Source organism: Procambarus clarkii, chromosome 65, assembly GCF_040958095.1.
Source record: "Procambarus clarkii isolate CNS0578487 chromosome 65, FALCON_Pclarkii_2.0, whole genome shotgun sequence".
NCBI lineage: Eukaryota > Metazoa > Arthropoda > Malacostraca > Decapoda > Cambaridae > Procambarus > Procambarus clarkii.
Window position 1 is genome coordinate 6,089,928 of NC_091214.1, and position 72,089 is coordinate 6,162,016.

The 72,089-nt window shown below is 41.0% G+C and overlaps 1 protein-coding gene across 1 annotated transcript; it reads right to left on the reverse strand.

The window, feature by feature from the left end:
* Positions 1-21,864: 21,864 nt before the first annotated feature.
* Positions 21,865-51,755, reverse strand: LOC123751546 (zinc finger protein 708-like). The gene is made up of 7 exons (XM_069309381.1): positions 51,159-51,755; positions 40,001-40,081; positions 37,589-37,669; positions 35,188-35,257; positions 31,981-32,265; positions 30,592-30,732; positions 21,865-22,001 (listed from the first exon to the last, which is right to left on the reverse strand). The coding sequence occupies exons 1-7, from the start codon at positions 51,753-51,755 to the stop codon at positions 21,865-21,867; spliced, it is 1,392 nt and encodes a 463-aa protein (XP_069165482.1).
* Positions 51,756-72,089: the final 20,334 nt, after the last annotated feature.

The following is a 72,089-nucleotide window of genomic DNA, read 5'->3' on the forward strand; positions in this document are numbered from 1 at the left end:
TTTTGAGATCAGGATTGGCATTATAGTTTAGCGTTTTATATATGTATAATACACATGAGAGAATGTGCAGTGACTTAATGTCTAACATATTCAGAGATTTAAGTAGGGGTACCGAGTGATGTCTGGGGCCAGAATTGGATATTGTCCTAATAGCAGCTTTGTGTTGAGTAATTAGAGGACGTAAGTGATTTTGGGTAGTAGAGCCCCAAGCACAAATACCATAGTTGAGATATGGATAGATAAGGGAGTAATAGAGAGTCACCAGGGCAGGGCGTGGTACATAATATCTGATCTTAGAAAGAATGCCCACAGTTTTTGAAACTTTTTTTGATATGTTTAGAATGTGTCCCTGGAAATTAAGCTTGTGGTCAATGAGAATGCCAAGGAATTTGCCATCTAATTTGTTACAAATTTGGGTATTGTTTATTTTGAGATTTATTTGATTAGAGGATTTATTGCCAAACAGAATATAAAAGGTTTTGTCAATGTTAAGGGTGAGTTTGTTGGCAGTTAGCCACAGATGGACTTTATTTAGCTCAGTATTTACTGTGGCATTTAGAGCAAGGGGATCAGGACTGGAGTAAATGAAGGTTGTGTCGTCAGCAAATAGAATTGGTTTGAGGTGTTGGGAGGCATTTGGAAGGTCATTAATGTAGATGAGAAAGAGGAGAGGGCCAAGTATGCTGCCCTGGGGAACACCAATGTTGATGGGTAGGGTGGGAGAAATTGTGTTATTCACAGAAACATATTGGAGCCTGTCAGTAAGGTAGGATTTGAGGTATTGTAGGGAGTGTCCTCTGACTCCATAATGATGTAATTTAAGAAGAAGGTTTTGGTGGTTGACAGTGTCAAAAGCTTTACGCAGGTCCACAAACAACCCAACAGAGAACTCATTTTTATCAAGAGCTGTATGAATCGAGTTAAGCATACTAATAAGTGCATCGTTAGTGCTTTTTTTGGGTCTGAAGCCATATTGGCAAGGGCTAAGTATATTGAGTTTGGCTAGATAAGAGTAAAGCTGCTTATAGATTAGTTTTTCAAAAATTTTTGACAAGTTTGGCAGGATAGATATAGGTCTGTAGTTGTTAACATCTGTGAGATTACCACATTTGTGGACAGGCTTTTTTTAGAATATCTGGGAAGGTTTGGAGTTCAAGTGACTTGTTGAAGAGCAAAGCAATAGCAGGGGCTAAAGATCTGGAGGCTTTTTTGTAAATTAAAGTTGGTATCTCCTCAAGGGCACCAGACTTGGTTTTAAGGGAAAGGATTATCTCATTGACGTCAGTGGAATTAATAGGCTTTAGGTACAGAGACTCTGGATAGTTACCTGAAAGATAGTCATTAATGTCTGTACTGGAAGATGGAATATCATTTGCAAGGGATGAACCAATGGAAGAGAAGAACCTATTGAACTCAGTAGCAGAATCAGAGGCTGAAAGCTGACCATCGTTATTAGACAGGAGAGTCGGTTTGTTATTTAAAGACTTCTTTGATCCCAATATTTGAGAAATTGTTCTCCAAGTTTGTTTAATGTTGCTCTTTATTTGGGTAAATTTATCTTCGTAGTATTTAGTTTTGGCTCGTCTAATTATCTTAGACAGCAATAATGAGTAATTCTTTGAGAATTCTTTGGAGACAATTCCTAACCTATACTTCTTCTCAAGGTCATGTTTTTTATTAATAGATTTAAGTATTCCCTTTGTAAGCCAGGGATTGTTAAGCCTTTTGGTTGTGACTTGTTTTGTAAGCATAGGACAGTGGGTATTATAAAGGCTAAGAGTTTTTTGAAGAAAAGATTGTACTGCAAGGTTGATGTCCACTATGTTACCTAACTCGGACTCCCAGTTGACATTATCAGCAGCAGTTATAAAATTGTCTATAGCAGTTTCATTGTGTAGTCTAAAACGTATCACTCTTGACTCAAGAGGTGGTTTGCTAATGTTAGTTAAGAGAAATGTGGGGTAATGATCTGTAGTGCTATCGGTGATTATACCTGAAGTAAGCGGAGAGGTTATGTTTGTCCAGATGTGATCGAGCGTCGTGGCAGTGCTATCAGTGATTCTAGTAGGTCTAGTGATTAAGGGTATGAGGAAGCAGGAATTCATACAGTTGAGGAAGCTAACAGCAGTGGGGTGTTCAGGCTCGCAGAGGTCAATATTAAAGTCCCCTGCGATAATTAGGTGGTTTTTGTTCAGTCTGTTATCAAGTATTAGATTTCTAAGGTTTGAGTTGAATTCGGACACATCAGTGTTAGGAATTCTATAAACTGCGCCCACAGTCAGGACAGACTCGGCACCCTTGACTCTGAAGCTGGCGAAGATATACTCCCCATAGCAGTCTCTGGTTCTAATTTCTTTTAAGCATGTTAGTTCTTGGTGGTAGTAAAGAGCAGTGCCACCACCTCTCTGAATTTGACGACAGTTGTGAATTGCTGAGTAGTTAGGCATGTTAAAGAGCTGAGTAGTATCCTCTTTCAACCATGTTTCAGTAAGTATAATAAAAGAGAATTTGTTGTCAATAGCTTCAATCAAGGCACTAACATCATCGAAGTGTTTACCTAGGGATCTAACGTTCAAATTGATTACAGAGATATTGTGATTATGAGTTAATACATTGTTTACATCATGTGCTGCAAAATATCTGCAATTTAGATCATTAAAGTGATAATTGTCATAGATAGTGGATAAGAGGTTAAGTTCAGGGTCTATACTTGTCTGCATAAAAAAAGCTGATTGCAGGAAAAAAGGGAAGAAAGGCAAATAACAAGGTAGAAATAAGCTATAAAATAGGGAAAAAGATGTACACAATACAGAACAAAGCAAACTCAAAAGGGGCTTACAGGGGTATAATGGAGTAAGGGAGTATGGCTAGGCTAGGCAACCTAGGTAATAAATGAGATTAACGAGAAAACATATAAACATGGACTATACAAAACACAAGATATAGATATACAAAACAAAAATATAAACAAGACTAAGCAATACAAAAACAAATTGAGCAAAAATGAAAAATGAGGTAGATTGCTTACAAGTACTCTCAGGTACACTGTAAGTAACAATTTGCAATTTGAGATACAGGCAAAGCCAGGGGTACAATGGAGTAAGGGAGCATGGCAAGGCTAGGCAACCTAGGTAATAAATGGAATCAAAGAAAAGTTGAATAATAAGCATAGGCAAATTTAAGCTAATGATTATTAACTATAAATAGTTCAGTTATGACTGTATAATTAATAAGACCTGAAGAACTATTTATGCACTCAATTAAAAAATTTCAGTAAATGACTAGTTAAGAGTAAGTTAAAAATTAAGTCAGAAAATGAAACAATGAGACTTAGGAAACCTAGCCCCACTAGTTGACAGGGGGTTAATTAAGTTAATTCACTGGGAGTGATAATGAGCTGAGACAGACCACATTGGGAGAGGAAAGCGTTGAGGTTCTCTTCTTTAGTAATAGTGAACATTTTGCCCTCTGCGGTTTTTCTCACCTTAATCAGTCCATCTCTAACGAAGCACTGATGAATCGCATCTGGGTTTTTTTGACGGATTTGACGCAGGCGGTAGAGGAGGTGCTGTCTGTTCCTAGTCAAGCACTCGTTGATGTATAATCCCGTCCGTTGGGCTACAGCTGTCCGGACTAGATTGGATTTCGTGAAATGGGAAGACAGCTTCAGGCGAATTTTCCGTTGGTTTTGACTTGATGGATTCTTTTTGCCTACTCTGTAGGCAGCAATAACGTCAGATTTGTTTAGAATGAGCTGCAATTTGTCTTTTATGAGATCCAGAGCTATTTCGACACAGTTTTCACCATCATGTTCCACAGGTAAATCTTGGGACGACACTATAACAGAGTCTAGCAGCTTTTGCTGGTCTTGTTCATCCTGGGAGACAGAACGCTGGGCTGAAAATGTACTGATACATGCAGTCATTTTGTGACTCATAATAAAACGTCTCTCATAATAAAAGTATTTGAAAGAGTGATCAGGAGTCAAGTCACTAGATTCATGGAAACCAATGACCTCCACAATATAAGCCAACATTGATTTAGAGCTGGGAGATCATGCCTCTCACAGCTACTTGGCCACTATATCAAAATCACTGAGGAAAAACATGACGCGGATGTCGTATACACCAATTTTGCAAAGGCATTCGACAAATGTGACCATGGAGTGATTGCACACAAAATGGGGTCAATGGGTATAATTGGTAAAGTCGGACGCTGAATACTCAATTTCCTGTCGAACAGAACACAAAGAGTAACAGTCAATCAAGTAAAATCGAGTCCGAGCGCAGTTAAAAGCTCTGTACCTCAAGGTACAGTCCTTGCACCACTGTTGTTCCTTATTCTCATATCAGATATAGACAAAACACAAGTCACAGCTTCGTGTCATCCTTTGCAGATGATACAAAAATCAGCATGAAAATTACCTCTGCCGAAGACATTGATAAACTACAAACAGATATTAACAAAGTTTTCGATTGGGCAGCAGAAAATAATATGATGTTAACGGTGATAAATTCCAGGTACTCAGATACGGCAAAAATGAGGATCCTAAACATAATACAGGGTGCAAAACACAATCGAATCTGCTCATAGTAGGAAAACAGCATGTCAAGGATTTGGGAATAATGATGTCCGACGACCTAACGTTTAGGGAGCATAACCAAGCAAGTATTGCGTCAGCCAGAAAAATGATAGGATGGATTACGAGAACCTTCAAGACCAGAGATCCCATCACAATGGTTGTACTCAAATTTGAAGTACAAATGGTTGTACTTCAAATCACTTGTGTTGTCCCGTCTTGAGCACTGCTCAGTACTCACTTCCCCCTTCAGAGCAGGAGAGATTGCTGAAATTGAGGGAATACAGAGAACATATACGGCACGCATAGACGAGATTAAGCACCTAAATTATCGTCTCAACGCTCTCCAAATTTACTCACTAGAAAGGAGACGAGAGAGATACCAAATAATATACACATGGAAAATAGTGGAAGGACAGGTCCCAAATCTGCACAGTAAAATAGCAACGTACTGGAATGAACGACATGGAAGAAAATGCAGAAGAGAACCAGTGAAGAGCAGAGGTGCCATGGGCACAATCAGAGAACACTGTATGAATCAGAGGTCAGAGAATCAGCACAATCAGAGGTCCACGGTTGTTCAACGTCCTACCTCTTCAAGAGGAAACTAGATTGTTTCCTTCAAGGAGTGCTGGACCAACCGGACTGTGGGCCGCTCACAAGTCAAGTCTGGCCCCGGCTGGGCTTGAGGAGTAGAACTCCCAGAACCCCATCAACCAGGTATCAAGTTAAGCTGCTAGATTTAAGACCTGCCCGAAACTCAATGCGTACAAGGCTTTACAAGAATCATCAATGCTATGTACTTTCTTGTGTATATATATAAATAAATAAATATGTTAGATTTCAAAAATTCGAACACAGAAATCACAATAGCGTGATGCATCAAATGAACAAAGGCCGTGACGGGGATTCGAACCTACGTCCGAGAGAATCCCAGACGCTGCCTTAATCGACTAAGCTACATGGTTAAAAGAATTGCCATTCCCCCATACACCCTGTCACTAAGCTACCTCATCGCCTTTACTTCATTCGTTATATTACCTGCTTATTACCTGTAGCAGTTCTTTATATTACTGGAGTCTATTACTATTACTGGTTGGGCCCCGTTTAGATTATGTAGTTCGGTTTTGGTCGCCGTGCTCTGGAGTGGATATAGATTCACTTGAACGTGGCCAGCGTACGCTGACAGAGTTAGTTCCCCAAATTAGAGGTCTTTCATGTGAAGATAGATTGGCAGGGCTTGGATGCATTCACTGGAGGGGCGAAGAGTTGGGGGTGACATGATGGAGGTTTGCAGGTGGATGAATGGACATAACAAGGGGGATGTTAATAGGATATTAAATAGGAGCTGTCTCGTATGGGCCAATAGGCCTTCTGCAGTTACCTTTGTTCTTATGTTCTTATGTTCTTATGAGTCTTTTTATCCAGTATTTTTTTTTATATAATTTTAAAATAAGCTTTTTAGACTTACTGGAGTCTTACTTACTACAGTAAGTCTTGAAGACTTACTGGATATAGTATATAAATGAAGGTACACCCAATTCAAAGTTGTAGTGAAAAGAAACAGTAATAAAAAATAAAAATGCAGAAATAAAAATACTTTTTGATCTGAAACTTTTATTTTAGGTAATATTTTTTTTACACATAAGATGATCCCAAATCATTCACTGAGCATCCACTATTTTACACTTTCCGCTTCTTATTGTTTCGAGGAAACACTTCATCATCAAACTTCACTAACATGTCGTGGAATTGATGCCTTTTTCACTTTCTGCTTCTTGTTGCTCGCTTTGGCTTTGACTTTGGCCTTGATTAGCTTTATCATTAAAGTGCACCAACATCTCTTCATATTTGAAAATTGACTAAATCTTTTCTCACACTCTTCACACCTGTGAGATCACCTGTATGCACTCTTACACGTTTCTTATTTTCACGAAGACTGTAACTTTTGCCACAATCTTTACACTTATGAAGTTCATCCTTCAAATGTAGTAGGTAAGTGTTTCCTCGAAACAATAAGCGGAAAGTGTAAAATAGTGGATGCTCAGTGAATGATTTGGGATCATCTTATGTGTTTTTTCATATTGTGACGGTGTTTGAACTTTTTCGCACACTCAGGACACTCGTGAGGTTTATCATCTGAATGTACTAACAAGTGTTGTTTCAAACTTGCAGGGGACTTGAACTTTTTTGCACACTCAGAACACTCGTAAGGCCTATATCATCAGTATGTACTAAAAGGTGTTTTCTCAAAGTTCCAGGGCCCTTAAATTTTTTTGCACACTCAGAACACTCGTAAGGCCTATCATCAGAATGTACTAACAAGTGTTGTTTCAAATTGCTACGGTACCTGAATTTTCTTGAGCACTCGAGACACTCGTGAGGCTTATCAACAGTACGAATCATTACATTGGTTTCCATATCTCCAAGTTAATATGAAAGCGATTATGTTCCCGTAAGCTCAGGAATTGTTCAATATCTCGTGCAGATGATGATTCACAATAACGTGGCTGAAGAAATCTTGACCAAACTACACACCATAAGATGAGACGACGAAGTTTCTGCCCGTCCTGGACCGTTATGAAGTCGCTAGTGAAGAGGACATGATGATGAAGATTAAGCCACCCAAAAGGTGGCACGGGCATGAATAGCCCGTAAGTGGTGGCCATTTTAAGCCATTACCAGTATCAAGAGCTGATACTGGAGATCTGTGGAGGTGCGAATGCACCCTGCATGATGGGAGATGTCTCCCTTGTGAATGTGTTAAGATGAAGATGAAGCCACCCAATAGGTGGCACGGGCATGAATTGGTAAGTGGTGGCCCTTTTGGGCCATCACCAGTATCAATAGATGATACTGGAGATCTGTGGAGGTGCGACTGCACCCAGCGTGACGGGAGATGTCTCCCGTGTTTTAAACAGATGAAGAAGATGAAGATGAAGCCACCCAAAAGATGGCACGGGCATGAATAGCTCGTAAGTGGTGGCTCTTTATTTATTTATTTATTTATTTATGCATATACAAGAATGTACATAAGGAATGTGAGGATACAATTATGGTAATTACAGTCTTGTAAAGCCACTAGCACGCGCAGCGTTTCGGGCAGGTCCTTAATCTAAGAAAATTTTAAGGAGGTAAATACTTGCAAAATTTATAGACAAAAAAATGATAACAGATTACATGGAATGAAAAAAAAAAAAAAAAAGATGAGAGAAAATTATAGGTACAGTATATTAAAGCACATAGGTAGCTATGATTGATTGCAATGACAGCTTAAAATGGTAGTTGACAACAAATTGGTAGGCACAATACAGCAGAAACAATATAAGATTGATTGCAATGACAGCTTGAATGGTAGTTGACAAAAATTGGTAGTCACAATACAGCATATGGCTAGCACATAAAAGAAGACAGCAATGAACACAATGATAAGGTTTGATATTACATAAAAATTAGGAGATTGGGTACCACTAGGTACAGAGCAAATTTAAAGCTCAGTGTAGGAAACTAAATAGATGAAGTTAGGTACTTTTTGGTTTTGCTTTTAAATAAGGCAAAAGTTTTACAGTTTTTCAATTCACTAGGGAGTGAGTTCCATAGACTAGGTCCCTTAATTTGCATAGAGTGTTTACACAGATTAAGTTTGACCCTGGGGATATCAAAGAGATATTTATTTCTGGTGTGGTGATAATGGGTCCTATTACATCTGTCCAGGGAGAGTTTCAGAGCATGGTTTGCATTTAAGAACAGGGTTTTGTAAATGTAGTTGACACAAGAGAATGTGTGGAGGGAGTTAATATTTAGCAAGTTTAGAGATTTAAATAAGGGAGCTGAGTGTTGTCTGAAAGCAGAGTTAGTTATTATTCTGATAGCAGATTTTTGCTGTGTGATGATGGGCTTAAGGTGGTTTGCAGTGGTAGACCCCCATGCACAGATACCATAATTAAGATAGGGGTAGATTAGTGCATAATATAGTGAGAGGAGAGCAGAGTTAGGAACATAATATCTGATTTTGGAGAGTATACCAACTGTCTTAGAGACTTTCTTAGTTATGTGTTGAATGTGGGTGCTGAAGTTGAGTCTCTTGTCTAGGAATAGGCCAAGAAACTTGCCATCATTTTTATTACTGATGTTAATGTTGTCTATCTGTAGCTGAATTGCATTTGATGATTTGCTTCCAAATAAGATGTAGTAAGTCTTTTCGATGTTTAATGTTAGTTTGTTCGTTGACATCCATAAGTGGACTTTTTTTAATTCATTATTCACAACATTATTTAGTGTATGTGGGTTGAGGTTTGAGTAGATAAGGGTAGTATCGTCAGCAAACAATATAGGTTTGAGAATATTAGAGACATTAGGCAGATCGTTTATATATATAAGAAATAGAAGAGGTCCTAAGATGCTGCCCTGTGGCACTCCAACGGTAATTGGTAGAGTGGAAGAAGTTGTATCATTGATGGTTACATATTGGTGTCTGTCACTAAGATAGGATCGGATGTAGTCAAGGGCAAGGCCTCGGATTCCATAATGCTGGAGTTTAAGTAAGAGGTAGTTGTGATTAACAGTATCAAAGGCTTTTCTTAGGTCAATGAAGAGTCCAATCGGAAACTCATTTTTGTCAAGGGCTGAGTAGATAATGTCAAGGAGACTAATGATTGCATCATTGGTACTCTTTTGGGACCGGAAGCCAAACTGGCAGGGGCTGAGTATGTCGAATTTTACGAGGTAGGAATAGAGCTGTTTGTAAATAATTTTTTCAAATATTTTTGATAGAATGGGTAGATTTGATATTGGTCTATAATTGTTTATGTCCGCCGGATTGCCTCCTTTATGGACTGGCGTTACTCTTGCTTTTTTGAGGATATCAGGGAAGGTGTGACACTCTATAGATTTGTTGAACAGTAGTGCTATGGGTGGGGCAAGGGCATGGGAGGCTCTCTTGTACACAATGGACGGAATTTCACTGGTGTTCCCTGCCTTGGTTTTTAGAGAGTGTATGATGGACACAACATCTGCCGGGCTGATTGGTGAAAGGAGAAGAGAGTTTGGATAGCTGCCTGAGAGATATGTGTTAATATGTGTCTGAGTCTGTGGGATTTTACTGGCAAGATTAGCACCAACCGATGAAAAGAAACTATTAAATTCATTTGCCATTTCTAAATCAGTTGACGGTATATCCCCATCCTTGTAGAGTTTTATTTGGTTATGTGAGTGTTGTTTAGTTCCTAGGATACTAGAGATAGTTTTCCAAGTGTTTTTCATGTTGCCTTTTGCTTCATTGAATCTATTCACATAATATGCAAGTTTTGCCTTTCTTATGATACTGGTAAGCATTGATGAGTACCTTTTAGCTACTTCCTTTGAAACTAGGCCAATCCTAACTTTCTTTTCATATTCATGTTTCTTGTTGATTGAGTTGAGAATGCCACTTGTGAGCCATGGATTGTTTAATCTTTTGTCAGTTACTTGCTTTGTAAGAAGGGGACAATGAAGGTTGTAGAGGCTTAGAGTTTTGGAGAGGAAGAGGTTAGCTAATGAATTTATATCATGGGTATTATTGAATTCAGAATCCCAGTTAATATTGTGAAGTGCCTCTGTAAGATTGTCTAAAGCTGATTCACTGTGTAGCCTAAATGAAAGTTTCTTGCTTTTTGGTGGTGTTATGTCCATGTTCGCTATGAGAAAGGTAGGATAGTGGTCAGTTGTTCTGTCATAGATTATACCAGATACAAGGGGAGCTGTTATGTTTGTCCATATGTGGTCCAAGGTAGTGGCTGATGTTTGAGTGACTCGGGTAGGTTTGGTAATAGTGGGGATTAGCATACAGGAGTTCATGCTGTTAAGGAAATAGTCAACTTGAGAGCAGTTTTGTTGACCCAGGTCAATATTAAAGTCTCCTCCCAGAATGATGTGGTTTTTGTTGAGATTGTTGTTTATAATAAGATTCCTTAGGTTGTCTGAGAAAGAAGCTATGTTAGTATTAGGAAATCTATAGATGGCTCCAATAGTCAAAGAGGATTTAAGGGATTTAATTGTAAACTGAGCAAAAGTATATTCACAGTAGTCATCTCTGTCACTAATAACACTGTTGCAGATAAATGTATCTCGGTAATATATAGCTGTGCCACCACCTTTTTTATTAGGCCTACAGTTATGAATGGCTTTATAACCAGCTAAGTTGTAGAGTTGGGTATAGTCTTTATTTAGCCAAGTTTCTGTTAAAATAATGAACGATAGGTTAGTACCTAGTGCTGTGAGTAGTGCATTTAAATCGTCAAAATGTTTACCAAGTGATCTAACATTTTGGTTATAAACTGATAGATAGGTGCTATTTTGGAGTTTGTTTTTAGCCTGGTGTGCTGTGAAATACTTACAATAATGATGATCAATGTGCTGGTTGGTATAGATATGAGACAGAAGATTTTGATCAGGATCAATATCAGTGTGCATAGAGATGCAGAGGGATCACGATACAAGATACACGATAAAGCAAAACACAAGAATAAGAGCAGATACAATAAAATAGTAACAATTTAGAAGTAAAATAAAGATCCAATAGATAGCCAGGGAGGACACAGAAGTTACATAAAATAAAACACAAAAAATCAGTAGAGACTGACAATATAAATGTAAAATAAAAAAAAAATAAAAAAAATAATAATCATAAAAAAAAAAATGATCTTGAAGATAATTAGCTTAGTAATGGTTAATTAACAGGGAAATAAAAAGCCCTAGGTTTAGTGACAAGGGGATTAACTAAGAACAAATAATTAAGAGTATAAAACAGGCAAAGATGACAAACAAAAAATAAAGTAAAAATTAAAATAAAAATAAAAATAAACACCTTTGGAAAGGAAAGGCAGAGCTTAAGTACACTTTGGTTGTATGTGAGACTACAAATTATGTTCAGGTTATTCAGCTGATATCCCACAGTCATCCAGGAAAGAAGTGAGGTGTGCTTCAGTGGTTATGACATAAGTTTTTCCAGAGTCAGTCTTCCTAGCTATTATTTTACCATCGCGCACAAAACAATGTTTAATAGCAGTGGATCTATTGCGAATTCCACGTAGTTTAAATAAGAGATTTTGTCTGAATCTGGTAAGACATTCGTTCACATAAACATTGGATTTCCTAGCGACTGCAGCAGTGATAAGGTCTGACTTGCGGGAGCAGCTATCTAACTTCACGCGTATCCTTCTGTTGTTTGCACCAGATGATTTGGTACCCACTCTATAAGCTGACTTAATGTCTCTTGCTTCGATTGAATAATTCAACTTAGTACGCAATTCCTGGATCACGATGGCAGTACAGTCTTCTCTGTCAGTTTCATGGGGAAAATCCTGTGATGAGATGATGACAGAATCAAGGAGCTTAAGTTGGTCTGATTCGTCTTGGGTTGCAGTGTGTTGCTGTTGTAGGGAGTTAAAGTGGTTCTCTAACTTTTGTAACATCTCTTCTTGCTTCTTAGAGGTTTCTGCTGGTTTAAAGTTAGTAACCGAGATCCGAAGAGAGCTTAATTCATGTTCGAGGTGGCCGACTCTGGCAGACAGATCTTGGTTAGCCTTGTGCATTGCCAAAGCATCACTCTGAAGCTTCATTATCAGGTCCGACTGCTCTCGGATTATAGACTTTTGGTCGTCATGTATTTGAGTCAATAATCTGAGCCATGGATTATCAGCGGGACGCTTAAAGTCAGTACATGGGGAGGCAGCTCGTTTAAGTTGCTCCATATGGTTACATAACTGTTGTAAGGCTCGAGTCAGTGACGACGCTTCAATCAGCTGGGAAGGTTTGTTATTGTTGACGCAGGGAGGGTCGGTACTCCCCCCGGTAGCCCCTAAGGGGGAGACAGCCGCATTATTCCTGTTGCTAGCTTGGATGGTTGGGTTCATCCTGATAGGTGTGCTATCATTCTTTACGGCCTTGCCGAGCTTAGAATTGTTTAGCATGGTAGCAGCAGAGATGTATGCAGCAGATGGGGTAGACTTGTTGATATGGCAGCAGCAAACGTCAGGTTAGCTTCCTCCAGGGAGCAACACTAATGAGGTCGAGATGAGGTAGTAGGTTAGGTTTTGTCGAATATTTAGGTCACTGGGTACTTAGCTGCCTTCTGGGGTTGTTACATCATGTTAGGGATGTTGTGGGCTCAAGGAGCAGCTGATAAAGTTGGAGGGGGAGCAGGGTCGTCAGGAGCGGATGAGCGTTCGAGCGTGATCTGAACTATTGTTCTATGAAGTCGATTTAACTTCCAGACATGTATTTTTCAATAAGTCTTAAATATTTTCTGGCTAGTTATGTTAGATATTATTAGAAATACGTATTCTACTTGTTAATATAATAAACTAAATTTGCGATCATTTAAGGAGAGAAGTGCGACGACTGGATCACTGTGTACAGAAGGTTGATATGCCATCTTTCGAGCCATCACCAGTATCAAGAGCTGATACTGGAGATCTGTGGAGGTGCAAGTGCACTCTGCGTGACGGGAGATGTCTCCCATGAATGTGTCGAAGATGACGATTAAACCATCGAAAAGGTGGCACGGGCATGAATAGCCCGTAAGTGGTGGCCCTTTTGAGCCATTACCAGTATCAAGAGCTGATACTGGAGATCTGTGGAGGTGCAACTGCACCCTGCGTGACGGGAGATGTCTCCCGGACCAAGTGTGTGGTGGAAGAGGACATAAGAGGCACGGGCATGTGTAAGACAAGAGTGTGGTGAAGAGCAGGTAACAAGAGGTGAAAGGTAAGAACAAGAAAAAAAGGGGGGAGGGGACACGGGTGGGATGGGTGAAGGAGAGATGAGAAAGTAAAAAAAAGAGAGGTAAGCTGATGAGAACATAAGGATGAAGGTAATTGCAGAAGGCCTATTGGCCCATACGAGGTAGCTGCTATATATATCCACCCAAGAGGTAGCAACTATTAATATCCACCCAAGAGGTAGCTACTATTTATATCCACCTAAGAGGTAGCTGATATTTATATCCACCCAAGAGGTAGCAACTATTTTTTCTGAGGTTGGAAGAAAACGTGCTCAGATTGGGGACTTGTTTATTTTATAATGGTAAATAATAAATTGATACATAATAAATTAATATATAATAAATTAATTTATTATATAAATTAATAAATAATAAATTAATAAATAATAAAATTATTATTATATAATAAATAATAATAATAACAAATAGTATAATGATAAGCAATTATTTTTAATGAATCAAATAGCTAATTAGGATGAATGATAAATAATTATTGACTAGTGCATAACAATAAAGTATTAAGGAATAATTATAATGAATAATCCTTAATGATAAAGGGGAGATCAATTACAATTAATAACTACATCCATAGGTAGTAAATGAAAGTTGCATTAATTAGACTAATTACAATTCATGGGCATATTTCTTAGCTATCTGCAGGCTTATCACTTTGGGGGTTCCGGCGGAGCACCCCCAAAGATACAGCAAATGCATGCTAGAGCAACTGCCCCTTGAGCACATATGTGGGCCGTCCCTTTCAAAATTAAAACAGGGATGTTTGATCCTCTGCATCCTCCTCCCGGGATGCAGAGGATCCCGGGAGGAGGGTGGGCGTTATGTAAGAGCAGCTGCTGGCTTGTGAAAGGGGCCCACGCCGTCTCCGTCCCGGTTTATATAACCTTGGGTCAATGCGCGCGCAGCTTGGGGCGGTTAAAGTCGGCTTCCAGACATACGTTTTCTTCCACTCAGAAAACCCACCGTTTTTGGGAAACAGTGTTCTTTTTTCTGAGGTTGGAAGAAAACGTGCTCAGATTGGGGACTTGTTTATTTTATAATGGTAAATAATAAATTGATACATAATAAATTAATATATAATAAATTAATTTATTATATAATTTAATAAATAATAAATTAATAAATAATAAATTAATAAATAATAAAATTATTATTATATAATAAATAATAATAATAACAAATAGTATAATGATAAGCAATTATTTTTAATGAATCAAATAGCTAATTAGGATGAATGATAAATAATTATTGACTAGTGCATAACAATAAAGTATTAAGGAATAATTATAATGAATAATCCTTAATGATAAAGGAGAGATCAATTACAATTAATAACTACATCCATAGGTAGTAAATGAAAGTTGCATTAATTAGACTAATTACAATTCATGGGCATATTTCTTAGCTATCTGCAGGCTTATCACTTTGGGGGTTCCGGCGGAGCACCCCCAATCCCGCGAGGGCCAGCGGGAGAAGGATTAAGGAGAAGGGGTTCCTTACTCTTACTAGTATGTAGACTGGGCAAAGGATTAGCTGCGGACAGCGGGATACTTGGGGACCGGCGCTGCACCCCCACCGCAGGCCAGCTGGCCGGACCCCCCCCCCCGAAGGGCGAGGCCCGCTGGTCGCAAGGAGGCCTCAGAGTGGCAGTGCAACAACGTCCCGGACGTAGTCAGCTGGGTGTCCCAGCTGGTTGCTGGACCCGCCGTTAACTCCGATGGCTAGCCCGTCAAGAGAGCCGAGTGGCCCTGTCAATTCTAAAGGTAAGAGGGCGTGGTCGGCTGAAGGCGAGCCTAGCTCTGCGAGGGCGGCACGAATTAATCGCCCTGAAGTGTTGCCTGTTCACTGGGCACGGGCCGGGTAGAACTTGCCGGGGGGCGCTCGTTGGGCTAGGGTATGCGTGCGTCCTGCACTGCGCTTGCAGGATCCGAAGAGTGTTGATTCCTGACCATGTAAGCGATACCTGGTCCAGTCGGAGCGTGCGTCGATTTTTTGTGGCGTAGATCACCTCCCCCGGGCTGAAAGATATAAGGCAGTAAGGGTGGGCAGAAGCGGCATGCAGTGTTATCGTGACAGGCAAGGGCACAGACGAGAGGGAAACCCTAGCTGAATCAATACGGAGACGAAAACGGGGGGAGGGAGCCCGGCACAGGAATTAAGAGATTCCTTAATTAACAATCCTGGATGAATAAAGAGTTTTCCGAATAATTATACTGTAGCAATGAAAGGGGCTAACAATTCTAAGAATCTTCCAGCAAACAAAAGGGGGAAGTACCTTTGCTAAGAGCAAAGGTGGGAGAAAGCCAGTAGGAGAGCAGCAAAGAAGCACAAAGCAACAATAAACAGGGATAATACGAAACACTATAAATCTTGAATATAACAATACATATACCAAGAACGGGTATATACAATAAAGCAATATATACATAAACCATAAAATGTAATAAGAACCAATTCTTAAAGCCAAATCTATAACATGCTTGTGTCCTAAGCGGATGTAGAATGTGAGCGGGGAACATTACCCTTGGTCTCCATCCCATCTCTGCCTCCAGACGGGTGATAGGGCTGGATAGAAGCCAAGGAGTCTGCCTTAAGTGGCCGCTGAGTGTAGTCTTGTGTTGTCAATGAGCGTCTGCAAGCCGCAGCTAGTGCGCCGTGAACTTCGGCTACATCTTTTAGAACAGGAGCAAAGTAAAATCGACGGCAGGGAACCGTCATCCAGTAACTGTAATAAGGAATAATATTAAGAATACAATGTCGTAAATAATCGTACAATGTAAGAATACAATGTAATATCGTAAATAACCGATGACGGCAAGTGCCGCAGAATGGAAGAAAATAAATTGCTGGGCGCAACGTCGGTTGGAACGCTTCAGCTGGAGGTTCCTGACTGAAGCATCGGCTGCCGGGAAGCCTAAGATGGAACTGGGGTGTTAGCAGCTGTAACATCGTCTGCTGAAACTAGCCGAGTCTGTGAGGGCGCCCGCTGCAACAGCTACGGCCGAGCCACCAGCTGGCCCATCCTCTACAGGAACAAGACCGGCTGGGACGACGTCGTTGTAAAAGCCTAACAATGTAAATTATATTACATGAGTAATCTTAAATAAAATGGTGTAAATAATAAAATTATAAACCAATTATAACTATAATTAATTATAAATAATTATAAATTGCAAAACAAAGTATGCTCAAAATGAAGCTGGACTATAAATCGTTAGAGAAACGGGATTAACACTGAGCCGAGGTAAATACAACCAAATACAATAACGAAAAGGAGTGAAAAAAGACACGTCAGCTGGAATTTCGCGACCAGCGGCCTAGGAGGCAGCTGTGACATCCGGGCTACACCGAGCAGACAACACGTCTGGGTAAACCAGCGGCCTGGGAGGCCGCAGTGACATCCGGGCTACACCGGGCAGACAACACGTCTGGGTAAACCAGCGGCCTGGGAGGCCGCAGTGACATCCGGGCTACACCGGGCAGACACCACGTCTGGATAAACCAGCGGCCTGGGAGGCCGCCTATTTATATGACCAAATAAATATAAAACTGAAAACATCGCCGGCTTAACTCGTCACAGGAAGGACGTCGGCTGGGAAGCAGCAGTACCTTCCGACTAAATTGAGGAATAAACTGAAAGTTTAATCGCGGCAGAAAAGTTAATTAAAACGTGGAGCAAACGCAATGCATAAATTGCAGTAACAAATTGCTGAGGGAATTGACTCATAAAACAAGTGCAGGAATAATCTAAAGTCAGAGGCTTGCTCCATGCTAAATTGAGGAAAACTTTAGTCTTAATACACGTCATGACTGGGAGACTAAGGATATAACAAGTTATTTTAGTAAGCGTTTGGTTAATGATGGAGGAACGTAAATCACCAAAACAGGAGCGGGCTCCCGTTCACTAAATTGACATGAAAATACGAATTCTTTTACGAATAGATTTTTTTTTTTTTTTTTTTTTTTTTTTTTTTTTTAAGGCAAGAGGTGTAAGCAATGCTATAAATTTCCTAAATTTGCCACGTAATGAAACTAATCAAGCTGAAAGTCTAAATAAAGGAATGTAATAAAATTGAACAGAATTAAAATTGACAGCAATAATTAGAATTAAATCCATTACTCGTAAAATCTCTTGTATATAAGCACCTTACCTAAATAAACATTTGATTTGATTTGAAGTCGCTCAAGCGGCAGACCGCACGGCCAGGCATTAGGCTGGACGCTGAAAACTTGGGATGAGGAAGGGGCCCGCGTAACCGGGCACTCCAGGCAGACCAACACCTGGTACACGCGACCAAGGAAGACACGGGAATATTGTGCTACAGCATTCGAACGAAACGTGGTGGAATTGACGTACCGGGCTACACCGGCCAGACGAAAACGTCTGGGTACGAACGTGCCGGCTATACCAGCCGGACGAAACGTCTGGGAGCAAATGTACCGGGCTACACCGGCCAGACGAAAACGCCTGGGTACGAACGTGATGGCTATACCAGCTGGACGAAACGTCTGGGAACAAATGTACCGGGCTACACCGGCCAGACGAAAACATCTGGGTACGAACGTGCCGGCTATACCAGCCGGACGAAACGTCTGGGAACAAATGTACCGGGCTACACCGGCCAGACGAAAACGTCTGGGTACGAACGTGCCGGCTATACCAGCCGGACGAAATGTCTGGGAACAAATGTACCGGGCTACACCGGACTTACGACAACGTCTGGGACAAACGTGCGGGCTAAACCGGCCAGGCAAGAACATCTGGGGACGAACGTGCGGGCTAAACCGGCCCGACGAGACGTCTGGAGACGCCTACAACTAACACATCCTGTGTGACTTTACATAATCACATAAAAGGCAAAGCAGAGGTTAAACAAACAAATGTAAAACCAGCAAAGAAACACGCAGCTTGACACCGCATAAAATTCATTAATACTGTAAATTAAGGAAACTTATGGAAAAACAAATCCATAAAACAAAGCTAGGGGCCAGAGGCCTGGGACACTGCAGCTAGCCTAACCTAGCTAACTTTACCTAATAACTTAAAGGCAATAGCAAAAGTTAAACAAACAAATGTAAAACCAGCTAAAGAAACATGCAGCTTGACACTGCATAAAATTCAATAATAAATTAAGGAAACTTATGGAAAAACAAATCTATGAAAACAAAGCTAGGGGCCAGAGGCCTGTGACACTGCAGCTAGCCTAACCTAGCTAACTTTACCTACTAACTTATAGGCAATGACCAAAAGTTAAAACAAACCAGCTAAAGAAACATGCAGCTTGACACTGCATAAAATTCAATAATAAATTAAGGAAACTTGTGGGAAAACAAGTCCATGAAAACAAAGCTAGGGGCCAGAGGCGTGTGACACAGCAGCTAGCCTAACCTAGCTGACTTTCCCTAATAACTTAAAGGCAATAAACAAAAGTTAAATAAATCTAAATGTACAACCTGCAAAAGAAACATGGGGCTTGACACTGCATTAAATTCATTAATAAGTTAAGGAAACTTATGGAGAAACTAGTCCATGAAAACAAAGCTAGTGGCCAGAGGCCTGTGACTCGGCAGCTAGCCTAACCTAGCTGACTTTACCTAATAACTTATAGGCAATAAGCAAAAGTTAAAACAAACCTGAATGTAAAGCCTCACGTCGACTGGGTGAGGGTGGTGGTGGGGGGTGTTCAGGCCTCCTCCCGAGTGTGCTCCAAATTACAGCCACCTACTGGAGAAAAACCAGTGCCCCATAACACCGAGGGTCACCACCCCCTCTAGGACCACTGCACCTGCATTTGGTCACCAAGGCTGAACCAGCAGGCGTGCATCAGAGCGCGCGCGCCAACACAGAGACAAACACTGGTCCGACGCGCCAACGACACAAACACTGGTCGGCGCGCCAACAAAACACAAACACTACCTTAAATGTAGAGAAGGGCAGGACGCCCCTGACGGGACGCTCCTCGTCGTTGTCGAGAGGAACTGGTGTAGGGTCCATGCTGGGAGAACAGTTGAGCGGGCTAAACTTCTGTGTTTACGACTCGCTGGGCAGCAGTGAGTCGTTATGTAAGAGCAGCTGCTGGCTTGTGAAAGGGGCCCATGCCGTCTCCGTCCCGGTTTATATAACCTCTGGTCAATGCGCGCGCAGCTTGGAGCGGTTAAAGTCGGCTTCCAGACATACGTTTTCTTCCACTCAGAAAACCCACCGTTTTTGGGAAACAGTGTTCTATATATCCACCCAAGAGGTAGCTACTATTTATATCCACCTAAGAGGTAGCTGATATTTATATCCACCCAAGAGGTAGCTACTATTTATATCTACCCAATCTCATTCAAATATATGTTTAACCTCCGCTTCAAACAATCAATTAATACTACTTCTATTATGTTACGCGAACCCTGTTACCGAACAAGTATTTACTCTGGTCTTTCATAAATCGAAACTTATCAAATTTATACCATTGTGTTCTGTTCTGTCTTGTGTTGATACTTTCATTACCCTATTACTATCCCTTTTGTTATGGACATTCATCCAATTGTACACCTCTATCCTGTCACCCTTAATTCTTCACCTTTCTAAAGAATGTAATATAAGCTACGTCGATCTCTATTTTTTCGGGCTCACCATAGCCCGTACTACATGGACACTTCGTTCTGAGTAGCTAAATCTAAAACAACAACATTTTTTTTTTTGCAGGATAAGAACATAGGAACAAATGTAACTGCAGAAGGCCTATTGGCCCATACTGGGCAGCTCCTATTTATATCCACCCAATCCCACTCATATACATGTCTAACCAGCGCTTGAAACAATCGAGGGACCCCACCTCCACTACGTTTCCCAGTAGTTGGTTCCACAAATTAACAACCCTATTACCGAACCAGAATTTACCCAAGTCTTTTCTAAATCTAAGCTTATCCAATTTACACGCATTGTTTCGTGTACCTTATTATTATCCCCTTTGTTATGTCCATTCATTCACTTGAAAACCTCTATCATGTCACCCTAACTCTTCGCATTTCCAGTGAATGCAATTTAAGCTTTGTTAATCTTTCTTCACATGAAAGATTTCTAATTTGGGGAATTAATTTTGTCAGATTACGCTGGCCATGTTCAAGTGAATTTATATCCATTCTAGAGTACGGCGACCAAAACTGAACTACATAATCTAAACGGGGCCTAACCAGAGCAAGATATAGCTGAAGAACCACACCAGGTGTCTTGTTACTAACGCTTCGATAAATAAATTCCAGTATCCTATTTGCCTTATTACGAACATTCATGCATTTATTTGTTTGGAACATTTGTGCATTGATCCTTTGGTTTTAAATTCTTACTGATCATAACTCCCAGGTCCCTTTCGCAATCCGACTTCGCAATTTCAGCACCATCTTGCTCGTATCTTGTAACTCTATCATCATTACCTAGACTCAAAACTTTACATTTATCAGCATTAAACTGCATCTGCCAATCTTTTGACCATTTCAAAACCCTATTTAGATCAACTTGAAGTGATAGTGAGTCGTCTTCCGTGTTAATTTCCCTACCGAATTTTGTATCATCGGCAAATTTGCAAATGTTGCAACTTAAACCTGAATCTAAATCATTTATATAAATATTATAAACAACAGAGGTCCCAATACAGAGCCTTGAGGCGTTCCACTTACAACATTATCCCACTCTGACTTAACACCATGCACACTGACTCTGTTTCCTTTGGTATAGCCATACACTATTCCCTCTTAATATAGCACCCCCAATACCATGAGCCTCTATCTTTTTAATCAGTATTTCATGTGGCATTGTATCAAAAACTTTACTAAAGTCAAGGTACACAACATCGCAAACCTTACCACTATCAACTGCCTCAACTATGCTAGAATAAAAAGATAACAATTTTGTTACACATGAACGGCCATTTGTTAAACCATATTGTGACTCGTTTATTAATTAGTTTTTTCAAGGTGAAAACGAATGGTTGCAAATATCGATTCAAGTAACTTTCCCACAATAGACGTTAGGCTAATTGGCCGATAGTTTGACGCAAGTGATCTATCTCCATTCTTAAAAATTGGCACTACATTAGCAATCTTCTACGACTCTGGCAATCTGCCTGACTCTAATGATTTATTAAATATAGTAGACAATGGATCGCGAAGCTCGTCTTTGCATTCATTAAGCACCCTGGTAAACACTTTATCCGGTCCAGGGGATTTGCTTGGTTTGTGTTTTTCTATTTGTTTAATAATATCATCCCTGGTAACTGTTAAACTAATCAACCAGTCCTCGTCCCCACCCACATAGACTTGTTCGGCTAAAGGAATAGAGTTAAGTTCTTTTTAGTAAATACAGAGATTAAATATATATTAAAAATACTACTCATCTCTTCGTCATTATCCGTTATCGGACCTATCTCGGTTTATAATAGACCTATCCTTTCCATATCCTTTTTTCGATATAACTGACAAAAAACCTTTAGGATTTGCCTTTGCTTGGCCTGCTATACGAACTTCATAGTTTCTTCTTGCTCTCCTGTAATCTCTTTTTACACCTTGCGCAAGGTGCACCTTGCTCTTCCTCAGGTTCTTCCTCATCATCACTGCCTAGCACCATGTCAGTATCAGTAGCAATCACTCTTCTATTCGCTCCTGTAAGAGAACACGTTACAAGAATACGAGAGTTACAACATACGAGCTAGATGGTGCTGAGATTGCGAAGTTGGATTGCGAAAGGGATCTGGGAGTTATGATTAGTAAGAATTTAAAACAAAAGGATCAAAGCATGAATATTCGTAATAAGGCAAATAGGAAACTAGGATTTATTAATCGAAGCGTTAGTAACAAGACACCTGGTGTGGTTCTTCAGCTATATCTTGCTCTGGTTAGGCCCCATTTAGATTATGCAGTTCAGTTTCGGTCGCCGTACTATAGAATGGATATAAATTCACTTGAACGTTTCCAGCGTAGGATGACCAAGTTAATTCCCCAAATTAGAAATCTTTCATATGAAGAAAGATTAACAAAGCTGAAATTGCATTCACTGGAAAGGCAAAGAGTTAGGGGTGACATAATAGAGATTTACAAGTGGATGAATGGACACAAGAAAGGGGATATTAATAGGGTATTAAAATTATCACCACAAGACAGAACATAAGAACAAAGGTAACTGCAGAAGGCCTATTGGCCCATACGAGGCAGCTCCTATTTAATATCCTATTAATATCTCCTTTGTTATGTCCATTCATCCACTTGTAAACCTGTATCATGTCACCCCTAACTCTTCGCCTTTCCAGTGAATGCATTTAAGCTTTGTTAATCTATCTTCATATGAAAGATTTCTAATTTGGGGAATTAACTTGGTCATCCTATGCTGGAAACGTTCAAGTGAATTTATATCCATTCTATAGTACGCCGACCAAAACTGAACTGCTTAATCTAAATGGGGCCTAACCAGAGCAAGATATAGCTGAAGAACCACACCAGGTGTTTTGTTACTAACGCTTCGATTAATAAATCCCAGTGTCCTATTTGCCTTATACATATATACATATATATATACATATATATACATATTTGCCTATTTGCCTTATACATATACAAAACGCTAAATTGTAATGCCAATCCTGATCTCAAAAGCTTCATAGAAGGTTGTAACAGAACCCATGAGCATCACACCAGAAATAAATACAGTTTTGATATTCCTAGAGTACGACTTAATCAAACCAGAAATGCTCTACAAATCAAGGGGCCCAGAATGTGGAATGACCTTCCCAACCATGTTAAAGACAGTACCTCTCTCAACCAGTTTAAGTTAAAAACTAAACACTACCTAATAAATTCCCTGTAACCTACCTCACTCCTCTATTGTCAACCCATGTCCGTTATTTTCTTTTTTTTAATCAACACTGTTTGTCAACCTATTGTATTTGTGCTGCTTTTTCAGTCATGTTCCCCCTTTTTTTTATCTTTATTTGTATTTGTTCTCAACACTTTTTATTCTTTATGCTCAATTAGTATTAAGTTCTAGATATTAATGTTTTTCTTGCCCGAAACGCATTGCGTAATAGTGGCTTTAGGCATTGTATGTACTAGCTCTATCTATATATCAATCCATTAATGTAACATCACTTGTATGTATATACCTTATCTGAATAAACATCTGAATCTGAATCTGAATCTTATTACGAACATTCATGCATTGAACCTTTTGTTTAAAATTCTTACTTATCATAACTCCCAGATCCCTTTCGCAATTCGACTTCGCAGTCTTATCACCATCTAGCTCGTATCTTGTAACTCTATCATCAATATATGTTTATGGAGAAACACATTGGCAAAATGATCAGAAAGAGAAGGGGCCTCAAAATAACAATTCACTTAGGGTATATTACACTAACAGTAGAAGTCTAAGAAACAAAATAAACGAGTTAAATGCTCTTATCTGTACAGAAGAAATAGATATTATTGCACTTACCGAAACGTGGATGACTGTAGAAAATAGAGAACTATTAGCTGAATATCAAATAAATGGATTTAAACTATTTCACACAGATAGATATATTAGACGAGGAGGGTGAATAGCCATATATGTTAGGGACAATTTGATATGTAGTCTCAAAGAGGGAATCAAATCTGAGCCACACACAGAAACTATTTGGATAGAATTAAACGAAAAAGCAAATATTATTATAATAGGAGTTATATATAGGCCACCAAATTTAGACAGAATGGAAGCAAAGCTTCTATGGATGAAATATCTAGAGCATCTAGATCTAACAGTATTTATGTCATGGATGACTTTAATTTTAGTGGAATGAACTGGGTGAACAAAACAGGGAATAATGAAGCAGAAGACTTCCTAGAATTAATTGACGATTGCTTTCTTATGCAACATATTTAGGAACCAACGCGGGGAAATAATATTTTAGATTTAGTGTTAACTAACAGGGAAACACAAATTAAGGAGATGGAAATAGGGAGTGAGCTAGGGAACAGTGATCATAAAGAAATCAGATTTAGCATTGAATGGAATAGATCTATAGGAGAAAATTCTGTTAAAGTGCCTGATTTTCGAAAAGCTGATTTCAATAGCCTAAGAATTTTTTGGGGTCAAAATGATTGGAATGTCTTGGGGATGGGGTGTGGGCTAGACGTGAACCCAGCGACAGGTGACGTAAAACGGGATTTCGATGTGGATTCAAAATATAACCTATTTAAAAATATTCTAAGCAAAGCCCAGGAACGTAGTATACCATATAAATTCGTAGTGCATCTAGTGCATTATAAAAACCCATTCACTCAGGCATACAAGAAGGTGATACGAGTCATTATTGACAAGAATTTTTTGCGAAGAAGGAAATTTTTGCGAAGAAGGAAATTACAGGAAAAAGATATGAAATAAAATGTGACCAACAACTCCTGGCCTTCTTAAGTGATTGTGGTATATCTGAAAACCGGAACCCAACCAATGCCAGTACTTAAAATAACTCTTTCAGTGCCTGAGCCTAACCTAACTTAATCTAACTTTGTCTAAGGTGCTGTCTCTGCCTTACCTTTTACCTAATGTTCTCTCATTCATATAATTTCCTAAATAATCCATCAAGTCTCCATGCACTTATGCAAGCATCTACCTCAGTTTCATTGTAAAATTTTACTCTTAAATCTAATCTTACCCTATTCCAATTATATTTTAAATTTATTTGTATTGATCTATATCATTTATTGAAATCAATTATTGATCTCATTTTTGTTCTTTTAATTAAATTCATACTAATTATAAGTTAAAACTAAGCTTACTAAAAATTTTTATCTTTAAGATTATTTTACTTTACAATTATCATTTGTCAAATTTTTTTATACATTCATCTTGTCAGTCTCTACTGATTTTTTGTTCTCTCCACCAAACTTGTGTATCCTCCATGGCTATCTAGTGACCTTAATTCTACCTCTAATTGTTTCAATTCTTTTGTTTACTTGCATTTATTGTTGTGTTTTGCCATAATTATTCTCTAATTTAGCAGACTCAATACTTTGTAAGCTCTTATTGTATTGTTATATTATTATATTGTTGTGTTTTGCTATAATTACTTTCTATTTTACAGCAGATTTGCTTTCATCTGTTCCTGTAACTGCTCATCTTATTGTATCGTGACATTCTTATCTATATTGATATATATTATCTATCTATTGTTACTTACAGTGTACCTGAGAGCACTTGTAAGCAATCTACCTCATTTTTCATTTTTGATCAATTTGTTTTTGTATTGCTTAGTCTTGTTTATATTTTTGTTTTGTATATCTATATCTTGTGTTTTGTATAGTTCATGTTTATATGTTTTTTCTTTAATCTCATTTATTACCTAGGTTGCCTAGCCTAGCCATACTCCCTTACTCCATTGTACCCCTGTAAGCCCCTTTTGTGGTTGTTTTGCACAGTATTGTGTACATTTTTGTTTTGTTTTTGTTTTTCCCTATTTTATAGCTTATTTCTACCTTGTAATCTGCCTTTCTTTCCTTGTTTTTCCTGCATTCAGCTTTTTTTAATGCAGTCAAGTATAGACCCAGAACTTAATCTCTTATCCACTATCTATGACAATAATCACTTTAATGATCTAAATTGCAGATATTTTGCAGCACATGATGTAAACAATGTAGTAACTCATAATTACAATATCTCTGTAATCAATTTGAATGTTAGATCCCTAGGTAAACACTTCGATGATGTTAGTGCCTTGATTGAAGCTATTGACAACAAATTCTCTTTTATTATACTTACTGAAACATGGTTGAAAGAGGATACCACTCAACTCTTTAACATGCCTAACTACTCAGCAATTCACAACTGTCGTCAACTTCAGAGAGGTGGTGGCACTGCTCTTTACTACCACCAAGAACTAACATGCTTGAAAGAAATTAGAACTAGAGACTGCTATGGGGAGTATATCTTCGCCAGCTTCAGAGTCAAAGGTGCCGAGTCTGTCCTGTCTGTGGGTGCAGTTTATAGAATTCCTAACACTGATGTGTCCGAATTCAACTCAAACCTTAGAAATCTAATACTTGATAACAGACTGAACAAAAACCACCTAATTATTGCAGGGGACTTTAATATTGACCTCTGCGAGCCAGAACACCCTACTGCTGTTAGCTTCCTCAACTGTATGAACTCCTGCTTCCTCATACCCTTAATCACTAGACCTACTAGAATCACTGATAGCACTGCCATGACTCTAGATCACATCTGGACAAACATAACCTCTCCGCTTACTTCAGGTATAATCACCGATAGCACTACAGACCATTACCCCACATTTCTCTTAACTAACATTAGCAAACCACCTCTTGAGTCAAGAGAGATACGTTTTAGACTACACAATGAAACTGCTATAGACAATTTTATAACTGCTACTGATAATGTCAACTGGGAGTCCGAGTTAGGTAACATAGAGGACATCAACCTAGCAGTTCAATCTTTTCTTCAAAAAACTCTTAGCCTTTATAATACCCACTGTCCTATGCTTACAAAACAAGTCACAACCAAAAGGCTTAACAATCCCTGGCTTACAAAGGGAATACTTAAATCTATTAATAAAAAACATGACCTTGAGAAGAAGTATAGGTTAGGAATTGTCTCCAAAGAATTCTCAAAGAATTACTCATTATTGCTATCTAAGATAATTAGACGAGCCAAAACTAAATACTACGAAGATAAATTTACCCAAATAAAGAGCAACATTAAACAAACTTGGAGAACAATTTCACAAATATTGGGATCAAAGAAGTCTATAATTAACAAACCAACACTCCTGTCTAATAACGATGGTCAGCTTTCAGCCTCGGATTCTGCTATTGAGTTCAATAGGTTCTTCTCTTCCATTGGTTCATCCCTTGCTAATGATATTCCATCTTCCAGTACTGACATTAAGGACTATCTTACAGGTAACTATCCACAGTCTCTGTACGTAAAGCCTATTAATTCCACTGACGTCAATGAGATAATCCTTTCCCTTAAAACCAAGTCTGGTGCCCTTGAGGAGATACCAACTTTAATCTACAAAAAAGCCTCCAGATCTTTAGCCCCTGCTATTGCTTTGCTCTTCAACAAGTCACTTGAACTCCAAACCTTTCCAGATATTCTAAAAAAAGCGAGAGTAACGCCTGTCCACAAATGTGGTGATCTCACAGATGTTAACAACTACAGACCTATATCAATCCTGCCAAACTTGTCAAAAAATTTTGAAAAACTAATCTATAAGCAGCTTTACTCATATCTAGCCAAACTCAATATACTTAGCCCTTGCCAATATGGCTTCAGGCCCAAAAAAAGCACTAACGATGCACTTATTAGTATGCTTAACTCGATTCATACAGCTCTTGATCAAAATGAGTTCCCTGTTGGGTTATTTGTGGACCTGCGTAAAGCTTTCGATACTGTCAACCACCAAAACCTTCTTCTTAAATTACATCATTATGGTGTCAGAGGACACTCCCTACAATACCTCAAATCCTACCTTACTGACAGGCTCCAATGTGTTTCTGTGAATAATACAATTTCTCCCACACTACCCATCAACATTGGTGTTCCCCAGGGCAGCATACTTGGCCCTCTCCTCTTTCTCATCTATATTAATGACCTTCCAAATGCCTCCCAACACCTCAAACCAATTCTATTTGCTGATGACACAACCTTCATTTACTCCAGTCCTGATCCCCTTGCTCTAAATGCCACAGTAAATACTGAGCTTAATAAAGTCCATCTGTGGCTAACTGCCAACAAACTCACCCTTAACATTGACAAAACTTTCTATATTCTGTTTGGCAATAAATCCTCTAATCAAATAAATCTCAAAATAAACAATACCCAAATTTATAACAAATTAGATGGCAAATTCCTTGGCATTCTCATTGACCACAAGCTGAATTTCCAGGGACACATTCTAAACATATCAAAAAAAGTTTCAAAAACTGTGGGCATTCTTTCTAAGATCAGATATTATGTACCACGCCCTGCCCTGGTGACTCTCTATTACTCCCTTATCTATCCATATCTCAACTATGGTATTTGTGCTTGGGGCTCTACTACCCAAAATCACTTACGTCCTCTAATTACTCAACACAAAGCTGCTATTAGGACAATATCCAATTCTAGCCCCAGACATCACTCGGTACCCCTACTCAAATCTCTGAATATGTTAGACATTAAGTCACTGCACATTCTCTCATGTGCATTATACATATGTAAAACGCTAAACTATAATGCCAATCCTGATCTCAAAAGCTTCATAGAAGGTTGTAACAGAACCCATGAGCACCACACCAGAAATAAATACAGTTTTGATATTCCTAGAGTACGACTAAATCAAACCAGAAATGCTCTACAAATCAAGGGGCCCAGAATGTGGAATGACCTTCCCAACCATGTTAAAGACTGTACCTCTCTCAACCAGTTTAAGTTAAAAACGAAGCTATACCTAATAAATTCCATGTAACCCACCTTACCCCCCTGTTGTCAACCCATGTATATTTTTTGCTTTTTGTTTTTCAAATCAACGCTGTTTGAATGTAATTTTCTGTAATAATTTGTAATTGTATTTGTGCTGCTTTTTCAACAATGTTCCCCCCTCTTTTACCTCTATTTTTTATATGTACTCATCACATCTTTTCTTTTTACCCATTAGTTTTAAGCTGTAGTCATTAATGTTTTTCCTGCCCGAAACGCTTTGCGTAATAGTGGCTTTAGGCATTGTATGTACTAGCTCTATCTATAAAGCCAACAAACTTTGTAAATCTCTTTATGTATGTACCTTACCTAAATAAAGATTATTATTATTATTATTATAGAATTGTAAACCTTGCAGTGAAATGCGTCCGGGTCATTTATTATAACAACACTCGTAAAGCTTTCCTCATTATTTGAAATGACATGTCTGAGGTGTATTAACGCAGTAATAATGTTCTTGGTGTACTGATGCACTAACTATCAATACAAATGAAGCACTGGAGACTGAGCTCTGACATATATATACTACACTGGAGATACCACGAATACATTAAGTTTACACTTCATTTGCAAGACGGAGGTATTAAGCAACATTATTCTCAATACCACAACACCATCCTGAATCGCCATCACATAGTGAAAGATAAAACAGTAATCATTCGGATTACTGGAAGATATGGACAATTTTTAATAAATGATACTCAAACACCAGTAAATGTAACTGATATCAACACGAGCGAGGCAGATTTTGAAAGAGAAATTGACAATATGCCCATGCACTCAGCCCCAGGTCCAGACTCATGGAATTCAATATTTATAAAGAAATGCAAAGTGCCAGTAGCACAGGCACTCAGTATAGTGTGGAGGAAGAGCTTGGACACAGGGGAGATACCAGATGCGCTTAAAGCAGCAGACATTGCCCGTCTACACAAGGGTGGTAGCAAAGCACTGGCACAAAGAATTATAGACAAGTTGCACTAACGTCTCTCATAATAAAAGTATTTGAAAGAGTGATCAGGAGTCAAGTCACTAGATTCATGGAAACCAATGACCTCCACAATATAAGCCAACATGGATTTAGAGCTGGAAGATCATGCCTCTCACAGCTACTTGGCCACTATATCAAAATCACTGAGGAAAAACATGACGCGGATGTCGTATACACCAATTTTGCAAAGGCATTCGACAAATGTGACCATGGAGTGATTGCACACAAAATGGGGTCAATGGGTATAATTGGTAAAGTAGGACGCTGAATACTCAATTTCCTGTCGAACAGAACACAAAGAGTAACAGTCAATCAAGTAAAATCGTGTCCGAGCGCAGTTAAAAGCTCTGTACCTCAAGGTACAGTCCTTGCACTACTGCTGTTCCTTATTCTCATATCAGATATAGACAAAACACAAGTCACAGCTTCGTGTCATCCTTTGCAGATGATACAAAAATCAGCATGAAAATTACCTCTGCCGAAGACATTGATAAACTACAAACAGATATTAACAAAGTTTTCGATTGGGCAGCAGAAAATAACATGATGTTTAACGGTGATAAATTCCAGGTACTCAGATACGGCAAAAATGAGGATCCTAAACATAATACAGGGTGCAAAACACAATCGAATCTGCTCATAGTAGGAAAACAGCATGTCAAGGATTTGGGAATAATGATGTCCGACGACCTAACGTTTAGGGAGCATAACCAAGCAAGTATTGCGTCAGCCAGAAAAATGATAGGATGGATTACGAGAACCTTCAAGACCAGAGATCCCATCACAATGGTTGTACTCAAATTTGAAGTACAAATGGTTGTACTTCAAATCACTTGTGTTGTCCCGTCTTGAGCACTGCTCAGTACTCACTTCCCCCTTCAGAGCAGAAGAGATTGCTGAAATTGAGGGAATACAGAGAACATATACGGCACGCATAGACGAGATTAAGCACCTAAATTATCGTCTCAACGCTCTCCAAATTTACTCACTAGAAAGGAGACGAGAGAGATACCAAATAATATACACATGGAAAATAGTGGAAGGACAGGTCCCAGATCTGCACAGTAAAATAGCAACGTACTGGAATGAACGACATGGAAGAAAATGCAGAAGAGAACCAGTGAAGAGCAGAGGTGCCATGGGCACAATCAGAGAACACTGTATGAACATCAGAGGTCCACGGTTGTTCAACGTCCTACCTCTTCAAGAGGAAACTAGATTGTTTCCTTCAAGGAGTGCTGGACCAACCGGGCAGTGGGCCGCTCACAAGTCAAGTCTGGCACCGGCTGGGCTTGGGGAGTAGAACTCCCAGAATCCCATCAACCAGGTATCAAGTTAAGCTGCTAGATTTAGGACCTGCCCGAAACTCAATGCGTACAAGGCTTTACAAGAATCATCAATGCTATGTACTCTCCTAAGCCCAATGTACCTTGTTGTGTATATATAAATAAATAAATGTTAGATTTCAAAAATTCGAACACAGAAATCACAATAGCGTGATGCATCAAATGAACAAGGGCCGTGACGGGGATTCGAACCTACGTCCGAGAGAATCCCAGACGCTGCCTTAATCGACTAAGCTACATGGTTAAAAGAATTGCCATTCCCCCAGTCACTAAGCTACCTCATCGCCTTTACTTCATTCGTTATATTACCTGCTTACCTGTAGCAGTTCTTTATATTACTGGAGTCTTTTTATCCTGTAATTTTTTTTTTATATAATTTTAAAATAAGCTTTTTAGACTTACTGGAGTCTTACTTACTACAGTAAGTCTTGAAGACTTACTGGATATAGTATATAAATTAAGGTACACCCAATTCAAAGTTGTAGTGAAAAGAAACAGTAATAAAAAATAAAAAATGCAGAAATAAAAATACCTATTGATCTGAAACTTTTAATTTAGGTAATATTTTTTTTACACATAAGATGATCCCAAATCATTCACTGAGCATCCACTATTTTACACTTTCCGCTTCTTATTGTTTCGAGGAAACACTTCATCATCAAACTTCACTAACATGTCGTGGAATTGATGCCTTTTTCACTTTCTGCTTCTTGTTGCTCGCTTTGGCCTTGATTAGCTTTATCATTAAAGTGCACCAACATCTCTTCATATTTGAAAATTGACTAAATCTTTTCTCACACTCTTCACACCTGTGAGATGTATCACCTGTATGCACTCCTACACGTTTCTTATTTTCACGAAGACTGTAACTTTTGCCACAATCTTTACACTTATGAAGTTCATCCTTCAAATGTAGTAACATGTGTTTTTTCATATTGTGACGGTGTTTGAACTTTTTCGCACACTCAGGACACTCGTGACGTTTATCATCTGAATGTACTAACAAGTGTTGTTTCAAACTTGCAGGTGACTTGAACTTTTTTGCACACTCAGAACACTCGTAAGGCCTATCATCAGTATGTACTAAAAGGTGTTTTTAAAAGTTCCAGGGCCCTTAAATTTTTTTGCACACTCAGAACACTCGTAAGGCCTATCATCAGAATGTACTAACAAGTGTTGTTTCAAATTGCTAAGGTACCTGAATTTTCTTGAGCACTCGAGACACTCGTGAGGCTTATCAACAGTACGAATCATTACATTGGTTTCCATATCTCCAAGTTAATATGAAAGCGATTATGTTCCCGTAAGTTCAGGAATTGTTCAATATCTCCTGCAGATGATGATTCACAATAACGTGGCTGAAGAAATCTTGACCAAACTACACACCATAAGATGAGACGACGAAGTTTCTGCCCGTCCTGGACCGTTATGAAGTCGCTAGTGAAGAGGACATAAGAGGCACGGGCATATGTAAGACAAGAGTGAGGTGAAGAGCAGGTAACAAGAGGTGAAAGGTAAGAACAAGAGAAAAAGGGGGGAGGGGACACGGGTGGGATGGGTGAAGGAGAGATGAGAAAGTAAAAAAAAGAGAGGTAAGCTGATGAGAACATAAGGATGAAGGTAATTGCAGAAGGCCTATTGGCCCATACGAGGTAGCTGCTATATATATCCACCCAAGAGGTAGCAACTATTTATATCCACCCAAGAGGTAGCTACTATTTATATCCACCTAAGAGGTAGCTGATATTTATACCCACCCAAGAGGTAGCTACTATTTATATCTACCCAATCTCATTCAAATATGTTTAACCTCCGCTTCAAACAATCAATTAATACTACTTCTATTATGTTACGCGAACCCTGTTACCGAACAAGTATTTACTCTGGTCTTTCATAAATCGAAACTTATCAAATTTATACCATTGTGTTCTGTTCTGTCTTGTGTTGATACTTTCATTACCCTATTACTATACCTTTTGTTATGGACATTCATCCAATTGTACACCTCTATCCTGTCACCCTTAATTCTTCACCTTTCTAAAGAATGTAATATAAGCTATGTCGATCTCTATTTTTTCGGGCTCACCATAGCCCGTACTACATGGACACTTCGTTCTGAGTAGCTAAATCTAAAACAACAACATCTTTTTTTTGCAGGATAAGAACATAGGAACAAAGGTAACTGCAGAAGGCCTATTGGCCCATACTGGGCAGCTCCTATTTATATCCACCCAATCCCACTCATATACATGTCTAACCAGCGCTTGAAACAATAGAGGGACCCCACCTCCACTACGTTTCCCAGTAGTTGGTTCCACAAATTAACAACCCTATTACCGAACCAGAATTTACCCAAGTCTTTTCTAAATCTAAGCTTATCCAATTTACACGCATTGTTTCGTGTACCTTATTATTATCCCCTTTGTTATGTCCATTCATTCACTTGAAAACCTCTATCATGTCACCCCTAACTCTTCGCCTTTCCAGTGAATGCAATTTAAGCTTTGTTAATCTTTCTTCACATGAAAGATTTCTAATTTGGGGAATTAATTTTGTCAGCGTACGCTGGCCATGTTCAAGTGAATTTATATCCATTCTAGAGTACGGCGACCAAAACTGAACTACATAATCTAAACGGGGCCTAACCAGAGCAAGATATAGCTGAAGAACCACACCAGGTGTCTTGTTACTAACGCTTCGATAAATAAATTCCAGTATCCTATTTGCCTTATTACGAACATTCATGCATTTATTTGTTTGGAACATTCGTGCATTGATCCTTTGGTTTTAAATTCTTACTGATCATAACTCCCAGATCCCTTTCGCAATCCGACTTCGCAATTTCAGCACCATCTTGCTCGTATCTTGTAACTCTATCATCATTGCCTAGACTCAAAACTTTACATTTATCAGCATTAAACTGCATCTGCCAATCTTTTGACCATTTCAAAACCCTATTTAGATCAACTTGAAATGATAGTGAGTCGTCTTCCGTGTTAATTTCCCTACCGAATTTTGTATCATCGGCAAATTTGCAAATGTTGCAACTTAAACCTGAATCTAAATCATTTATATAATTATTATAAACAACAGAGGTCCCAATACAGAGCCTTGAGGCGTTCCACTTACAACATTATCCCACTCTGACTTAACACCATGCACACTGACTCTGTTTCCTTTGGTATAGCCATACACTATTCCCCTCTTAATATAGCACCCCCAATACCATGAGCCTCTATCTTTTTAATCTTTAACTTTACTAAAGTCAAGGTACACAACATCGCAAACCTTACCACTATCAACTGCCTCAACTACGCTAGAATAAAAAGATAACAATTTTTGTTACACGTGAACGGTCATTTGTTAAACCATATTGTGACTCGTTTATTAATTTGTTTTTTCAATGTGAAAACGAATGGTTGCAAATATCGATTCAAGTAACTTTCCCACAATAGACGTTAGGCTAATTGGCCGATAGTTTGACGCAAGTGATCTATCTCCATTCTTAAAAATTGGCGCTACATTAGCAATCTTCTACGACTCTGGCAATCTGCCTGACTCTAATGATTTATTAAATATAGTAGACAATGGATCGCGAAGCTCCTCTTTGCATTCTTTAAGCACCCTGGTAAACACTTTATCCGGTCAAGGGGATTTGCTTGGTTTGTGTTTTTCTATTTGTTTAATAATATCATCCCTGGTAACTGTTAAACTAATCAACCAGTCCTCGTCCCCACCCACATAGACTTGTTCGGCTAAAGGCATAGAGTTAAGTTCTTTTTAGTAAATACAGAGATTAAATATATATTAAAAATACTACTCATCTCTTCGTCATTATCCGTTATCGGACCTATCTCGGTTTTTAATAGACCTATCCTTTCCATATCCTTTTTTCGATATAACTGACAAAAAACCTTTAGGATTTGCCTTTGCTTGGCCTGCTATACGAACTCATAGTTTCTTCTTGCTCTCCTTATCTCTTTTTACACCTTGCGCAAGGTGCACCTTGCTCTTCCTCATCATCACTGCCTAGCACCATGTCAGTATCAGTAGCAACACCTTCTTCTATTCGCTTCTGTAAGAGAACACGTTACAAGAATATGAGAGTTACAAGATACGAGCTAGATGGTGCTGAGATTGCGAAGTTGGATTGCGAAAGGGATCTGGGAGTTATGATTAGTAAGAATTTAAAACAAAAGGATCAAAGCATGAATATTCGTAATAAGGCAAATAGGACACTAGGATTTATTAATCGAAGCGTTAGTAACAAGACACCGGGTGTTGTTCTTCAGCTATATCTTGCTCTGGTTAGGCCCCATTTAGATTATGCAGTTCAGTTTTGGTCGCCGTACTATAGAATGGATATAAATTCACTTGAACGTTTCCAGCGAAGGATGACTAAGTTAATTCCCCAAATTAGAAATCTTTCATATGAAGAAAGATTAACAAAGCTTAAATTGCATTCAATGGAAAGGCGAAGAGTTAGGGGTGACAAAATAGAGGTTTACAAGTGGATGAATGGACACAAGAAAGGGGATATTAATAGGGTATTAAAATTATCACCACAAGACAGAACATAAGAACAAAGGTAACTGCAGAAGGCCTATTGGCCCATACTGGGCAGCTCCTATTTATATCCACCCAATCCCACTCATATACATGTCTAACCAGCGCTTGAAACAATAGAGGGACCCCACCTCCACTACGTTTCCCAGTAGTTGGTTCCACAAATTAACAACCCTATTACCGAACCAGAATTTACCCAAGTCTTTTCTAAATCTAAGCTTATCCAATTTACACGCATTGTTTCGTGTACCTTATTATTATCCCCTTTGTTATGTCCATTCATTCACTTGAAAACCTCTATCATGTCACCCCTAACTCTTCGCCTTTCCAGTGAATGCAATTTAAGCTTTGTTAATCTTTCTTCACATGAAAGATTTCTAATTTTGGGGAATTAATTTTGTCAGCGTACGCTGGCCATGTTCAAGTGAATTTATATCCATTCTAGAGTACGGCGACCAAAACTGAACTACATAATCTAAACGGGGCCTAACCAGAGCAAGATATAGCTGAAGAACCACACCAGGTGTCTTGTTACTAACGCTTCGATAAATAAATTCCAGTATCCTATTTGCCTTATTACGAACATTCATGCATTTATTTGTTTGGAACATTCGTGCATTGATCCTTTGGTTTTAAATTCTTACTGATCATAACTCCCAGATCCCTTTCGCAATCCGACTTCGCAATTTCAGCACCATCTTGCTCGTATCTTGTAACTCTATCATCATTGCCTAGACTCAAAACTTTACATTTATCAGCATTAAACTGCATCTGCCAATCTTTTGACCATTTCAAAACCCTATTTAGATCAACTTGAAATGATAGTGAGTCGTCTTCCGTGTTAATTTCCCTACCGAATTTTGTATCATCGGCAAATTTGCAAATGTTGCAACTTAAACCTGAATCTAAATCATTTATATAATTATTATAAACAACAGAGGTCCCAATACAGAGCCTTGAGGCGTTCCACTTACAACATTATCCCACTCTGACTTAACACCATGCACACTGACTCTGTTTCCTTTGGTATAGCCATACACTATTCCCCTCTTAATATAGCACCCGCAATACCATGAGCCTCTATCTTTTTAATCTTTAACTTTACTAAAGTCAAGGTACACAACATCGCAAACCTTACCACTATCAACTGCCTCAACTACGCTAGAATAAAAAGATAACAATTTTTGTTACACGTGAACGGTCATTTGTTAAACCATATTGTGACTCGTTTATTAATTTGCTTTTTCAATGTGAAAACGAATGGTTGCAAATATCGATTCAAGTAACTTTCCCACAATAGACGTTAGGCTAATTGGCCGATAGTTTGACGCAAGTGATCTATCTCCATTCTTAAAAATTGGCGCTACATTAGCAATCTTCTACGACTCTGGCAATCTGCCTGACTCTAATGATTTATTAAATATAGTAGACAATGGATCGCGAAGCTCCTCTTTGCATTCTTTAAGCACCCTGGTAAACACTTTATCCGGTCAAGGGGATTTGCTTGGTTTGTGTTTTTCTATTTGTTTAATAATATCATCCCTGGTAACTGTTAAACTAATCAACCAGTCCTCGTCCCCACCCACATAGACTTGTTCGGCTAAAGGCATAGAGTTAAGTTCTTTTTAGTAAATACAGAGATTAAATATATATTAAAAATACTACTCATCTCTTCGTCATTATCCGTTATCGGACCTATCTCGGTTTTTAATAGACCTATCCTTTCCATATCCTTTTTTCGATATAACTGACAAAAAACCTTTAGGATTTGCCTTTGCTTGGCCTGCTATACGAACTTCATAGTTTCTTCTTGCTCTCCTTATCTCTTTTTACACCTTGCGCAAGGTGCACCTTGCTCTTCCTCATCATCACTGCCTAGCACCATGTCAGTATCAGTAGCAACACCTTCTTCTATTCGCTTCTGTAAGAGAACACGTTACAAGAATATGAGAGTTACAAGATACGAGCTAGATGGTGCTGAGATTGCGAAGTTGGATTGCGAAAGGGATCTGGGAGTTATGATTAGTAAGAATTAAAAACAAAAGGATCAAAGCATGAATATTCGTAATAAGGCAAATAGGACACTAGGATTTATTAATCGAAGCGTTAGTAACAAGACACCTGGTGTTGTTCTTCAGCTATATCTTGCTCTGGTTAGGCCCCATTTAGATTATGCAGTTCAGTTTTGGTCGCCGTACTATAGAATGGATATAAATTCACTTGAACGTTTCCAGCGAAGGATGACTAAGTTAATTCCCCAAATTAGAAATCTTTCTTATGAAGAAAGATTAACAAAGCTTAAATTGCATTCAATGGAAAGGCGAAGAGTTAGGGGTGACAAAATAGAGGTTTACAAGTGGATGAATGGACACAAGAAAGGGGATATTAATAGGGTATTAAAATTATCACCACAAGACAGAACATAAGAACAAAGGTAACTGCAGAAGTCCTATTGGCCCATACTGGGCAGCTCCTATTTATATCCACCCAATCCCACTCATATACATGTCTAACCAGCGCTTGAAACAATAGAGGGACCCCACCTCCACTACGTTTCCCAGTAGTTGGTTCCACAAATTAACAACCCTATTACCGAACCAGAATTTACCCAAGTCTTTTCTAAATCTAAGCTTATCCAATTTACACGCATTGTTTCGTGTACCTTATTATTATCCCCTTTGTTATGTCCATTCATTCACTTGAAAACCTCTATCATGTCACCCCTAACTCTTCGCCTTTCCAGTGAATGCAATTTAAGCTTTGTTAATCTTTCTTCACATGAAAGATTTCTAATTTTGGGGAATTAATTTTGTCAGCGTACGCTGGCCATGTTCAAGTGAATTTATATCCATTCTAGAGTACGGCGACCAAAACTGAACTACATAATCTAAACGGGGCCTAACCAGAGCAAGATATAGCTGAAGAACCACACCAGGTGTCTTGTTACTAACGCTTCGATAAATAAATTCCAGTATCCTATTTGCCTTATTACGAACATTCATGCATTTATTTGTTTGGAACATTCGTGCATTGATCCTTTGGTTTTAAATTCTTACTGATCATAACTCCCAGATCCCTTTCGCAATCCGACTTCGCAATTTCAGCACCATCTTGCTCGTATCTTGTAACTCTATCATCATTGCCTAGACTCAAAACTTTACATTTATCAGCATTAAACTGCATCTGCCAATCTTTTGACCATTTCAAAACCCTATTTAGATCAACTTGAAATGATAGTGAGTCGTCTTCCGTGTTAATTTCCCTACCGAATTTTGTATCATCGGCAAATTTGCAAATGTTGCAACGTAAACCTGAATCTAAATCATTTATATAATTATTATAAACAACAGAGGTCCCAATACAGAGCCTTGAGGCGTTCCACTTACAACATTATCCCACTCTGACTTAACACCATGCACACTGACTCTGTTTCCTTTGGTATAGCCATACACTATTCCCCTCTTAATATAGCACCCCCAATACCATGAGCCTCTATCTTTTTAATCTTTAACTTTACTAAAGTCAAGGTACACAACATCGCAAACCTTACCACTATCAACTGCCTCAACTACGCTAGAATAAAAAGATAACAATTTTTGTTACACGTGAACGGTCATTTGTTAAACCATATTGTGACTCGTTTATTAATTTGTTTTTTCAATGTGAAAACGAATGGTTGCAAATATCGATTCAAGTAACTTTCCCACAATAGACGTTAGGCTAATTGGCCGATAGTTTGACGCAAGTGATCTATCTCCATTCTTAAAAATTGGCACTACATTAGCAATCTTCTACGACTCTGGCAATCTGCCTGACTCTAATGATTTATTAAATATAGTAGACAATGGATCGCGAAGCTCCTCTTTGCATTCTTTAAGCACCCTGGTAAACACTTTATCCGGTCAAGGGGATTTGCTTGGTTTGTGTTTTTCTATTTGTTTAATAATATCATCCCTGGTAACTGTTAAACTAATCAACCAGTCCTCGTCCCCACCCACATAGACTTGTTCGGCTAAAGGCATAGAGTTAAGTTCTTTTTAGTAAATACAGAGATTAAATATATATTAAAAATACTACTCATCTCTTCGTCATTATCCGTTATCGGACCTATCTCGGTTTTTAATAGACCTATCCTTTCCATATCCTTTTTTCGATATAACTGACAAAAAACCTTTAGGATTTGCCTTTGCTTGGCCTGCTATACGAACTTCATAGTTTCTTCTTGCTCTCCTTATCTCTTTTTACACCTTGCGCAAGGTGCACCTTGCTCTTCCTCATCATCACTGCCTAGCACCATGTCAGTATCAGTAGCAACACCTTCTTCTATTCGCTTCTGTAAGAGAACACGTTACAAGAATATGAGAGTTACAAGATACGAGCTAGATGGTGCTGAGATTGCGAAGTTGGATTGCGAAAGGGATCTGGGAGTTATGATTAGTAAGAATTTAAAACAAAAGGATCAAAGCATGAATATTCGTAATAAGGCAAATAGGACACTAGGATTTATTAATCGAAGCGTTAGTAACAAGACACCTGGTGTTGTTCTTCAGCTATATCTTGCTCTGGTTAGGCCCCATTTAGATTATGCAGTTCAGTTTTGGTCGCCGTACTATAGAATGGATATAAATTCACTTGAACGTTTCCAGCGAAGGATGACTAAGTTAATTCCCCAAATTAGAAATCTTTCATATGAAGAAAGATTAACAAAGCTTAAATTGCATTCAATGGAAAGGCGAAGAGTTAGGGGTGACAAAATAGAGGTTTACAAGTGGATGAATGGACACAAGAAAGGGGATATTAATAGGGTATTAAAATTATCACCACAAGACAGAACATAAGAACAAAGGTAACTGCAGAAGGCCTATTGGCCCATACGAGGCAGCTCCTATTTAATATCCTATTAATATCTCCTTTGTTATGTCCATTCATCCACTTGTAAACCTCTATCATGTCACCCCTAACTCTTCGCCTTTCCAGTGAATGCATTTAAGCTTTGTTAATCTATCTTCATATGAAAGATTTCTAATTTGGGGAATTAACTTGGTCATCCTATGCTGGAAACGTTCAAGTGAATTTATATCCATTCTATAGTACGGCGACCAAAACTGAACTGCATAAGCTTAATGGGGCCTAACCAGAGCAAGATATAGCTGAAGAACCACACCAGGTGTTTTGTTACTAACGCTTCGATTAATAAATCCCAGTGTCCTATTTGCCTTATTACGAACATTCATGCATTGAACCTTTTGTTTTAAATTCTTACTTATCATAACTCCCAGATCCCTTTCGCTATTCGACTTCGCAATCTTATCACCATCTTGCTCGTATCTTGTAACTCTATCATCAATATATGTTTATGGAGAAACACATTGGCAAAATGATCAGAAGAGAAGGGGCAGCAAAATAACAATTGCACTGCACTGCAATTGCAGTGCAATTGCACTGTCACTGCACATTCTCTCATGTGTACTATACATATACAAAACGCTAAATTGTAATGCCAATCCTGATCTCAAAAGCTTCATAGAAGGTTGTAACAGAACCCATGAGCACCACACCAGAAATTAATACAGTTTTGATATTCCTAGAGTACGACTTAATCAAACCAGAAATGCTCTACAAATCAAGGGGCCCAGGATGTGGAATGACCTTCCCAACCATGTTAAAGACAGTACCTCTCTCAACCAGTTTAAGTTAAAAACGAAGCTATACCTAATAAATTCCCTGTAACCTACCTTACCTCTCTATTGTCAACCCATGTATGTTTTTTTTTGTTTTTTTTTTGTTTTACAATTCAACGCTGTTTTAATGTAATTTTCTGTAATAATTTGTAATTGTATTTGTGCTGTTTTTTCAACAATGTTCCCCCCTCTTTTACCTCTATTTTTATTTGTACTCAACGCATTTTTTTCTTTTTACCCATTAGTTTTAAGCTTTAGTCAGTAGTGTTTTTTCCTGCCCGAAACGCTTTGCGTAATAGTGGCTTTAGGCATTGTATGTACTAGCTCTTATCTATAAAGCCAACAAACTTTGTAAAATCTCTTTATGTATGTACCTTTGCCTAAATAAAAATTATTATTATTATTATTATTATTATTATTAATTCACTTGGGGTATATTACACTAACAGTAGAAGTCTAAGAAACAAAATAAACGAGTTAAATGCTCTTATCTGTACAGAAGAAATAGATATTATTGCACTTACCGTAACGTGGATGAATGTAGAAAATAGAGAACTATTAGCTGAATATCAAATAAATGGATTTAAACTATTTCACACAGATAGATATATTATATGAATAGGGGGAGTAGCCATATATGTTAGGGACAATTTGATATGTAGTCTCAAAGAGGGAATCAAATCTGAGCCACACTCAGAAACTATTTGGATAGAATTAAACGAAAAAGCAAATATTATTATAATAGGAGTTATATATAGGCCACCAAATTTAGACAGAATGGAAGCAAAGCTTCTATGGATGAAATATCTAGAGCATCTAGATCTAACAGTATTTATGTCATGGATGACTTTAATTTTAGTGGAATAAACTGGGTGAACAAAACAGGGAATAATGAAGCAGAAGACTTCCTAGAATTAATTGACGATTGCTTTCTTATGCAACATATTTAGGAACCAACGCGGGGAAATAATATTTTAGATTTAGTGTTAACTAACAGGGAAACACAAATTAAGGAGATGGAAATAGGGAGTGAGCTAGGGAACAGTGATCATAAAGAAATCAGATTTAGCATTGAATGGAATAGATCTATAGGAGAAAATTCTGTTAAAGTGCCTGATTTTCGAAAAGCTGATTTCAATAGCCTATGGATTTTTTGGGGTCAAAATGATTGGAATGTCTTGGGGATGGGGTGTGGGCTAGACGTGAACCCAGCGACAGGTGACGTAAAACGGGATTTCGATGTGGATTCAAAATATAACCTATTTAAAAATATTCTAAGCAAAGCCCAGGAACGTAGTATTGTTACGGCCCTCTCGGGACGCAACGGGGTTCTTACTCTGATGTTGTTAGAGGAAGATATATATCCGTTCCCAAGCCAGTAGTTGCTATCAAGGGATGTGATCCGTGACGCAAGTAACTTAAAGGGGGAAGGGAAAGAAAGTTAAGAACTTAAGATTATAATTCACCATCACCAAATAAATAAATAAGATATAAAGAGTGCACAGGGGGAGGGGTATAAACACTTATTTACAGGGGAAATACACTGTAGTCTTCTGCTGAAGACTATGGATCCTCGCTCTCGGTGCTAAATCCTCGGTGCTTCTTCCTGGCCTCACAACGAATCCTCTAGGAAGCTGAGCCTACCCTGGCCACATGTCAGCCAAAACACAGGTCCACTGGGGACACCGCCGTGGAGGCCGTCAACCACACGTCCAGCTGGTCTGCTGGCAGGTTCCGGATCAGCAAGGCTGGTCAGGCCACTCCACGAACGTTATAAGGGGAACGCCCTAGACAGGAGCCTCGTGTGACACCACAAATCACTCTCCTGTCCTCAATACCCCAGTGAATGATCGTCTCCAACAGTCGGTCCCGGGTAATCCTTTTACTGCCACTCCACTGGCAGGGTAACACACCACAGTGTTCTTCCGGGGGGACGACTTCACAACTGCTGCAGCAAAGTACAAGGTATGGAGACGGCTGCCTCGGGTAGACTGACTCAACTCCCATCACAGCAGTCCCAGGTCGACTCTGTAAGCAGACACGTCATCAATAACAGGGACACACTAAGGCACCTCACTTACAGGTTCAGACACAAACGCCCACCTATCCACTCCATAGATGGCGCTGGTGTCTGAGCACCACCTCACCAGAGGTCAGCAGCGGCTGTGTGGAGCGCTGAACAGGACTGGAAACTGGCCCTTGTGGCCGGTATTCGCCGTCCTCACTAGGTGTCGTCGTCCGTTTGGCGGGGGTTTCGGGAGCTGACCCACAGATGGCGCGGTCGTCACTGCTCCGGGCTCGGACTCTGGATCCGGGTTTGTAACACCTCCCCACCAAAAAGAATTTGGTTTGGGGTTCTATAAAGAGAAACACAAACCAAATTAGTACGACGACACAACTCCAAATGGACACACATGCTCTATAATCTGGAATGGCGAGGCTGTCTCGTCCACAGAACTGTACTGAGGAAAAACCCTGGCACAAAGGGAGCTTGAAAATGGCAGGCGATGACCTGCCTGATGTAATCTTCCACATCTCCACTGCGATGTCAAGCAGGGGCTTCATCTCACATCTCTCAAGTAAGGATTGGTGTGGACACGATGAGGGGCGACTCTCGACACTTCCCTGTGTCGTGGCACCGATGATGGCTGATCACAGACGGCATTTCTGGTACCGGTCCGACGGTCCTTCAGGGAGACAGGAACCTGGAATACAGGGGTCTGATAATTCAGAGTGACAGCGACAGTGGGCAAGTCAGTACTTACAGCATACGCCTCTACTAAGCTCACACCTAGTTCCAACAGGGCTGCTTGCACACCGAAGACGGCATTCGCTCTGCCCCCGTCAGGTCGACCAACGTTCCGCATAACGCTGTATTGAGGCTCAGAAGTCACGCGGGGGGTGTCAACCTGTCTGAAACAGTCACTCATATTATCATTTTTCGTACCTCCTGTATCAACCATCACCTTCCCAGGTCCCTTCTTCAACTGCAACACTTGCAGTGTAAATCTCTAATCCCTGGGACCTCTTCACGATGTTCATGGGAGCCATCATTCGTCGGGTCGTCCACCGGTCCTCACTGAGAGCACATACGAGAATCAAAAATACCGCTAAGAAACATTTGGTTACCTGAGGAATAAGTTTCCTGAGCCTGTAATGTCCATAACCGGCTATATCCATTAGCCTGGTTTGGATCGAAGAGGGCTCTAGAACCTTCGCACATACCTCACATACCTCTGACGTCTGGGGAATCTCTGGTCGGTTCAATGAACGCTGTACCTTGCCATACCGCAAGTACACGTCCGCCTTCGCTCCAGACTCGTTAGTATCCGTGGGTGCCTGCACACAAGGCCTCTCTTCTAGCTCAGGTACTTCTGCCATCGTAACCTCATGTTTCTTGGCGAGAGAAAAATCAGGAGACACTGCTAGAACGTTCTCAATCTGTAGGCGAGAGGACAAATTAAACATAGTTACATCCGGGTCTGTCTTTATCTGGACATTAACATTGCCTGTAGACACCTCTGACCGTACTGTTCTGGCTGACTCGTCCGCTATCTTGGGATGATTGGTGCTCCAATCGGTCACCAAGTCGTTGGCTAGTACCACGTCAATCCCAGTCACAGGGAGGGTATCGACTACTGCCAACGCACATGTGCCGCTGAAATAAGGCGCGTCGAGATGTACTGGCACTAAGGGGGCGATGTACTGCGTCCTAGGAAACCCAACCAGGACAACCTCTGGTCTCCCATCCATACTTACTCCCTCGGGTAACGAGCTCTTCACGATCAGGGACTGGGCTGCTCCACTATCTCTGAGCACTACAACTGATCTACCAGTATGATCACTCGATACATACCCGCCTGAAGTGTGAGGGGAAAACAACCTGGGTTCTTCCTGCGTAGTCGTCGACTGGCTTCCTGCTGGTGGTGTAACACAGCACATCATCATCACCTCCCTACGTGCGCTGCCACCTCTTCTGCCTTGGCACCTAGCAGCTACATGCCCTTTCTGCCCACAAGTCCAGCACACCATATTCCTCCTTGAACTCCGGTGTTTCGGACTACTAGGACTTGTTCTTCGAGGGCTACTTGGGGGCGTCTTCTTAGCACTTTGTGGGACGGGTCTTTCCTCTTCATCATGAGGTCTGTCGAACCGGCGCTGGTAATTCCTTGGGACGTACTTAGCAGACGGCCTATGAGTCAGGATGTACTCTTCAGCAATGGTGGCTGCCGCACTCAAGGTCTCTACCTGCTGTTCCTCTAAGTACGTCTTCAGGTCTCCTGACAAACAATCCTTGAAGTCCTCTAGCAGAATCAGCTGCTCGAGGTCTTCCTTGGTCTCCACCTTCCGAGAGGCACACCATTCCTGGAAAAGTCGCTCCTTGATTGTGGCGAATTCGGTGAAAGTGTGCTCTGAGGTCTTCTTCAGGTTTCTGAACTTTTGCCTGTAAGCCTCAGGTACCAATTGGTACGCCATGAGCACAACCTTCTTCACCTTGTCATAATCGCCGGAGTCGTCAAGGGATAACGTAGAGTAGGCAATTTGGGCCTTCCCAGTCAAGACTGACTGTATCATGATGGCCCAATTCTCCCTTGGCCACTCCAAAGAGGCAGCGACTTTCTCGAAGGCGGCAAAGAACTTCGAAACTTCCCTCTCATTGAATTTTGGGACCATTTTTATGTTTCTTACCGGATCGAAACCGCTGGTGTCCGTTGTTGGCCTCCGACCACCGCCTAATCGCAATACTTCTAGTTCATGTTGTCTCTGTCTTTCTTTTTCTTCTCTCTCTCGCTGTTTCTCTTCCCTTTCTCGCTCTTCTCTTTCTCTTTCTTCTCTCTCTCGTCTCTCTTCTCTTTCTCGTTCTTCTCTTTCTCGTTTCTCTTCTCTTTCTCGTTCTTCTTTCCTTTCTTCTAATTCTAAACGTCTCATCGCCAATTCTTTATCTTTTAATTCTCGTTCTAATTCTAACTTCTTCCACTCTATCTCACGATTGATCTCTAGGGCACGCATTTTGACTGTTAGGAAGCTGATATTAAGCTCACCTGCATCACTGTCAATGTCGCTGCCCTTATCTTCCTTTTCCGTGGAAGCTATTTCTTCACCTTCCCTTGTACTAGGAGTCTCGCCTTCCTGTTTCTCTTCTGCCTTCAGGTGCCGGTGAACCTTGGACAAGATCTCCACACGGGAATCACTGGCACGGATCTTGATCTCCAGGTAGACGCTCACTAGTACAAGCTCTGGTTTGCTCAGATATTTTAATCTGGCAAGACAGTCCTCTCTGTTCAGAAAAGCCTGCACATCGTCCAGATCATCGATGGTAGCTTTCTCTGCCATTGTCACCGATGGAACACTTAACTAGCACTTGACACACCGCTTACACTTTAGCACTTAACGCACCGAGCACTGTTCTACGCCAATATTGCACTTTATCGCACCTGGCGCCTCACTTGCCAATATTGCACGTAATCACTTCGGGCACCGCACTACGCAATATCGCACTTAATCACAGCGAACCCTTCGCTCTACAATATTGCACTGAATCACTGAGCACCGCACTAGTCAATATTGCACTTAATCGCTTAGTCACAGCGAGCACCGCACTGCACAATATTGCACTTAGTCACTCTTGAGCACCGCACAGGACGTATAACGTCACAATCGTCACACAGGGGGAATTATATACAGGGATTACGCCACTTCACCACCCCTGTCAAACATACTTAACAAGGGGACGGATCCCGCTGGGGATGCCAATTATGTTACGGCCCTCTCGGGACGCAACGGGGTTCTTACTCTGATGTTGTTAGAGGAAGATATATATCCGTTCCCAAGCCAGTAGTGGCTATCAAGGGATGTGATCCGTGACGCAAGTAACTTAAAGGGGGAAGGGAAAGAAAGTTAAGAACTTAAGATTATAATTCACCATCACCAAATAAATAAATAAGATATAAAAAGAGTGCACAGGGGGAGGGGTATAAACACTTATTTACAGGGGAAATACACTGTAGTCTTCTGCTGAAGACTATGGATCCTCGCTCTCGGTGCTAAATCCTCGGTGCTTCTTCGTGGCCTCACAACGAATCCTCTAGGAAGCTGAGCCTACCCTGGCCACATGTCAGCCAAAACACAGGTCCACTGGGGGCACCGCCGTGGAGGCCGTCAACCACACGTCCAGCTGGTCTGCTGGCAGGTTCCGGATCAGCAAGGCTGGTCAGGCCACTCCACGAACGATATAAGGGGAAAGCCCTAGACAGGAGCCTCGTGTGACACCACAAATCACTCTCCTGTCCTCAATACCCCAGTGGATGATCGTCTCCAACAGTCGGTCCCGGGTAATCCTTTTACTGCCACTCCACTGGCAGGGTAACACACCACAGTGTTCTTCCGGGGGGACGACTTCACAACTGCTGCAGCAAAGTACAAGGTATGGAGACGGCTGCCTCGGGTAGACTGACTCAACTCCCATCACAGCAGTCCCAGATCGACTCTGTAACCAGACACGTCATCAATAACAGGGACACACTAAGGCACCTCACTTACAGGTTCAGACACAAACGCCCACCTATCCACTCCATAGATGGTGCTGGTGTCTGAGCACCACCTCATCAGAGGTCAGCAGCGGCTGTGTGGAGCGCTGAACAGGACTGGAAACTGGCCCTTGTGGCCGGTATTCGCCGTCCTCACCAGGTGTCGTCGTCCGTTTGGCGGGGGTTTCGGGAGCTGACCCACAGATGGCGCGGTCGTCACTGCTCCGGGCTCGGACTCTGGATCCGGGTTCGTAACAAGTATACCATATAAATTCGTAGTGCATCTAGTGCATTATAAAAACCCATTCACTCAGGCATACAAGAAGGTGATACGAGTCCATATTGACAAGAATTGTAAACCTTGCAGTGAAATGCGTCCGGTCATTTATTATAACAACACTCGTAAAGCTTTCCTCATTATTTGAAATGACATGTCTGAGGTGTATTAACGCAGTAATAATGTACTAGGTGTACTGATGCACTAACTATCAATACAAATGCAGCACTGGAGACTGAGCTCTGACATATATATACTACATTGGAGATACCACGAATACATTAAGTTTACACTTCATTTGCAAGACGGAGGTATTAAGCAACATTATTCTCAATACCACAACACCATCCTGAATCGCCATCACATAGTGAAAGATAAAACAGTAATCATTCGGATTACTGGAAGTTACGGCCAATTTTTTTATGAATGATACTCAAACACCAGTAAATGTAACTGATATCAACACGAGCGAGGCAGATTTTGAAAGAGAAATTGACAATATGCCCATGCACTCAGCCCCAGGTCCAGACTCATTGAATTCAATATTTATAAAGAAATGCAAAGTGCCAGTAGCACAAGCACTCAGTATAGTGTGGAGGAAGAGCTTGGACACAGGGGAGTTACCCTGTGATATACTACTTTTTCGTTTTGGTAGGGACGCGAGTCTTATTTTCCTCGGCGTCACCCCTTTTATATGAAAGGAACCGTCGGAAATGCATGTAGCGCATTTGTGCCAGTAGCACAGGCACTCAGTATAGTGTGGAGGAAGAGCTTGGACACAGGGGAGATACCAGATGCGCTTAAAGCAGCAGACATTGCCCGTCTACACAAGGGGTGGTAGCAAAGCACTGGCACAAAGAATTATAGACCAGTTGCACTAACGTCTCTCATAATAAAAGTATTTGAAAGAGTGATCAGGAGTCAAGTCACTAGATTCATGGAAACCAATGACCTCCACAATATAAGCCAACATGGATTTAGAGCTGGAAGATCATGCCTCTCACAGCTACTTGGCCACTATATCAAAATCACTGAGGAAAAACATGACGCGGATGTCGTATACACCAATTTTGCAAAGGCATTCGACAAATGTGACCATGGAGTGATTGCACACAAAATGGGGTAAATGGGTATAATTGGTAAAGTAGGACGCTGAATACTCAATTTCCTGTCGAACAGAACACAAAGAGTAACAGTCAATCAAGTAAAATCGAGTCCGAGCGCAGTTAAAAGCTCTGTACCTCAAGGTACAGTCCTTGCACCACTGTTATTATTCCTATTCTCATATCAGATATAGACAAAACACAAGTCACAGCTTCGTGTCATCCTTTGCAGATGATACAAAAATCAGCATGAAAATTACCTCTAACGAAGACATTGATAAACTACAAACAGATATTAACAAAGTTTTCGATTGGGCAGCAGAAAATAACATGATGTTTAACGGTGATAAATTCCAGGTACTCAGATACGGCAAAAATGAGGATCCTAAACATAATACAGGGTGCAAAACACAATCGAATCTGCTCATAGTAGGAAAACAGCATGTCAAGGATTTGGAAATAATGATGTCCGACGACCTAACGTTTAGGGAGCATAACCAAGCAAGTATTGCGTCAGCTAGAAAAATGATAGGATGGATTACGAGAACCTTCAAGACCAGAGATCCCATCACAATGGTTGTACTCAAATTTGAAGTACTAATGGTTGTACTTCAAATCACTTGTGTTGTCCCGTCTTGAGTACTACTCAGTACTCACTTCCCCCTTCAGAGCAGGAGAGATTGCTGAAATTGAGGGAATACAGAGAACATATACGGCACGCATAGACGAGATTAAGCACCTAAATTATCGTCTCAACGCTCTCCAAATTTACTCACTAGAAAGGAGACGAGAGAGATACCAAATAATATACACATGGAAAATAGTGGAGGGACAGGTCCCAAATCTGCACAGTAAAATAGCAACGTACTGGAATGAACGACATGGAAGAAAATGCAGAAGAGAACCAGTGAAGAGCAGAGGTGCCATAGGCACAATCAGAGAACACTGTATGAACATCAGAGGTCCACGGTTGTTCAACGTCCTACCTCTTCAAGAGGAAACTAGATTGCTTCCTTCAAGGAGTGCTGGACCAACCGGGCTGTGGGCCTGCGGGCCGCTCACAAGTCAAGTCTGGCCCCGGCTGGGCTTGGGGAGTAGAACTCCCAGAACCCCATCAACCAGGTATCAAGTTAAGTTGCTAGATTTAGGACCTGCCCGAAACTCAATGCGTACAAGGCTTTACAAGAATCATCAATGCTATGTACTCTCCTAAGCCCAATGTACCTTGTTGTGTATATATAAATAAATAAATATGTTAGATTTCAAAAATTTGAACACAGAAATCACAATAGCGTGATGCATCAAATGAACAAGGGCCGTGACGGGGATTCGAACCTACATCCGAGAGAATCCCAGACGCTGCCTTAATCGACTAAGCTACATGGTTAAAAGAATTGCCATTCCCCCATACACCCTGTCACTAAGCTACCTCATCGCCTTTACTTCATTCGTTATATTACCTGCTTACCTGTAGCAGTTCTTTATATTACTGGAGTCTTTTTATCCAGTAATTTTTTTCTATATAATTTTAAAATAAGCTTTTTAGACTTACTGGAGTCTTACTTACTACAGTAAGTCTTGAAGACTTACTGGATATAGTATATAAATTAAGGTACACCCAATCCAAAGTTGTAGTGAAAACAAACAGTAATAAAAAATAAAAATGCAGAAATAAAAATACCTATTGATCTGAAACTTTTAATTTAGGTAATATTTTTTTTACACATAAGATGATCCCAAATCATTCACTGAGCATCCACTATTTTACACTTTCCGCTTCTTATTGTTTCGAGGAAACACTTCGTCATCAAACTTCACTAACATGTCGTGGAATTGATGCCTTTTTCACTTTCTGCTTCTTGTTGCTCGCTTTGGCCTTGATTAGCTTTATCATTAAAGTGCACCAACATCTCTTCATATTTGAAAATTGAGTAAATCTTTTCTCACACTCTTCACACCTGTGAGATGTATCACCTGTATGCACTCTTACACGTTTCTTATTTTCACGAAGACTGTAACTTTTGCCACAATCTTTACACTTATGAAGTTCATCCTTCAAATGTAGTAACATGTGTTTTTTCATATTGTGACGGTGTTTGAACTTTTTCGCACACTCAGGACACTCGTGACGTTTATCATCTGAATGTACTAACAAGTGTTGTTTCAAACTTGCAGGTGACTTGAACTTTTTTGCACACTCAGAACACTCGTAAGGCCTATCATCAGTATGTACTAAAAGGTGTTTTCTCAAAGTTCCAGGGCCCTTAAATTTTTTTGCACACTCAGAACACTCGTAAGGCCTATCATCAGAATGTACTAACAAGTGTTGTTTCAAATTGCTAAGGTACCTGAATTTTCTTGAGCACTCGAGACACTCGTGAGGCTTATCAACAGTACGAATCATTACATTGGTTTCCATATCTCCAAGTTAATATGAAAGCGATTATGTTCCCGTAAGTTCAGGAATTGTTCAATATCTCGGGCAGATGATGATTCACAATAACGTGGCTGAAGAAATCTTGACCAAACTACACACCATAAGATGAGACGACGAAGTTTCTGCCCGTCCTGGACCGTTATGAAGTCGCTAGTGAAGAGGACATAAGAGGCACGGGCATATGTAAGAGTGAGGTGAAGAGCAGGTAACAAGAGGTGAAAGGTAAGAACAAGAAAAAAAGGGGGGAGGGGACACGGGTGGGATGGGTGAAGGAGAGATGAGAAAGTAAAAAAAAGAGAGGTAAGCTGATGAGAACATAATGATGAAGGTAATTGCAGAAGGCCTATTGGCCCATACGAGGTAGCTGCTATATATATCCACCCAAGAGGTAGCAACTATTTATATCCACCCAAGAGGTAGCTACTATTTATATCCACCTAAGAGGTAGCTGATATTTATACCCACCCAAGAGGTAGCTACTATTTATATCTACCCAATCTCATTCAAATATATGTTTAACCTCCGCTTCAAACAATCAATTAATACTACTTCTATTATGTTACGCGAACCCTGTTACCGAACAAGTATTTACTCTGGTCTTTCATAAATCGAAACTTATCAAATTTATACCATTGTGTTCTGTTCTGTCTTGTGTTGATACTTTCATTACCCTACTACTATCCCTTTTGTTATGGACATTCATCCAATTGTACACCTCTATCCTGTCACCCTTAATTCTTCACCTTTCTAAAGAATGTAATATAAGCTATGTCGATCTCTATTTTTTCGGGCTCACCATAGCCCTTACTACATGGACACTTCGTTCTGAGTAGCTAAATCTAAAACAACATCTTTTTTTTGCAGGATAAGAACATAGGAACAAAGGTAACTGCAGAAGGCCTATTGGCCCATACTGGGCAGCTCCTATTTATATCCACCCAATCCCACTCATATACATGTCTAACCAGCGCTTGAAACAATCGAGGGACCCCACCTCCACTACGTTTCCCAGTAGTTGGTTCCACAAATTAACAACCCTATTACCGAACCAGAATTTACCCAAGTCTTTTCTAAATCTAAGCTTATCCAATTTACACGCATTGTTTCGTGTACCTAATTATTATCCCCTTTGTTATGTCCATTCATTCACTTGAAAACCTCTATCATGTCACCCCTAACTCTTCGCCTTTCCAGTGAATGCAATTTAAGCTTTATTAATCTTTCTTCACATGAAAGATTTCTAATTTGGGGAATTAATTTTGTCAGCGTACTCTGGCCATGTTCAAGTGAATTTATATCCATTCTAGAGTACGGCGACCAAAACTGAACTACATAATCTAAACGGGGCCTAACCAGAGCAAGATATAGCTGAAGAACCACACCAGGTGTCTTGTTACTAACGCTTCGATAAATAAATTCCAGTATCCTATTTGCCTTATTACGAACATTCATGCATTTATTTGTTTGGAACATTCGTGCATTGATCCTTTGGTTTTAAATTCTTACTGATCATAACTCCCAGATCCCTTTCGCAATCCGACTTCGCAATTTCAGCACCATCTTGCTCGTATCTTGTAACTCTATCATCATTACCTAGACTCAAAACTTTACATTTATCCGCATTAAACTGCATCTTCCAATCTTTTGACCATTTCAAAACCCTATTTAGATCAACTTGAAGTGATAGTGAGTCGTCTTCCGTGTTAATTTCCCTACCGAATTTTGTATCATCGGCAAATTTGCAAATGTTGCAACTTAAACCTGAATCTAAATCATTTATATAAATATTATAAACAACAGAGGTCCCAATACAGAGCCTTGAGGCGTTCCACTGACAACATTATCCCACTCTGACTTAACACCATGCACACTGACTCTGTTTCCTTTGGTATAGCCATACACTATTCCCTCTTAATATAGCACCCCCAATACCATGAGCCTCTATCTTTTTAATCAGTATTTCAAAAACTTTACTAAAGTCAAGGTACACAACATCGCAAACCTTACCACTATCAACTGCCTCAACTACGCTAGAATAAAAAGATAACAATTTTTGTTACACGTGAACGGTCATTTGTTAAACCATATTGTGACTCGTTTATTAATTTGTTTTTTCAATGTGAAAACGAATGGTTGCAAATATCGATTCAAGTAACTTTCCCACAATAGACGTTAGGCTAATTGGCCGATAGTTTGATGCAAGTGATCTATCTCCATTCTTAAAAATTGGCACTACATTAGCAATCTTCTACGACTCTGGCAATCTGCCTGACTCTAATGATTTATTAAATATAGTAGACAATGGATCGCGAAGCTCCTCTTTGCATTCTTTAAGCACCCTGGTAAACACTTTATCCGGTCCAGGGGATTTGCTTGGTTTGTGTTTTTCTATTTGTTTAATAATATCATCCCTGGTAACTGTTAAACTAATCAACCAGTCCTCGTCCCCACCCACATAGACTTGTTCGGCTAAAGGCATAGAGTTAAGTTCTTTTTAGTAAATACAGAGATTAAATATATATTAAAAATACTACTCATCTCTTCGTCATTATCCGTTATCGGACCTATCTCGGTTTTTAATAGACCTATCCTTTCCATATCCTTTTTTCGATATAACTGACAAAAAACCTTTAGGATTTGCCTTTGCTTGGCCTGCTATACGAACTTCATAGTTTCTTCTTGCTCTCCTTATCTCTTTTTACACCTTGCGCAAGGTGCACCTTGCTCTTCCTCATCATCACTGCCTAGCACCATGTCAGTATCAGTAGCAACACCTTCTTCTATTCTCTCCTGTAAGAGAACACGTTACAAGAATACGAGAGTTACAAGATACGAGCTAGATGGTGCTGAGATTGCGAAGTTGGATTGCGAAAGGGATCTGGGAGTTATGATTAGTAAGAATTTAAAACAAAAGGATCAAAGCATGAATATTCGTAATAAGGCAAATAGGACACTAGGATTTATTAATCGAAGCGTTAGTAACAAGACACCTGGTGTTGTTCTTCAGCTATATCTTGCTCTGGTTAGGCCCCATTTAGATTATGCAGTTCAGTTTTGGTCGCCGTACTATAGAATGGATATAAATTCACTTGAACGTTTCCAGCGAAGGATGACTAAGTTAATTCCCCAAATTAGAAATCTTTCATATGAAGAAAGATTAACAAAGCTTAAATTGCATTCACTGGAAAGGCGAAGAGTTAGGGGTGACATAATAGAGGTTTACAAGTGGATGAATGGACACAAGAAAGGGGATATTAATAGGGTATTAAAATTATCACCACAAGACAGAACATAAGAACAAAGGTAACTGCAGAAGGCCTATTGGCCCATACGAGGCAGCTCCTATTTAATATCCTATTAATATCTCCTTTGTTATGTCCATTCATCCACTTGTAAACCTCTATCATGTCACCCCTAACTCTTCGCCTTTCCAGTGAATGCATTTAAGCTTTGTTAATCTATCTTCATATGAAAGATTTCTAATTTGGGGAATTAATTTTGTCAGCGTACGCTGGCCACGTTCAAGTGAATTTATATCCATTCTAGAGTACGGCGACCAAAACTGAACTACATAATCTAAACGGGGCCTAACCAGAGCAAGATATAGCTGAAAAACAACACCTGGTGTCTTGTTACTAACGCTTCGATAAATAAATTCCAGTATCCTATTTGCCTTATTACGAACATTCATGCATTTATTTGTTTGGAACATTCGTGCATTGATCCTTTGGTTTTAAATTCTTACTGATCATAACTCCCAGATCCCTTTCGCAATCCGACTTCGCAATTTCAGCACCATCTTGCTCGTATCTTGTAACTCTATCATCATTACCTAGACTCAAAACTTTACATTTATCAGCATTAAACTGCATCTGCCAATCTTTTGACCATTTCAAAACCCTATTTAGATCAACTTGAAGTGATAGTTAGTCGTCTTCCGTGTTAATTTCCCTACCGAATTTTGTATCATCGGCAAATTTGCAAATGTTGCAACTTAAACCTGAATCTAAATCATTTATATAAATATTATAAACAACAGAGGTCCCAATACAGAGCCTTGAGGCGTTCCACTGACAACATTATCCCACTCTGACTTAACACCATGCACACTGACTCTGTTCCTATCTATCATGTAACCCCTAACTCTTCGCCTTTCCAGTGAATGCATTTAAGCTTTGTTAATCTATCTTCATATGAAAGATTTCTAATTTGGGGAATTAACTTGGTCATCCTATGCTGGAAACGTTCAGGTGAATTTATATCCATTCTATAGTACGGCGACCAAAACTGAACTGCATAAGCTTAATGGGGCCTAACCAGAGCAAGATATAGCTGAAGAACCACACCAGGTGTTTTGTTACTAACGCTTCGATTAATAAATCCCAGTGTCCTATTTGCCTTATTACGAACATTCATGCATTGAACCTTTTGTTTTAAATTCTTACTTATCATAACTCCCAGATCCCTTTCGCAATTCGACTTCGCAGTCTTATCACCATCTAGCTCGTATCTTGTAACTCTATCATCAATATATGTTTATGGAGAAACACATTGGCAAAATGATCAGAAGAGAAGGGGCAGCAAAATAACAATTGCACTGCACTGCAATTGCAGTGCAATTGCACTGTCACTGCACATTCTCTCATGTGTACTATACATATACAAAACGCTAAATTGTAATGCCAATCCTGATCTCAAAAGCTTCATAGAAGGTTGTAACAGAACCCATGAGCACCACACCAGAAATTAATACAGTTTTGATATTCCTAGAGTACGACTTAATCAAACCAGAAATGCTCTACAAATCAAGGGGCCCAGGATGTGGAATGACCTTCCCAACCATGTTAAAGACAGTACCTCTCTCAACCAGTTTAAGTTAAAAACGAAGCTATACCTAATAAATTCCCTGTAACCTACCTTACCTCTCTATTGTCAACCCATGTATGTTTTTTTTTGTTTTGTTTTTTTTACAATTCAACGCTGTTTTAATGTAATTTTCTGTAATAATTTGTAATTGTATTTGTGCTGTTTTTTCAACAATGTTCCCCCCTCTTTTACCTCTATTTTTATTTGTACTCAACGCATTTTTTTCTTTTTACCCATTAGTTTTAAGCTTTAGTCAGTAGTGTTTTTTCCTGCCCGAAACGCTTTGCGTAATAGTGGCTTTAGGCATTGTATGTACTAGCTCTTATCTATAAAGCCAACAAACTTTGTAAAATCTCTTTATGTATGTACCTTTGCCTAAATAAAAATTATTATTATTATTATTATTATTATTAATTCACTTGGGGTATATTACACTAACAGTAGAAGTCTAAGAAACAAAATAAACGAGTTAAATGCTCTTATCTGTACAGAAGAAATAGATATTATTGCACTTACCGAAACGTGGATGAATGTAGAAAATAGAGAACTATTAGCTGAATATCAAATAAATTGATTAAAACTATTTCACACAGATAGATATATTAGACGAGGAGGGTGAATAGCCATATATGTTAGGGACAATTTGATATGTAGTCTCAAAGAGGGAATCAAATCTGAGCCACACACAGAAACTATTTGGATAGAATTAAACGAAAAAGCAAATATTATTATAATAGGAGTTATATATAGGCCACCAAATTTAGACAGAATGGAAGCAAAGCTTCTATGGATGAAATATCTAGAGCATCTAGATCTAACAGTATTTATGTCATGGATGACTTTAATTTTAGTGGAATAAACTGGGTGAACAAAACAGGGAATAATGAAGCAGAAGACTTCCTAGAATTAATTGACGATTGCTTTCTTATGCAACATATTTAGGAACCAACGCGGGGAAATAATATTTTAGATTTAGTGTTAACTAACAGGGAAACACAAATTAAGGAGATGGAAATAGGGAGTGAGCTAGGGAACAGTGATCATAAAGAAATCAGATTTAGCATTGAATGGAATAGATCTATAGGAGAAAATTCTGTTAAAGTGCCTGATTTTCGAAAAGCTGATTTCAATAGCCTATGGATTTTTTGGGGTCAAAATGATTGGAATGTCTTGGGGATGGGGTGTGGGCTAGACGTGAACCCAGCGACAGGTGACGTAAAACGGGATTTCGATGTGGATTCAAAATATAACCTATTTAAAAATATTCTAAGCAAAGCCCAGGAACGTAGTATTGTTACGGCCCTCTCGGGACGCAACGGGGTTCTTACTCTGATGTTGTTAGAGGAAGATATATATCCGTTCCCAAGCCAGTAGTTGCTATCAAGGGATGTGATCCGTGACGCAAGTAACTTAAAGGGGGAAGGGAAAGAAAGTTAAGAACTTAAGATTATAATTCACCATCACCAAATAAATAAATAAGATATAAAGAGTGCACAGGGGGAGGGGTATAAACACTTATTTACAGGGGAAATACACTGTAGTCTTCTGCTGAAGACTATGGATCCTCGCTCTCGGTGCTAAATCCTCGGTGCTTCTTCGTGGCCTCACAACGAATCCTCTAGGAAGCTGAGCCTACCCTGGCCACATGTCAGCCAAAACACAGGTCCACTGGGGACACCGCCGTGGAGGCCGTCAACCACACGTCCAGCTGGTCTGCTGGCAGGTTCCGGATCAGCAAGGCTGGTCAGGCCACTCCACGAACGTTATAAGGGGAACGCCCTAGACAGGAGCCTCGTGTGACACCACAAATCACTCTCCTGTCCTCAATACCCCAGTGAATGATCGTCTCCAACAGTCGGTCCCGGGTAATCCTTTTACTGCCACTCCACTGGCAGGGTAACACACCACAGTGTTCTTCCGGGGGGACGACTTCACAACTGCTGCAGCAAAGTACAAGGTATGGAGACGGCTGCCTCGGGTAGACTGACTCAACTCCCATCACAGCAGTCCCAGGTCGACTCTGTAAGCAGACACGTCATCAATAACAGGGACACACTAAGGCACCTCACTTACAGGTTCAGACACAAACGCCCACCTATCCACTCCATAGATGGCGCTGGTGTCTGAGCACCACCTCACCAGAGGTCAGCAGCGGCTGTGTGGAGCGCTGAACAGGACTGGAAACTGGCCCTTGTGGCCGGTATTCGCCGTCCTCACTAGGTGTCGTCGTCCGTTTGGCGGGGGTTTCGGGAGCTGACCCACAGATGGCGCGGTCGTCACTGCTCCGGGCTCGGACTCTGGATCCGGGTTTGTAACACCTCCCCACCAAAAAGAATTTGGTTTGGGGTTCTATAAAGAGAAACACAAACCAAATTAGTACGACGACACAACTCCAAATGGACACACATGCTCTATAATCTGGAATGGCGAGGCTGTCTCGTCCACAGAACTGTACTGAGGAAAAACCCTGGCACAAAGGGAGCTTGAAAATGGCAGGCGATGACCTGCCTGATGTAATCTTCCACATCTCCACTGCGATGTCAAGCAGGGGCTTCATCTCACATCTCTCAAGTAAGGATTGGTGTGGACACGATGAGGGGCGACTCTCGACACTTCCCTGTGTCGTGGCACCGATGATGGCTGATCACAGACGGCATTTCTGGTACCGGTCCGACGGTCCTTCAGGGAGACAGGAACCTGGAATACAGGGGTCTGATAATTCAGAGTGACAGCGACAGTGGGCAAGTCAGTACTTACAGCATACGCCTCTACTAAGCTCACACCTAGTTCCAACAGGGCTGCTTGCACACCGAAGACGGCATTCGCTCTGCCCCCGTTAGGTCGACCAACGTTCCGCATAACGCTGTATTGAGGCTCAGCAGTCACGCGGGGGGGTGTCAACCTGTCTGAAACAGTCACTCATATTATCATTTTTTGTACCTCCTGTATCAACCATCACCTTCCAGGTCCCTTCTTCAACTGCAACACTTGCAGTGTAAATCTCTAATCCCTGGGACCTCTTCACGATGTTCATGGGAGCCATCATTCGTCGGGTCGTCCACCGGTCCTCACTTAGAGCACATACGAGAATCAAAAATACCGCTAAGAAACATTTGGTTACCTGAGGAATAAGCTTCCTGAGCCTGTAATGTCCATAACCGGCTATATCCATTAGCCTGGTTTGGATCGAAGAGGGCTCTAGAACCTTCGCACATACCTCACATACCTCTGACGTCTGGGGAATCTCTGGTCGGTTCAATGAACGCTGTACCTTGCCATACCGCAAGTACACGTCCGCCTTCGCTCCAGACTCGTTAGTATCCGTGGGTGCCTGCACACAAGGCCTCTCTTCTAGCTCAGGTACTTCTGCCATCGTAACCTCATGTTTCTTGGCGAGAGAAAAATCAGGAGACACTGCTAGAACGTTCTCAATCTGTAGGCGAGAGGACAAATTAAACATAGTTACATCCGGGTCTGTCTTTACCTGGACATTAACATTGCCTGTAGACACCTCTGACCGTACTGTTCTGGCTGACTCGTCCGCTATCTTGGGATGATTGGTGCTCCAATCGGTCACCAAGTCGTTGGCTAGTACCACGTCAATCCCAGTCACAGGGAGGGTATCGACTACTGCCAACGCACATGTGCCGCTGAAATAAGGCGCGTCGAGATGTACTGGCACTAAGGGGGCGATGTACTGCGTCCTAGGAAACCCAACCAGGACAACCTCTGGTCTCCCATCCATACTTACTCCCTCGGGTAACGAGCTTTTCACGATCAGGGACTGGGCTGCTCCACTATCTCTGAGCACTACAACTGATCTACCAGTATGATCACTCGATACATACCCGCCTGAAGTGTGAGGGGAAAACAACCTGGGTTCTTCCTGCGTAGTCGTCGACTGGCTTCCTGCTGGTGGTGTAACACAGCACATCATCATCACCTCCCTACGTGCGCTGCCACCTCTTCTGCCTTGGCACCTAGCAGCTACATGCCCTTTCTGCCCACAAGTCCAGCACACCATATTCCTCCTTGAACTCCGGTGTTTCGGACTACTAGGACTTGTTCTTCGAGGGCTACTTGGGGGCGTCTTCTTAGCACTTTGTGGGACGGGTCTTTCCTCTTCATCATGAGGTCTGTCGAACCGGCGCTGGTAATTCCTTGGGACGTACTTAGCAGACGGCCTATGAGTCAGGATGTACTCTTCAGCAATGGTGGCTGCCGCACTCAAGGTCTCTACCTGCTGTTCCTCTAAGTACGTCTTCAGGTCTCCTGACAAACAATCCTTGAAGTCCTCTAGCAGAATCAGCTGCTCGAGGTCTTCCTTGGTCTCCACCTTCCGAGAGGCACACCATTCCTGGAAAAGTCGCTCCTTGATTGTGGCGAATTCGGTGAAAGTGTGCTCTGAGGTCTTCTTCAGGTTTCTGAACTTTTGCCTGTAAGCCTCAGGTACCAATTGGTACGCCATGAGCACAACCTTCTTCACCTTGTCATAATCGCCGGAGTCGTCAAGGGATAACGTAGAGTAGGCGATTTGGGCCTTCCCAGTCAAGACTGACTGTATCATGATGGCCCAATTCTCCCTTGGCCACTCCAAAGAGGCAGCGACTTTCTCGAAGGCGGCAAAGAACTTCGAAACTTCCCTCTCATTGAATTTTGGGACCATTTTTATGTTTCTTACCGGATCGAAACCGCTGGTGTCCGTTGTTGGCCTCCGACCACCGCCTAATCGCAATACTTCTAGTTCATGTTGTCTCTGTCTTTCTTTTTCTTCTCTCTCTCGCTGTTTCTCTTCCCTTTCTCGCTCTTCTCTTTCTCTTTCTTCTCTCTCTCGTCTCTCTTCTCTTTCTCGTTCTTCTCTTTCTCGTTTCTCTTCTCTTTCTCGTTCTTCTTTCCTTTCTTCTAATTCTAAACGTCTCATCGCCAATTCTTTATCTTTTAATTCTCGTTCTAATTCTAACTTCTTCCACTCTATCTCACGATTGATCTCTAGGGCACGCATTTTGACTGTTAGGAAGCTGATATTAAGCTCACCTGCATCACTGTCAATGTCGCTGCCCTTATCTTCCTTTTCCGTGGAAGCTATTTCTTCACCTTCCCTTGTACTAGGAGTCTCGCCTTCCTGTTTCTCTTCTGCCTTCAGGTGCCGGTGAACCTTGGACAAGATCTCCACACGGGAATCACTGGCACGGATCTTGATCTCCAGGTAGGCGCTCACTAGTACAAGCTCTGGTTTGCTCAGATATTTTAATCTGGCAAGACAGTCCTCTCTGTTCAGAAAAGCCTGCACATCGTCCAGATCATCGATGGTAGCTTTCTCTGCCATTGTCACCGATGGAACACTTAACTAGCACTTGACACACCGCTTTCACTTTAGCACTTAACGCACCGAGCACTGTTCTACGCCAATATTGCACTTTATCGCACCTGGCGCCTCACTTGCCAATATTGCACGTAATCACTTCGGGCACCGCACTACGCAATATCGCACTTAATCACAGCGAACCCTTCGCTCTACAATATTGCACTGAATCACTGAGCATCGCACTAGTCAATATTGCACTTAATCGCTTAGTCACAGCGAGCACCGCACTGCACAATATTGCACTTAGTCACTCTTGAGCACCGCACAGGACGTATAACGTCACAATCGTCACACAGGGGGAATTATATACAGGGATTACGCCACTTCACCACCCCTGTCAAACATACTTAACAAGGGGACGGATCCCGCTGGGGATGCCAATTATGTTACGGCCCTCTCGGGACGCAACGGGGTTCTTACTCTGATGTTGTTAGAGGAAGATATATATCCGTTCCCAAGCCAGTAGTGGCTATCAAGGGATGTGATCCGTGACGCAAGTAACTTAAAGGGGGAAGGGAAAGAAAGTTAAGAACTTAAGATTATAATTCACCATCACCAAATAAATAAATAAGATATAAAAAGAGTGCACAGGGGGAGGGGTATAAACACTTATTTACAGGGGAAATACACTGTAGTCTTCTGCTGAAGACTATGGATCCTCGCTCTCGGTGCTAAATCCTCGGTGCTTCTTCGTGGCCTCACAACGAATCCTCTAGGAAGCTGAGCCTACCCTGGCCACATGTCAGCCAAAACACAGGTCCACTGGGGGCACCGCCGTGGAGGCCGTCAACCACACGTCCAGCTGGTCTGCTGGCAGGTTCCGGATCAGCAAGGCTGGTCAGGCCACTCCACGAACGATATAAGGGGAAAGCCCTAGACAGGAGCCTCGTGTGACACCACAAATCACTCTCCTGTCCTCAATACCCCAGTGGATGATCGTCTCCAACAGTCGGTCCCGGGTAATCCTTTTACTGCCACTCCACTGGCAGGGTAACACACCACAGTGTTCTTCCGGGGGGACGACTTCACAACTGCTGCAGCAAAGTACAAGGTATGGAGATGGCTGCCTCGGGTAGACTGACTCAACTCCCATCACAGCAGTCCCAGATCGACTCTGTAACCAGACACGTCATCAATAACAGGGACACACTAAGGCACCTCACTTACAGGTTCAGACACAAACGCCCACCTATCCACTCCATAGATGGTGCTGGTGTCTGAGCACCACCTCATCAGAGATCAGCAGCGGCTGTGTGGAGCGCTGAACAGGACTGGAAACTGGCCCTTGTGGCCGGTATTCGCCGTCCTCACCAGGTGTCGTCGTCCGTTTGGCGGGGGTTTCGGGAGCTGACCCACAGATGGCGCGGTCGTCACTGCTCCGGGCTCGGACTCTGGATCCGGGTTCGTAACAAGTATACCATATAAATTCGTAGTGCATCTAGTGCATTATAAAAACCCATTCACTCAGGCATACAAGAAGGTGATACGAGTCCATATTGACAAGAATTGTAAACCTTGCAGTGAAATGCGTCTGGTCATTTATTATAACAACACTCGTAAAGCTTTCCTCATTATTTGAAATGACATGTCTGAGGTGTATTAACGCAGTAATAATGTACTAGGTGTACTGATGCACTAACTATCAATACAAATGCAGCACTGGAGACTGAGCTCTGACATATATATACTACATTGGAGATACCACGAATACATTAAGTTTACACTTCATTTGCAAGACGGAGGTATTAAGCAACATTATTCTCAATACCACAACACCATCCTGAATCGCCATCACATAGTGAAAGATAAAACAGTAATCATTCGGATTACTGGAAGTTACGGCCAATTTTTTTATGAATGATACTCAAACACCAGTAAATGTAACTGATATCAACACGAGCGAGGCAGATTTTGAAAGAGAAATTGACAATATGCCCATGCACTCAGCCCCAGGTCCAGACTCATTGAATTCAATATTTATAAAGAAATGCAAAGTGCCAGTAGCACAAGCACTCACTATAGTGTGGAGGAAGAGCTTGGACACAGGGGAGTTACCCTGTGATATACTACTTTTTCGTTTTGGTAGGGACGCGAGTCTTATTTTCCTCGGCGTCACCCCTTTTATATGAAAGGAACCGTCGGAAATGCATGTAGCGCATTTGTGCCAGTAGCACAGGCACTCAGTATAGTGTGGAGGAAGAGCTTGGACACAGGGGAGATACCAGATGCGCTTAAAGCAGCAGACATTGCCCGTCTACACAAGGGGTGGTAGCAAAGCACTGGCACAAAGAATTATAGACCAGTTGCACTAACGTCTCTCATAATAAAAGTATTTGCTACTTGGCCACTATATCAAAATCACTGAGGAAAAACATGACGCGGATGTCGTATACACCAATTTTGCAAAGGCATTCGACAAATGTGACCATGGAGTGATTGCACACAAAATGGGGTAAATGGGTATAATTGGTAAAGTAGGACGCTGAATACTCAATTTCCTGTCGAACAGAACACAAAGAGTAACAGTCAATCAAGTAAAATCGAGTCCGAGCGCAGTTAAAAGCTCTGTACCTCAAGGTACAGTCCTTGCACCACTGTTATTATTCCTATTCTCATATCAGATATAGACAAAACACAAGTCACAGCTTCGTGTCATCCTTTGCAGATGATACAAAAATCAGCATGAAAATTACCTCTGCCGAAGACATTGATAAACTACAAACAGATATTAACAAAGTTTTCGATTGGGCAGCAGAAAATAACATGATGTTTAACGGTGATAAATTCCAGGTACTCAGATACGGCAAAAATGAGGATCCTAAACATAATACAGGGTGCAAAACACAATCGAATCTGCTCATAGTAGGAAAACAGCATGTCAAGGATTTGGGAATAATGATGTCCGACGACCTAACGTTTAGGGAGCATAACCAAGCAAGTATTGCGTCAGCCAGAAAAATGATAGGATGGATTACGAGAACCTTCAAGACCAGAGATCCCATCACAATGGTTGTACTCAAATTTGAAGTACAAATGGTTGTACTTCAAATCACTTGTGTTGTCCCGTCTTGAGTACTGCTCAGTACTCACTTCCCCCTTCAGAGCAGGAGAGATTGCTGAAATTGAGGGAATACAGAGAACATATACGGCACGCATAGACGAGATTAAGCACCTAAATTATCGTCTCAACGCTCTCCAAATTTACTCACTAGAAAGGAGACGAGAGAGATACCAAATAATATACACATGGAAAATAGTGGAGGGACAGGTCCCAAATCTGCACAGTAAAATAGCAACGTACTGGAATGAACGACATGGAAGAAAATGCAGAAGAGAACCAGTGAAGAGCAGAGGTGCCATGGGCACAATCAGAGGTCCACGGTTGTTCAACGTCCTACCTCTTCAAGAGGAAACTAGATTATTTCCTTCAAGGAGTGCTGGACCAACCGGGCTGTGGGCCTGCGGGCCGCTCACAAGTCAAGTCTGGCCCCGGCTGGGCTTGGGGAGTAGAAGAACTCCCAGAACCCCATCAACCAGGTATCAAGTTAAGCTGCTAGATTTAGGACCTGCCCGAAACTCAATGCGTACAAAACTTTACAAGAATCATCAATGCTATGTACTCTCCTAAGCCCAATGTACCTTCTTGTGTATATATAAATAAATATGTTAGATTTAAAAAATTCGAACACAGAAATCACAATAGCGTGATGCATCAAATGAACAAGGGCCGTGACGGGGATTCGAACCTACGTCCGAGAGATCCCAGACGCTGCCTTAATCGACTAAGCTACATGGTTAAAAGAATTGCCATTCCCCCATACACCCTGTCACTAAGCTACCTCATCGCCTTTTCTTCATTCGTTATATTACCTGCTTACCTGTAGCAGTTCTTTATATTACTGGAGTCTTTTTATCCAGTAATTTTTTTTATATATAATTTTAAAATAAGTTTTTTAGACTTACTGGAGTCTTACTTACTACAGTAAGTCTTGAAGACTTACTGGATATAGTATATAAATTAAGGTACATCCAATTCAAAGTTGTAGTGAAAAGAAACAGTAATAAAAAATAAAAATACTTATTGATCTGAAGCTTTTATTTTAGGTAATATTTTTTTTACACATAAGATGATCCCAAATCATTCACTGAGCATCCACTATTTTACACTTTCCGCTTCTTATTGTTTCGAGGAAACACTTCATCATCAAACTTCACTAACATGTCGTGGAATTGATGCCTTTTTCACTTTCTGCTTCTTGTTGCTCGCTTTGGCCTTGATTAGCTTTATCATTAAAGTGCACCAATACCTCTTCATATTTGAAAATTGACTTGTAACAGTTCTATTGTTACGTAAAGTATGGTGACAAATAAACACAGACACTAAGATACTATATATATATTTGGTCGAATATACAGAAGTACACAGGTGATACGTTGGTGTGAGTTGAGCGCACTGAGCGTTGGTACAGTATCTCGCAAGTGTCTGCTCTAGACCACACTTGAAAGTAGACTAGCCAATGTTCGCTACACCGCTGCTTATATTGCTCGGGCAACACCTCACCGTGTTGCCCGGGCAACGCCTCCCCTCATTCATCTCCAACGGTTGACAGGAATATTAACACTATATTTGGAGCGAGTATATTATTGGGATAATCTACTCGCTACAGAACTCCCCCTCCCAGGGGATGAAAGGAAAAATACTTGATCAAGGAACTTAGCTGGTCGGTGAATTGTACGCCCTGCTCGCGTTACATTACCATCCAAGTTAACTTCCTCCTCTTCGCTGATGTCATCTAACTGGGGTCGTAGGGTGGGAGGTCGCACAGGATCGTCCGTCGTCGTAGGATCAGGTTGTGGTGCGGCTGGTAACTGGGGTCGAAAAGTGAACTGCGTAGTCGGCGGATGTGTCTCTGGATTTAGCAGTGTTGAAGACGTTGAGACGAAACCTGGAGCAGAGCAGAGAGCTGAGTGAGGCCGGAGTCGTGGAGCTCTATGTGGGAGAGCGTGGCGGCTCGATTGAGAATTGTGAGTGTCTAAACTCGGGGAGCGAGAGCGTGGCGGCTCGATTGAGAATTGTGAGTGTCTAAACTCGGGGAGCGAGAGCGTGGCGGCTCGATGCGGTCGTAGTCTGCTGTCTGCTCTGTGTCGAAGCTGTAGTGTCTTGGGTTGATTAGGACTGTACACGCCGAGTACTACATTGTTGACTGTGGAAATTGTAGTCTGGTACTAAAAGATGTAGGCAGTGTGTGGACAAGCTCGGTGTAGCAGGAGAGAAGAATGTGCATAATTGTTGCGTCCTTGGGTCGCTGGTGGAGCATTTAGATCCGGGGCGGATGGGCTCGGGCACCAGGACATTAGGAGGTAATGTAGGCACGTAGTTAGGACAACGAGGGAATCACTGCTAGAGCTGAGTTGTCCTGGAGGCGACGAAGAGTCGGAAACGCAAGCTGTAAGTCCTGTACTGCGCAAAGGGCTTGAGTCGGCAGAGTATCAAAATGCAGTGAACGTGTAGATGAATCTGACGAAAGAGCAGCTTTCGTGGGCGCCCCTGTAGAACAAGCAGTGCCCTGGCAGCGACGGAGAGTCGGCAGGACAGGCTGTAGATCCCACATTATGTAGTTACTGATGAAGCTGCCAGATGAGTGAGTAGTGATCGTGGAGCAGCAAGCCGTAGTAGATGAAAATGCAGAGATGGACGCGATGAAAATCATAGCTGTGGCGCGGGTGTTGGCAGCGTTCCATCACAGCAAACAGTAGAGGTCCAGTGAGAGTCCATGTTGTAGTCCATCGTGGCTGGGTATCGTCGAAACTTCGTGAAGGTCGAAAATAGCCTCCATCTGCATGAACCAAAATTCTGGCTCATCTGCGTTGTATGCTGGAAACCTGGTAGATAAATCCATGACGAAGATCTAGTTTGTGACTAGGTGTTCTTTTCACTCACTGGGTCACCAATGTAACGGTTCTATTGTTACGTAAAGTATGGTGACAAATAAACACAGACACTAAGATACTATATATATATTTGGTCGAATATACAGAAGTACACAGGTGATACGTTGGTGTGAGTTGAGCGCACTGAGCGTTGGTACAGTCTCTCGCAAGTGTCTGCTCTAGACCACACTTGAAAGTAGACTAGCCAATGTTCGCTACACCGCTGCTTATATTGCCCGGGCAACACGGTGAGGTGTCGAAACAAACGCCTCACCTCATTCATCTCCAACGGTTGACAGGAATATTAACACTATATTTGGAGCGAGTATATTATTGGGATAATCTACTCGCTACAGACTAAATCTTTTCTCACACTCTTCACACCTGTGAGATGTATCACCTGTATGCACTCTTACACGTTTCTTATTTTCACGAAGACTGTAACTTTTGCCACAATCTTTGTGGGGTATTTGGGCTTGATTCTGATTAATTAATAATTAAAGTAGTAAATTAAATTACGAAGGACCACCCGCTTTTAAAGTAAAGAGGGAAACTGTGAATTTCAGATCATTAGATAAATTTCTAGAGAAAACCATTGACTATGGATATGACTAGAAAGTATGATCATAAGAATAATTAATGGGCTGTATTATTAAAGAAACAAACCTCAAACACCTACATTGGGGGGTTATTACTGGAGGTAAGTACGTCCAGGAATCAGTGTGGTTCGTTCACTAATTCAATTAATAATAATCTAATCCTATAAATAATGCTGAATATAATATCATTCACATAAAGAAGAACATGAATATGAGCATAGTTGTGAGGGGGTGGTTCACCAGCTCACTTACAATAGTGCTCTTATGCCTGTGGGAGCCAGTACACTTGTTAAGTGCACTTGTTAAGTGGGCGGACTTAAGTTTTGTACCAGCAACCGAAACATCTAGTGTTTGGGCTCATGTGAGAGCCCCAGTCATCAGCAGTCCATAAATGTTACCCTGGCCGGGGTGGCATGTCTGTGGACAGTGCTAGAGCTGATAGCATCATCTCATTGTATGGCATGAGGCCAGGCTCAGCTTTGCGCGGGAAACAGCTAGGCCGTCGGCCTGGGTGTGGGGCCCCCGCGCTGGCTGCCCACTTGAGTGGTTGTCATGGAGACAGCCGCCATCTTAGTAAACATCTTGAGCCGCCATGTTGGTCGGCCATCTTGGAGTTGCCCTAGGGGCTATGCTACACCGTCGCTGATTGGATGAGAGGGGTAGGCCGCTGTATGCCTTCCTCTCATTGGTTATTTCGAGAAGGACGCGGGAAGAGCCGGTGTGAGCATCATTCTGAACTCAGCCGCCACCTTGTCAAGACGTTCCTGTACTCAATTCGGCCAAATTGATGTATAGGGCGTCGTGGTGGCTGGACTACAACTGCTGATGCTTCCTGCTTCACCTACGACATCGGTCGTCACAGAATCCGGCCGAAGTCGTCGCTTGGAGGGGTTTAAGACATTATTGTATGCAGGGGGTAGAGGTACAGTGATCTGGGATCGCGGGGGAATGTGCATACGAGCAGCAACAGACTCGTAGATCCCATACCAGTGATGATTAGACTTGCTAGTGCTCTGTAGCAGTCGATGGGAACGGGGAAATTCGTGTCAGTGTTAAGGCAATTTCCCGTGTTTGTACTACGGTCAGGAACTACCGCCGCCTACGCCACCCGGAGCGAGCCAGCCACCTATAGCGGGGTGCCTGATGTATGGGAATGGTGTGTAAAGCCGGCAGTGTGAATGAGTAAGTACCTATGTGTGTATTTCGGTGATTAGTAGTCTCTAAAGCTTGAATTCGAGGTCAAGTGTTCCGTCACATTGTCACGCAGCACCTGTTCAGGTGGAGTGAATTGTGGGCGAGGAGATTAATCACCTGTGTTGTCATCTTGTCAGTCCAGAGGGACTTAAGTGTACACAGACGTACAGTGTGTGTGTGTGGGGTACACACGGGAACACAGAATATACATAGATTAGCCAAGGACGGAGAGGATGTCCATGTAATAAATTCTTTTATTTCATTGTGGTAATCATTTTTGATTGTCCGTGGGACGGAGTGATATCATTTCCATGTGTGGTCTTGCAGGTGTGGAATTCCAACACTGAGCGCTCAGGTATGTGTAACGCCAGTGATTCCTGGCAATGATTATTGTGGAGTGTGCCACAGTGCGGCTTAAATTTCTTGTAGTGTTCCCAGGGCCGTGACAAGTGTGATTTATATAAATATATATGTTGTGGTTGCAGTATTAATTAACGTAATTTTGGTGAGGTTTGGTGAGTGACGAGGCCGTCTAGAGAGACCGCCCCCGCTCTGTCGAGTAACGTAACTCTCGAGTGTTTATCGGCATGCGTGACCGATAAATCACTCACCCATGTGATTTAAGGAGTGTGAGATTCTCCTTAGTGTTCCCAATAACGTTTGATAGCTGTAGGCTACATGTGTCAGCGGTAATTATATATATATATAATCGTAGTGTCACGGTGCCCAGTGTTATTGTGTTATTTACTGTGTGGTGATTGCAATATATGGACCTATGTTCTAGGGGTCCTTTGCAGCAGTAAGTAAGTAAGTGTGTGCAGTATCCTAATATTTGGAAATTAGAGTACTTGCCGTGTGTGTTATTGCAAAGGGGGTTGTTATTTGATGGTGATTGTTGCTAGTGTTGAGCAATCACCGTATGTGATTGCAGTTCAGTAAAACCATTGTGGGGCAGGGTTCTAGAGGGTTCATGTCCTGTAGGTTATTTTACTAGGTTCTGCAGTATTGTCATTGCAACCGGATTGTAACGTAAATCACTGTGATTTGTTAGTGTGATTTGTCATTGTCGTGGGTGAACTCGGCTGTAGACGAGTACTTGGATATACATATATTCTCCTGGTTATCTGGTAGGACATCGAAGTCCAGTATTCAGTGAGGTGATTGCGAGGCAATTAATATAACGTAACCAAGGGAACGCCCATTGCTTTAAGAGAATTTGTTCTTTGACAATTTGAGTAACGTAGAATGCGTTTGGGTTAATTTACTTTCCTGTAAGCAGCTACGGTAGTCTCGAGGAGCCTAGCCATCAGCCAGATAAGAATTAGAGTATTGTCTGTCGTAATTAACGGTCAGTGGGCCGGGTAATTGACGTGTTTCAGGAAGTCAAAGTAATTAATCTCGATCCTTGTTTGATCGACTCACACGAAGGCTACATTGTTCCATTAACGTAACGTCGTTATCTGCCCGGAAGTACCGGCACTTGATTGACTCGTGAGAGGAGTAGCGTCATTTTAGAATAACGTAAACGTGGGGCTAATTACTGTTATTAGTCGCCTGAATTGGTCTGAGTATGGAAGGCTTAGACGGAATTCGTACCTTAATGTAAATTGCTGAGCCAGTGTGAAAGGTTGCGTATTTTAATTGTTTAATTATTGATCTTGAGGATAGTAATTAATTACTCTAAAGGTAATCACGAGTGATTACCGTTCTCTTAGCACTTTGGACATTGCAAATCAGAGTTTACCATCGCTGAGTGATTAGTAACCGATTAACGTAAATTAACGTAACTAGTAGAGATTAATCAGCTGTCTGGAAGTACAGGGATTAATGGGATTTTCTCACTGAATGCTCGACGGGTAGAGTGTTGTGTAATTTCCGCGGTACTAGTGACAGTTGTAAGAGTTGTTAATTTAACGTAAATGTTACCTTGTAATTAACGTAAATGTTATTGTGTTATTAACGTAAATCAATTGTTATTGATTGTTGATCGTCCGTGGGACGGAGTGTTAACGTAAGGATTAATTTGTGGAAGGGTGCTGGAGTTGCCAGTGAACCCATTAGTTATTGTTGTCATTGAAAGACTACTGATTTGATTGCATTGCAACCGCTGTTGCAGGAGTAGACTGCACTGAGGCGTAGAACAGTTAGGAGGTTACTGGAGACGTGTTTCAGAACCTACTGTGTCAATTGTTGTAATTGTGATTATAGATCTGTTAGTTCTTGCTTGCTTGTTGATTCCTCTGTGGTCACGCTTATGTTCGAGTTAGTTCATTATGCAGTCCGAGGGGCTGGTGTCTAGCTGTCATTGATAGTGTCACAGGAAGGATTTCGAGTAACGTCATTGACATTTCTTTTGTTTTG

What these genes read in the sequence shown, in the direction of transcription:
- LOC123751546 (XM_069309381.1), bottom strand. Translation starts at nt 51,755, where the DNA reads ATGGAAACCAATGTAATGATTCGTACTGTTGATAAGCCTCACGAGTGT. An exon ending in AAGAGCAAGGTGCACCTTGC is followed by an intron (nt 35,258 to 37,588) that starts GCAAGGTGTAAA and finishes GTTCTCTTACAG; the next exon opens with AAGCGAATAGAAGAAGGTGT. An exon ending in TGATGATGAGGAAGAGCAAG is followed by an intron (nt 32,266 to 35,187) that starts GTGCACCTTGCG and finishes AACACCTTTTAG; the next exon opens with TACATACTGATGATAGGCCT.